The 71,958-nt window shown below is 38.4% G+C and overlaps 2 protein-coding genes across 3 annotated transcripts; both read left to right on the forward strand.

Annotated features, from left to right (window-relative positions):
- The first annotated feature begins 11,198 nt into the window (after positions 1-11,198).
- LOC123244010 (guanylate-binding protein 6-like) lies at positions 11,199-33,764 on the forward strand. The gene is made up of 11 exons (XM_044672238.1): positions 11,199-11,348; positions 14,997-15,192; positions 19,325-19,452; positions 23,418-23,524; positions 24,106-24,302; positions 25,764-26,009; positions 27,219-27,499; positions 28,554-28,766; positions 29,268-29,370; positions 29,883-30,076; positions 32,601-33,764. The coding sequence occupies exons 2-11, from the start codon at positions 15,021-15,023 to the stop codon at positions 32,811-32,813; spliced, it is 1,854 nt and encodes a 617-aa protein (XP_044528173.1). The 5' UTR covers positions 11,199-11,348; positions 14,997-15,020; the 3' UTR covers positions 32,814-33,764.
- A 7,914-nt stretch (positions 33,765-41,678) lies between these two features.
- Positions 41,679-60,716, forward strand: LOC123244009 (guanylate-binding protein 4-like). 2 transcript variants are annotated; one of them, XM_044672236.1, is made up of 11 exons: positions 41,679-41,785; positions 42,842-43,037; positions 47,749-47,876; positions 48,873-48,982; positions 50,925-51,121; positions 52,806-53,051; positions 55,472-55,752; positions 57,035-57,247; positions 57,894-57,996; positions 59,028-59,221; positions 60,380-60,716. In XM_044672236.1, exons 2-11 carry the CDS (start codon positions 42,848-42,850, stop codon positions 60,599-60,601), a joined length of 1,884 nt encoding a protein of 627 aa, XP_044528171.1. In that variant the 5' UTR covers positions 41,679-41,785; positions 42,842-42,847; the 3' UTR covers positions 60,602-60,716. The 2 variants fall into 2 exon arrangements, with proteins under 2 accessions (XP_044528171.1, XP_044528172.1); XM_044672237.1 differs by lacking the exon at positions 41,679-41,785 and having other exon boundaries at positions 42,647-43,037.
- Positions 60,717-71,958: the final 11,242 nt, after the last annotated feature.

A 71,958-nucleotide genomic window follows, 5' to 3' on the forward strand; every position in this document is an offset into this window, starting at 1 on the left:
AAAAAAGTGTTTTTGTAGTTTGATAGGTACAGTACTAAATAAGTAAATTATTTTATGTAGGATTGCCATTTTTATTATATTAGCTCATCCTACCCATGAGCAATTCATGTTTTTCTAGTTCTTTATTTATTATTTTATTTGTGTGAAGAGTGTTTTGTAGTTATGTTTATATAATTCCTGAATTTGTCTTGGCAGGTAGATTCCCAGATATTTTATCTTGTCTAGAGTGATTTTATTTTATTTTATTTTATTTTTTGCCATTACAACATGGATGTTTCATTTATTATTATTTAGGGTTTCTATCCTACTTTCAAAAAGGAATTGAGGTGAGTTATAAACTACAATACAAAACAACTAAAATTTGAACCAAAAAAAATCAGTTAAAAGGAGAAAAACATATTATTTGCGGTCAAAAAGTTATTTCGTTTCTGTTTCTGTTTTTTTCTTACAAGAGGCCTCTAGGAATGAGTTAGTTATTACAACTGATTTTTTTGCTGTTGTTTAATTATTTTTTTTTGAAATTATTTTTATTTTGAATATTTTCTCCTAGTTACATATTTCATGTTCTTTCCCTCTCCCCAAGCCTCCCTATCCCCCCACTAGTCAACATGCAATTCCACTGGGTTTTACACATATCATTGATCAATACCTAATTCCATGTTATTGATAATTGGACTAGAGTTGTCATTTTATGTCTACATCACCAACAATATCCCCAACAGCCCATGTGTTCAAGCAATTGTTTTTCTTCTGTGTTTGTCCTCCCACAGTTCTTCCTCTGAATGTGGTTAGTTTTCTTTCTTATAAGACCCTCAGCCTTGCTCTGGATTATTCATTGCTGCTAGTATAAAGTCTGTTATGTTCGATTTTACCACAGTGTATCAGTCTCCATGTATAATGCTCTCCTGGATCCTCTCCTTTCACTCTGCATCAATTCCTGGAGGACATTCCAGTTCACATGGAATTCTTCCAGTACTTTATTCCTTTGAGCACAATAGTATTCCATCACCAACAGATACCACAATTTTTTCAGCCATTCCCCAATCAAAGGACATTCTCTTATTTTCCATTTTTTTGCCACCACAAAGAGTGTGGCGATAAATATTTTTGTGCAAGTCTCTTTCCTTATTATTTCTTTGGGGTATAATCTAGGCAGTGCTATGGCTGGATGAAAAGGCAGATAGTCTTTTAAAGCTGTTTGAACATAGTTCCAAATTGCCATCCAGAATGGTTGGATCAGATCACAACTCCACCAGCAATGCGTTATTGTCCCAACTTTGCCACATCCCCTCCAACATTCATTACTCTCCCCTGCTATCATTTTAGCCAATCTGCTAGGTGTGAGGTGATACTTCAGAGTTGTTTTGATTTGCATTTCTCTAATTATTAGAAATTTAGAACACTTTCTCATGTGCTTATTGATAGTTTTGATTTCTTTGTCTGAGAATTGCCTATTCATGTCCCTTGCCCATTTATCAATTGGGAGATGGCTTAATTTTTTATACAATTGATTTAGCTCCTTGTATATTTGAGTAATTAGACCTTTATCTGAGTTTTTTGTTATAAAGATTTTTTCCCAATTTGTTGTTTCCCTTCTAATTTTGGTAGCATTGGTTTTGTCTGTACAAAAACTTTTTAGTTTAATGTAGTCAAAATTATTTATTTTATATTTTGTGATTTTTTTCTAACTCCCACTTAGTTTTAAAATCTTTCCCTTCCAATAGATCTGACAAGTATACTATTCTGTGCTCACCCAACTTACCTATAGTTTCCTTCTTTATATTCAAGCCATTCACCCATTCTGAGTTTATCTTGGTATAGGGAGTAGGATGTTGACCTAGGCCCGATCTCTCCCATACTGTTTTCCAATTTTTCCAGCAGTTTTTGTCAAATAGTGGGTTTTTGTCCCCAAAGCTGGGATCTTTAGGTTTATCTAAAACTGTCTTGCTGAGGTTGCTTACCCCTAGTCTATTCCACTGATCCTCCTTTCTGTCTCTTCTCTAGTACCATATTTTTTGATGACTATTGCTTTGTAGTATAATTTAAGATCTGGTACCACTAGGCCACCTTCCTTCATTTTTTTTTCATTATTTCCCTTGATATTCTTGATTTTTTGTTCTTCCAAATGAACTTTGTTATAGTTTTTTTCCAATTCAGTAAAAAAAGTTTTTGGTAGTTTTATAGGTATAGCACAAAATAGGTAAATTAATATGGGTAGGATGGTCATTTTTATTATGTTAGCTCGTCCTACTCATGAGCAATCAATGTTTTTCCAGTTGTTTAGATCTAGTTTTAATTGTGTGGAAAGAGTTTCGTAGTTGTGTTCATATAATTCCTGTGTTTGTCTTGGCAGATAGATTCCTAAGTATTTTATATTGTCTAGGGTGATTTTAAATTGAATTTCTCTTTCTAACTCTTCCTGCTGCAATGTGTTGGAAATATATAGAAATGCTGATGATTTATGTACATTTATCTTGTATCCTGCAACTTTGCTAAAGTTGTTGATTATTTCTACTAACTTTTTAGTTGATTCTCTAGGATTTTTTAAGTAGACCATCATATCATCTGCAAAGAGTGATAGCTTAGTCTCCTCATTGCCTAGTTTAATATCTTCAATTTCTTTTTCTTCTCTAATTGCCACTTCAAGTGTTTCCAGTACAATGTTAAATAATAGAGGTGATAATTGGCATCCTTGTTTCACTCCTGATCTTATTGGGAAGGCTTCTAATTTATCCCCATTGTAGATGATGNAACTTTGCCACATCCCCTCCAACATTCATTACTCTCCCCTGCTATCATTTTAGCCAATCTGCTAGGTGTGAGGTGATACTTCAGAGTTGTTTTGATTTGCATTTCTCTAATTATTAGAAATTTAGAACACTTTCTCATGTGCTTATTGATAGTTTTGATTTCTTTGTCTGAGAATTGCCTATTCATGTCCCTTGCCCATTTATCAATTGGGAGATGGCTTGATTTTTTATACAATTGATTTAGCTCCTTGTATATTTGAGTAATTAGACCTTTATCTGAGTTTTTTGTTATATTTTTTCCCAATTTGTTGTTTCTCTTCTAATTTTGGTAGCATTGGTTTTGTCTGTACAAAAACTTTTTAGTTTAATGTAGTCAAAATTATTTATTTTATATTTTTTGATTTTTTTCTAACTCCCACTTAGTTTTAAAATCTTTCCCTTCCAATAGATCTGACAAGTATACTATTCTGTGCTCACCCAACTTACCTATAGTTTCCTTCTTTATATTCAAGCCATTCACCCATTCTGAGTTTATCTTGGTATAGGGAGTAGGATGTTGACCTAGGCCCAGTCTCTCCCATACTGTTTTCTAATTTTTCCAGCAGTTTTTGTCAAATAGTGGGTTTTTTGTCCCCAAAGCTGGGATCTTTAGGTTTATCTAAAACTGTCTTGCTGAGGTTGCTTACCTCTAGTCTATTCCACTGATCCTCCTTTCTGTCTCTTCTCTAGTACCATATTTTTTTGATGACTACTGCTTTGTAGTATAGTTTAAGACCTGGTACCACTAGGCCACCTTCCTTCATTTTTTTTTTCATTATTTCCCTTGATATTCTTGATTTTTTGTTCTTCCAAATGAACTTTGTTATAGTTTTTTTTCCAATTCAGTAAAAAAAGTTTTTGGTAGTTTTATAGGTATAGCACAAAATAGGTAAATTAATATGGGTAGGATGGTCATTTTTATTATGTTAGCTCGTCCTACCCATGAGCAATCAATGTTTTTCCAGTTGTTTAGATCTAGTTTTAATTGCGTGGAAAGGGTTTCGTAGTTGTGTTCATATAATTCCTGTGTTTGTCTTGGCAGATAGATTCCTAAGTATTTTATATTGTCTAGGGTGATTTTAAATTGAATTTCCCTTTCTAACTCTTCCTGCTGCAATGTGTTGGAAATATATAGAAATGCTGATGATTTATGTACATTTATCTTGTATCCTGCAACTTTGCTAAAGTTGTTGATTATTTCTACTAACTTTTTAGTTGATTCTCTAGGATTTTTTAAGTAGACCATCATATCATCTGCAAAGAGTGATAGCTTAGTCTCCTCATTGCCTAGTTTAATATCTTCAATTTCTTTTTCTTCTCTAATTGCCACTTCAAGTGTTTCCAGTACAATGTTAAATAATAGAGGTGATAATTGGCATCCTTGTTTCACTCCTGATCTTATTGGGAAGGCTTCTAATTTATCCCCATTGTAGATGATGCTTATTGATGGTTTTAGATATATACTGTTTATTATTTTTAGGAAATGTTCTTCTATTCCTATGCTTTCTAGTGTTTTCAATAGGAATGGATCTTGTATTTTGTCAAAGGCTTTTTCAGCATCTATTGAGATAATCATGTGATTTTTGTTGGTTTACTTGTTGATATGGTCAATTATGTGAATGGTTTTCCTAATGTTGAACCATCCTTGCATTCCTGGTAGAAATCCCACCTGATCATGATGGTTAATCTTTGTGATCACTTGTTGGAGTATTTTTGCTAGTATTCTGTTTAAGATTTTTGCATCTATGTTCATTAAGGAGATTGGTCTGTAGTTTTCTTTCTATGTTTTTGATCTACCTGGCTTTGGGATCAGTACCATATTTGTATCATGAAAGGAGTTTGGTAGAACTCCTTCTTTGCTTATTATGTCAAATAGTTTGTATAGTATTGGAATTAGTTGCTCTTTGAATGTTTGATAGAATTCACTTGTGAATCCATCTGGTCCTGGGGATTTTTTCTCAGGGAGTTCTTTGATGGGTTATTCAATTTCTTTTTCTGATATGGGATTATTTAAGTATTCTATTTCTTCTACTATTAATCTAGGCAATTCATGTTTTTGTAAATATTCATCTATCTCACCTAGATTGTTATATTTATTGCCATATAATTGGGCAAAATAGTTTTTAATGATTGCCTTGATTTCCTCTTCATTAGAGGTGAGGTTTCCCTTTTCATCTTTGATACTGATTATTTGGTTTTCTTCTTTCCTTTTTTTAATCAGGTTGACCAGTACTTTGTCAATTTTGTTTGTTTTTTCAAAGTACCAGCTTCTAGACTTATTTATTAATTCAATAATTCTTTTATTTTCCATTTTATTGATTTCTCTTTTAATTTTCATAATCTCTAATTTGGTCTTTAGCTGGGGATTTTTAATTTGTTTCCTTTCTAGTTTTTTAATTAGCATGCTCAGCTCATTGATCTTTGCCCTCTCTAATTTGTTAATATATGCACTCAAGGATATAAATTTCCCCCTGAGTACTGCTTAGATGCATCTCACAGAGTTTTAATTAGATTAACCAATACTTTATCTATTTTATTTGTTTTTTTTTCAAAATACCAGCTCCTCGTCTTATTTAGTAGTTTAATAGTTCTTTTACATTCAATTATATTAATTTCTTCTTTGATTTTTAGAATTTCCAATTTGGTCTTTATCTGAAGATTTCTAATTTGTTCTTCTAGTTTTTTTAGTTGTATTTCAAATTCATTGATCTCCTCTTTTTCTTTTTTATTGATATAGGCACACAAAGATATAAATTGGTGATTCCCAAAGTGGGTGCTACCACCCGCGGCAGCAGTCTAGGGGGGCAGTGATGGCCACAGGTGCATTTATCTTTCCTATTAATTGCTATTAAAATTAAAAAAAATTAATTTCCAGGGGGATAAGTAATATTTTTTCTGGAAAGGGGGTGGTAGGCCAAAAAAGTTTGGGAACCATTGATATAAATTTTCCCCCGAGTACTGCTTTGGCTGTATCACATAAATTTTGATATGCTGTCTCCTCATTGTCATTCTCTTTAACGAAATCAGTAATTGTTTCTATGACTTGTTCTTTAAACCACCAATTTTGGAGAATTAGATTATTTAATTTCTAATTAATTTTTAATTTGCCTCTCCATGAATCCAATCAATGATCTGAAAAAATTGCATTTATTATTTCTGCTTTTCTGCATTTGTTTGCAATTTTTTATGCCCTACTACATGGTGTAAGAAATAAAATGGATATAATAAGATAGATTTAAAAATATTAGGGTTTTAAAGGATTTATTGGTAGTCATTGGAAATATGAACTCATGTGCCATATACTAAGAGTCATTTTAAAGGTCAAGCCCTGTTACCTCCTCCTCCCATCCTGGCTCTGCTCCAAAGGCAGAAAAGAGGAAGTACCAATCCAACCTCTCACTATTTATCCTTCTGTCTACATTATTATGCTTCCTGTCCACGTGATTACTCAAGAGAGGAAGCCAATTGGCTCTTGGGAAATGTAATTTGAAAGAGCCTTAAATGTCCACAGGAAGTTTAGATCAGGGACCTCAAAATTAGTTCAAGGACCCCCAAATTTCCAATACCACAATGGTCAATCTTTGTATATGTATCACATGCTACTGAAAAGAAAGTGTATTCCTTTTTATCCCATTTACTTTTCTCAAGATCTCTATTAACTCTAATTTTTCTAAAATTTCATTCACTTCCATTACTTCTTTCTTATTTATTTTTTGGTATGATTTATCTAGATCAGATATGGGACTATTGAGGTCCCCCACTAGTATAATTTTACTATCTATTTCCTCCTTAAGCTCCAATAGTTTCTCCTTTAAAATCCTGAATGCTATATATGATTTGGTGCATATATGTTGAGTACTGATATTTCTTTATTATTTATACTGCCTCTTATCAGGATGTAATTACCTTCTTTATCTCTTTTAATCAGCTCTATTTTTGCTTTAAATTTGTCAGAGATCATGATTGCTACTCTTGTCTTCTTTTTCTCAGTTGATGCCCAATAAATTTTGCTCCAGCCTCTTATTTTTACTCTGTGTATGCGTACCTGCTTTATGTGTTTCTTGTAGATGATATATTTTTTTTTTAATCCCCTCTGCTCTCTGCTTCCATTTTATGGGTGAGTTCATCCCACCCATATTTGGAGTTATAATTAACATCTGTATATTCCTAATCATTTTTATTTCCATTTTTAATCCTACTTCTTTCATTATTTCCCTACACACCAGTGTTTTGCTTTTAATCAATGCCCCTTTTTGTCACCCTTATTTTACTCTCTTTCCCACCCCCTCCCTTCTTATTCCCCTCCTAATTCTCTTCAGGATATTTTGGTCACTCCCCCACCAACTTTTCCCTCTCTTTTAACACAACACACACACACACACACTCACACACACACCCTTCCCTTTCCTTTTTCTTTTTCTCCTTCTCTATAGAGTAAGATAGAATTCTATCCCCCAATGAATCTGTTTTTTCTTCTCTCTGTGAAAGGGAACTCTATTCTATTTTTTTATCTCGAGTTAACACTAACTTAAGTACCCCTACTTAATACCTCACCAGACTATGAAGTGTGAATCAGACTTTCTTTTAGTACCTCTACTTAGTACCTCACCAGACACTAAGTAAGAGTATATCCAAATTATTTGCTAAAGTGGGTAACAACTCAATCAGTGAAGAAATTGTGAATCCTTTTGTTAAGAGATTATACCTCCAGAGGATGAGAAGTAGATTCTTCAAGACACTTCTCACCTGGGCAGTGCTAGACAATTTGAAAGCTGTGGTTGGTCCCTGTGAAGAGGGGAAGGGACAAGAAGTCACTATAAAAGCCCTGAGTTTCTGGGGCTAGATGTTGGCTTCAGCAGTAATCCTTGACAGGTTGTTGTCTTCAGCTCAAATTACCTCTTGGAGAGACCTTGGGTGAGTGAATAGCTGCTTTCCTTTCCTGACTTCTGGAGAAAGATTAATTCTGGTTGAGGATTAACAAGTCATGCCAGGCTGAGTTGAGGACCACAGCAATATTTAATGATAGGCTAAATATTTTCTCTACCCTCTTTTTTTATTTCTCAACTTAAACTCTCTCCACCTATTTTGTATACAAAACTATTGAAAGTCAATATACTTGAGCTATAATATTTTAAATTGGAGACTACCATATTATTTAGAGTTTTCATATATTTTAGTCGAAACTTTAATTAATTTTAATTCCTTATACCTCTCAGGACCAATTCCACTGAGTAAAGTTTAATTATTATCTGTCACCACTCTCTTCCTTTTGTTCTTATAATAATACCACTCCCTGCCCTGCCCAATGCACCTCTTTATGTGATATAATTTATCCTATTTTACCTCTGCCTTCATGTTTCTCTTAATATAATCCTTTTAATCCTTTTACCCCCATTTTTTTTACATATTGTCCTAAACAGCTTCATACCAAAGCCACTGCCTATGTGTATTTCTTCTATCTATTATGATAATGAAAATAATTTTTAAGAGTTACAAATAACATTTTTCCATATAGGAATATAACCAATTTGACCTTATTGAAGTCCTTAAAATTTTTTTTTTCTCTTTCTTGTTTACTTTTTATGGTTCTCTTGAATTTTGTATCTGGATATCAAATTTTCCATTTAGTACTGGTCTTTTCTTTAGGAATGATTAGGAATCATCTATTTTATTAAATGCCCATACTTTCCCCTGAAAGTATATAGTCAGTTTTGATAGGTGATTCTTGGTTGTAGACCCAGTTCTCTTGTCTTATAGAATATCATATTCCAAGTCTTGCGGTCCTTCTGTGTGGAAGCTGCAAGATCCTATGTAATCCTGACTACAGCTCCATGATATTTGAATTGTTTTTTTCTGGCCATTTGCAGTATTTTTTGCTTGGTCTGGAAGTTCTTGAATATAGTCATAACATTCCTGGGAGGTGTCATTTGGGGATTTAATGCAGGGGGTGATCTTTAGTTTCTCTTGATGTCTATTTTTCCCTCTTGTTCAAGAATATCTGGGCAGTTTTCATGGGTAATTTTTTGTAATAAAATGTCTAGGCTTTCTTTTTTTGTCATGGATTTGAGATAGTCCAAATAATTCTCAAATTGTCCCTCGTGGACCTATTTTCCAAGTCAGTTTTGTTTAATGAGAAATTTCATGCTTTCTTCTATTTTTTCATTCTTTTGGTTTTGTTTCATTATTTCTTGATGTCTTATGAGGTCATTAGCTTCTACTTGTCCAATTCTAGTCTTTAAAGACTGATTTTCATCCATGATCTTTTCAGTTTGGTCTATCCTGCTTTTCATGGCACTCTTTTCATCATTAGACTTCTTTTTCTATTCTTCCAGGAGGTCAATTCTGGTTTTTAATCTATTTATTACTTTATTTTATTTCTATGTCTCTCTTTCCATTTGGCACTTTTGCCTTTTAATCTATTGTTTTCTTTTTGCATTACTTTCATTTCTTTTTCCCACTTTTCTTCCCATTTTTCTTCTATATTTTTATTTTTTACTTCTATTAAACTGTCTTTATTCATTTTAAAAAATCATTCATTCAGTGAACACTTTTTAAGTGGCTACTATGGGCAAGTCATTACAACTTGCTAGGGAGAAAAACAAAAATAATTTCTACTCTCAAGGAACTTGCAATCTAGTAAGAGGAGAAAAAACACAACCAAATCCTGTAAAATGGGAACTGATCTTCTTGGTACTAGGGCCATGGTGCTTCTGGTGGAAAATGTCACTTCCTATTGTAACTTTCTGACACTGAATTTAATTTTGAAGGCATAACCCTTCAAAACTTAATTCATCCTGAACATCAGGCCTTCAATCCCACTAAATGGTACCATGTTGTACTATTAAGGGAGCACAGATCCAATAGGTGGACTCCTTCTTCAAGGGCTGATAAGCAAAAGAAACAAAAATCAATGACTGTAGTCTATCTAGCTATACATTTTCTATAATATACAACTAAAAGAGCATAGAGCCTTAAAATGGAAGAGATTTTAGAAATAATCTAGTCTAATCGTCTAAAGCTAGTATACTATCCCTGAGAGATAATTATCATATCAATAATATCATATCAATATAGTATTAAATATCATATATAAATACTCATAATTATCACCTAATAAAGGTATAACAATAAACTGCCTCCATTCAGTATCCCTGTTACTCCTCAGATCAAAACTCCCTTCCCTGGATCCCATTCCCTTCTGGGTGTTTTCTCCTCCCATTAAAGAATAAATTCCATGAGGGCAAGAACTGACTCACTTTTCTATTTTTTTCTTATTTACACCTGGTTTATTCTTTGATTTAATTGATTAACTTAATGCAGAGTCCAGGTAAGCTTAACTCATACATAAATGAGGAAACTGAGTCCAGGAAAAAGAAGACTTTCTTTTTATCCCCCAAAGGACACATAGTGGCACTTATGCCTAGAGTTTAGGTCTTTTGGCTCTTATTCAGTACTCTGCATAGTATGCTATTAGGTTAGGCCACACAGCAAAAATCTTTCCTGGGCAAGGAAAAGATGGATAGTTAGATGTAGGTGGATGATAATAATAATGTTGATGTTGTTGATGATGATGTTGATGACGATGATGTTGATGATGTATATTTGATGTTGATCTTGATGATGTTGATGTTGTTGATGTTGATGATGATTTTGATGATGATGATTGAATTTGGAGTTGGAAGTTTTCATTCCATTTGAACCTTTCTGACCCTTCCCACTGTAATGATTTGGTGTTTGGATTAAAATGGGAGTCAGTCCTTGGATTCTATTTTTTTTTAAATCCTTACCTTCCATCTTGGACTATGTATTGGTTCCAAGGCAGAAGAGTGGTAAGGAGTAGGCAATGGGGATTAAGTGACTTGCCCAGGGTGACACAGTTAGGAAGTGCCTGAGGTCAAATTTGTACCCAAGGACCTCCCATCTCTGGGCCTGACTCTATCCTCTGAGCCACCTAGCTGCCCCTCAGTCCTTAGATTCTAATAAAATTTATTGGGATTTTTTGGATAGGTAGAAGATGAGAGAGAGATAGAAAAGGGACCCTAATCTAGCTTTTCTGTGTGGCTCTTCCAGCAGATTCCAATATGCAAATTTGTGGGCAGAACGCCAGATTCAGAGAGAGCTCAAACTTCCTGCTTAGCTCTTTTTATTACCCACTGACTCTCCTGCTCCCGTCCTAGCCATCTGGGTCAAGTTCAGGTTGGACGCCAAGTATGCAGATAGTGGACAGGAAATGGGCGACCCCAGAAAGGGGGGAGGGTAAATTTCCTTCACACAGTCAGGAATGATTAAGCCCTTTTTCTCATTTCTCAAACACTAAATCCACACATCTGCTTTATTCTCCTGCTCTGGACTTAAGAAGTTATAAACAACAAAAGTTGCTTTTGGTTTTAGTTTCTGTTGGCCTCCCACTCCTTCTCCCTTACTCCGAATATCAGAAGCATTTTGGGAAGCAACAGAGAAGGAGGAAGGAGGAAGAGGAAAAATAGAAGAAGAGCAGAGAGAAAGGAGAAATTTATGAAAACATTCCTGAACAGTTTGGGCTGAAACTTCGTGAAACAGGTAAGTTTTCTCTAATAAAAATATGCTTGCTTGCCACCAATTTATCCAAGCAGCTCCCTCTGACTTTAGCTACTTATTCAGAAGTCCAACACTGGCCCCTGGCTTTGTGTTCTGGAGATACTGCAATTCGTGCCCTTAAAGCCTTGGGAACTGCAGAGGCTGACAGAAAACAGAGGAGGACAAATTGAAAGTATAAAGCACTTAACCACGATGTGGAAGGCCTGGCTTCTAGTCCTAGTGCTGTCTGTCTCTTCCAGATGTCTGATCCTTTAATTCTGTCAGTGTTTTCTCCTTAGTAAAAGTGGAGACAATATGTCACATTTGTACAGACATGGCTTCCTGAGGTCTTTGATAAATGTGGAATCAATGCCTCTCAGCCAAGTGTAGTGGAAACCACATTAGAATTGGATTTCCAGTGCATGGGGGCTGCTCTTCTGTCACCTGGGCAATTTTAGTGGCAGAGGCTTTCGTTGTGGCTGGCAGAAGACAGACTCTATAAAATAGGCAAAGACTCCTGAGTCTACATCAGTTGGGAAATGTAAAGCACAAGAGCAAGGCAGTTTGAGTTCTTGGATCACTCTAGGTGGGTTGTAGGGGTCAGCCTGTGGGCAGGTGCAGAGGGAGTATCAGTAAATCCTCTTTACCTCCCATGCTGGATGGACCACTCTGAGCCTGTCCCTGATGCTTCCTGGGTGCTGTTTGGCACGTGGGCAGCAGGGATGGCCCTTTCTCTGGATTTCCTTGGGCTCTGTGGCTTTATTCCTGTTCAGCAGGGTGCTGGAAGAATGCCAGGAGAACTACCAGAATCAAAGGTTGGATTCTGTATGGGAAAATTTCTGATTGATTGAGAGTAAATTGGGTTAATTCATTAGAAGGAGTGAGACCTAACTTTTCAAAAGAATGTTGAGGAAAAGTAGGAAGAGGAAAAAGACCTTCAAGATTCACTAAGTGCTTTAGAGAAATTATCTCATTTAAGCCTCACAACAACCCAGTAAAGAAGGTCATTTGCGTTTGTGCTCATTGCACAGATGAGGAACCTGAGTTTCAGATATTATGCCCCTTGTCCCCTAGCCAAGATGTGTAGCTGACAGGACAGAAGTCCAACTCCTCCTGACTCCAAGTCCAGCCTTATATCCAAGTTGCCATGTTAAGTCCCTCGACAAGTCCCATGTTAGGGACTTATTCCTTTTCTTGTCCTTTCCTGGCCCAGAATGTCCAGATACTGACTATTTCAAATCCAAGAGAAATGGAAAAAAACCTCCTTGCATTTTTCTCCATTGTCCAATATGAACTATATTTTATAAAATCAGGATCAATACAGAGAACAATCTGCCCTCCAATGAAGGATGTCTTGTCACAGGCTGTGGGATGTCCACAGGAGTAAAGAACCATAGACTATCCACATTGGTTCAGAAACTATGGAAAAGCATGCTTGAACTAGGCAAGAAGACTACTTGGCGACCCTGGGAAACTAGGAGGGTGTCGTCCTTACTCTTGACCTCATATCCTGGCTCCCAGAAAGTCCTTTCAAGTTCTTTACAACTTGGCCACTTCTGTAATAGCTGAGTCCAGCTGGGGCTCTGCACTTGAGATCTGGCTGCTGTATTAATTAGAAATTTTGTACCTTAAGACTCCTTCTCCCAGAATTCTTTCCCCGTTCCAAAATTCCTTTTTCCCTTTTCATTTACTTGTGTCTTTACACTGTTTTTATAGTTCTGAAAACTCCTCTCTTGCTCCTCTTTTCCACATGTGTGGCTTGAGTGAGCTCCCTCTTGACCTAGCCTTTTAGTTTCCCTTTTTCTTCAAGTTTAATTTTAATAAATCATTCAAAATATAACTTGGAGTATTTTGAATATTAATTTTTTTCATCTATACCGCATCACTCCAGAACCTTCACTGGAAGGATGAGGGCAGCCAGTGTCTTGTCATTGTCGGAACAGCAGTTCTAGAATCCTATCATGAGGTCAGTACAAGGTCCTTGACCCCTACTAGGAAAAGGGGTGACTTTCACAAATATTATTTCAGGGTTTTATTTTTGGCAGGGACCCAAGGTTTCTTTGTTATCATATTTTTCCTAGAGATAAAACTCTCTCTACCAATGTAGGTCTAGCACTAGACACTAATAAAAAACTATTTACCTCGAGGGGATGTGGTAAAATCGGAACATTACTACACCACTGGTAGAGCTGTGAACTGATGCAACCTTTCTGGAGAACAGTCTGGAACCATGCCCAAAGGGCCACAAAACTGCATACCCTATGGCCCAGAAATACCACTACTAGGTCTGAGTCCCAAAGAGAGCAAAGATCTTGTGCAAAAATATTTACAGAAACTCTTTTTGTGGTGGCAAAGAACTAGAAACTAAAGGGTTTTCCATCAGTTGGGGAATGACTGAACCAAATTGTGGTATATACTTTTAATGGAATACTATTGTCCAGAAGAAATGATGAACAAGACAATCATAAAAAAAACAAAAACTAGAAAGACTTGTGAAGTGATGCAAAATAAAGTGAGCAGAACCAGGATAATGTACACAGCAACATCAATAAAATACAATGATAAACCGTGAATGAATTAATTATTATGAGCAGTGCAAAGATCCAGGACAGCTCCAAGGAACTAATGACAAAAAAGGCTATTTACCAGTGTAGAAGGAACTAATGGAGTCATGCTGTCTGCCCTTCTGTGGCAACGTTATACCAGACCATCAGATCAGACACAACATGTGACTCTGTGACTCCTGTGTCCCACTATTGGGGTGCCAAGGCATGGAGGTATTTTACTTCGCACCTAGTGAAATAATATTCCATCACAATTATATACCAGAATTTGTTCAGCTGTTCTTCAATTAATGAACATTCCTTCAACTTCTAAGTCTTTGTCACTGCTAAAAGAGCTCCAGTAAATATTTTTGTAGAAATAGGCCCTTTTCTCCCAATTTTTTTTTCATGTCTTTTTGGGATACAGACCTAGTACTGCTATTAATTATAGAGAGCCAGCTCTCTATATTTTTTGGGGGTCCTGAGTAGCATTTTGTGGCATCAGATTGTTAAGACAGGAAAAAGAAAATGAGAACAACCAGACTAGTGGTTAGCCCATGTTGATCTAACGCTATGGGATTTGGAGTTTATTTTATACTGGTTTCAAACAAAGAACACAAAGAAAGAGTCACAGCTGTGAAGGGGTTACAAATCATACACAACCCATTAAAGTCTAAAAAGTAGAGAGATGGGTACAAGGGCAAGGGCCAAATTCCAACCACCAATTAGTAGGGGTTAATTCTGGGAGCAGAAATATATTTCATAGAGATGTTTACTAATTGTGTTCTGCCTTGATTTACAGGACTGCAACTGATCAGATAAAGTCCGGCTCCAGCTTATCTAAGTAATATTTTTTAGGGTTTAGGCTTCTTAATTATCAAGGAGAGAAATTGTTAACTCAGTAGCTACTGGTCTGATTAAGGACTCAAAGCTTTTCAATAAGTCTATAATGTTTTTCCAATAAGAAAAGGTATGGGTCATAAAAGGTGTCAAAAGAGGGGTCTCAGATTTTTATCTATTCTCTTATTGGCTTCCCACAATTAATTATTGAAGATTACATAAATTCAGCATTCTGATTTCTATCTAGTTGGCTCGTCTACATTTACAGGTGACCACAACATCAGCTGAGATCATGCAGAACCCCATATGTCTGGTAGAAAACAGGAATGAAGAGCTGATGGTGAACCAGCAAGCCCTAAGGATTCTTACTTCCATCACCAAGCCTGTGGTGGTGGTAGCCATTGTTGGCCTGTATCGTACTGGAAAATCCTACCTGCTGAACAGACTGGCAGGAAAGAACAACGGTGAGTGGAGTCTATGGCTTCTGGGAGTCTGCTTGTGGAGAACATGATGCCACAGAGTTAGAGTTGCTACAAGGAATGTCTGAGACCTGATGAAGGATTAAAAATTGGTCCCTGGTTTACTGTTACCTTGCAGTCAGTCAATAATCATTTATTAACTATCTACTATGTGCTAGAAATTATGCCAAAAGCTGAGGACACAAAGGAAAAAATTCAATCCTTTCCTTCAAGGAGCTTACGATCTAATGAGGGAGATGACATGCAAACAAGTTTACAGATGAGATAAATATGAGATATCCTGGAGGTGATCATTAGAGGGAAGGCACTAGCATTCACGGGATCAAGAAAAGTTTCTTCCATAATTTTATCTGGGAACTGAAGGAAGCCAGGGAAGCCAAAAGACTAAAATGAGGAGAAGGATTATTTCAGACAGGAGAGTCAGGAGATGAGACAATCCACCAAAGACTTAGAACTTATACTGTAATACTTGTGAATTAGATTTCCTCAAGATATATATCTTCATGACGTGGACACCTGAATGGTCTCACATTAAAAATATATACATTTCTTGAGAAATGGAAAAGCATCCCTGGTTGCTGTCTCCTGGCTGTAGTCTCCTAGTGACTGTCCTTATTTCCAGCTACCCTCACTTCTGCTCACGATTATTGCCTCCACTCCACATTATGTTGATCTGATAATTTGATCGTCAGTTACTCTTGTGATGGATCAGATCAGTCAACTCACAACATCAAAATAATATTTTCATTCTACTAATTATTCTCAAAGGATCATCAGCTTAGAGCTGGTGAGGATCATAGAGGTCATGTAATTGAACCCCCTTTTTTCAATTGAGGAAAATGATCCCCAGTTTGTAGTGATTTACCCAATGTCACACAGATAGTAACAACAGAGGCAAGATTTGCATCCAGGTCCTGTTACTCTAGAGTCAAGGCTTTCTGCCCTGTTCTTGTGTATTGAAATATATTTTGAATTGACAAAATTTGATGCTAAGTGCAAAATGAGCCCTGAACAATAACAACAAGTTTACCTTCAGAATCTCCCCACTTCTCCTTTCTTCCCCTTAATGAATGAAAGGCTTTATTAAGTTCCATTGGTGATACCAATACAAAATCAAGATGGTGTCTACCCTCAAGAAACTCAGATTCTAAAGAGGATATAATACACAGAACAGGATTTAGGTACAAGTCACATGGAAAGGTTTATTGTTTCTAAGGGTTCAGTAGAAAATCAGAGATTAATATATCTTCTTTATTATCTTTTCCATTCATTAATACCATTCTTGCAGAACCATTGGTTAGTTCCAACGATTTGGATGATGAGAATATTGCTTTGTAGTTCTTCACTTGCTGTAGGTCCTGAAGTAATGGGGGCTATGGCACCTGCAGAGTCAGTAACCAGATCTAAGGTGTTCTTCCCCTGGGCCATGACTGCCTGGAATGTGCTGGATGACAGGAAGGATGTTGCTGTTTTTGGAGCTCTCAGACTTGCCTACTCTGAATAGATGGTGACGATAAGGGACAGGTGTACGACTATTGGTGGTGGTCGGGGTGGATAATTTTCATTTTTATTTGTTTTTGCATTTTACCTCATAATTGTCTTTAAAATATGTTTGATAAGGAACTTTTCTTCTGTCCACAGCTGTAAAAATATAACATTTCCAACAATTATAAAAATTATAAATTCTTTTATAGTTTAAATTTTAAAACTGTTTAAATCAATGATCTATTTGGAAATGGGTATGGTGTATAACAATCTCTCAATTTGTCACCAAATTAGTATCCTTCTCTGGTAAGAATACATTTCTACCTAGCCTTTTCCCCAAAAGAGAAAGCACTCGGGGTTACTAGATCGTCAAAGGCCCTCCCTCTTAAGGAAGCCTCACTAAAGACTAGAAGCATTCAGATCCCATCAAGTTTGGGTTTATTTAACACTAAAAGTTTTCAGTGGCAGAATGGTCTCAATCTATCACTTTATCAATCAGACTAACAAGAAATTAATCATTACCATGCTTCTTCTGGGCAAATCTTCTATAACTTCTACCACTAACTCCCCAAATAAAAATGCATAGTCCTAGGAAGTTATAGTGGGTTACCTTTGGGCATACCAGCCTGCTTTCCCTTTGCTGGATTTCTCTCTGGGAAATCTGGCAATGTTTCCTACTGTCAAGAAGCTCTCTTAGACAATTAATTCTTTCCTGAAAGCTCTTCCAGGACCTCACATTCCTCTAAAATGTCTAATGCTCTAAAGTGTGTGACCCACTTTCCCTCCTGTGTAGTCTTTGGAAGTCTTCTACCTCTAGGGTTTTCCTTGGGGAAGTGGGGAATGCTGGAGAGAGAGGATGAGATCTCTTTACTCTTTGTGAGCTCAATCAACCCTACAGGATTTATGAACTTGCTGTAAAATGCCAGGTAAGAAGCTGAAACGCTAGTCTATAAATAATAGTAAATAGTAGTACCTTGTATTTTTAAATCAAGTGAAATAAAGTCTGTCTTGCATTTGGAAAAAAAAATAAACTAAATGACTCACGCTTTGTGCAAAGACCTTTCAGTGGTGCTTCCACTCTCTTACCAGCATTCCTTGGTTAGAGTTCAGACCCACAATAGCTGGGTACCTCTAGTGCTTACATTCAAATCTAACAAATAATCGAACAAGATTCCAGTAGGCTCACTCATGCTTTACTTCTGGCATACATCAGGGTAAACTTGACCATCCAACATGTACAGAAAAAATAGACCTCAAACTCCAATGATATTAAAAAACACAACAGAGAGTTTATTTACAAATAAACTAAATACCAACAAATGCCTACTTAAAATTAAATAACAGGAAATAGTGAAAAGAAAGATAATTTTCCTTGAGAGGAAAACATTTGGGGTTATAAGGGTACAGAAGTATCCTTCTTCTGTAGACACATTGCTCATGGGCATTCTGGACAAACCTTCAAAGTAGATAATATGCTGAATCTAGAGTCAAGAAGACTGCCATTCAAATATGGACTTAGATACTTTCTAGTAGGGTGCCCCTGAACAAGTCACTTGATCTCAGTTTCTCTAGATTTCCTCAACAGTAAAATAAGTATAGCAATAGGTTGCTGGGAGTCTCAAATGAAATAGTGAAGTGTTTGTGAAGTGCTTAGCACAGTACCTGTGCTCATCGTAAGTATTTAATAAATACTTATTTCCTTTTCTTCTATCCCCCACTTAGAGAAAGATTTTGTGATTTCATGTAATGACAATTCTTAGGTAACAATTTTCTGTGTCAGAATGAAAGTGAAACTGGCTTCCTTTCAGGAAATCTCGTTTTTTTGTGCTTGGTCTGTGTGCAACTGGCCTGTGATCCTGAGATTTAGGGACTTTCTCTCCCTATGTAAAGAAGCAATTTTCCTATTCCTTCAGACCTTACAAAGTTTTCTGGGGAAGAGCATATTGGAGAGGGATAAATAGAAACTAAATGACTTGCCCAGAATTGCAGAGCTTGTCGTCATGGGTCTTTGGCTCCATTAAATCCATTGCTTCCTTGCCTTGTCCTGCCATTATGCTCTCCTTCAGGCTGCTATTTATTCTCTATCCTCAGATTCTGGACTGGCTCTAAATCTTTTGAAGCATTTAATGGGGCTGATTGTGTTCAGAAAGGTGGCATCTCCATGCAAGCCTAAAGGTCTCATGGATCTTGATTACCACCTTTATCATCTATCTCCCTCCACACGTCTAATCTCACATTGCCCTGATTGAACATAATATATGCATTTCTCTATCCCTAGCTAGAGGATATTGAATAATGGAGGACTGGGAACCAGGAAGACCTGAGATTGAAACCTGCCTCAGCTACTTACTGGCTGTGAGACCCAGGACTAGTCATCTACCTTTCTCACACTCAGGTTTCTTCTCTATGAAATAGAGATAAAAGTAACATAGACGTCACAGGATAACTGTTGAAGACAATGAGATAACACTTATAAATTGCACTATATAAACTCAAACTATTATCCTTTTTATTACTCTTTCCCCATTGAGGAGCTTCACAGCTTCTCACTTCAGGACCTCTGAGTTTGGCTGCTGTAGCCTTTGGACTTCCTGCCTCCACCAGGTGTTCACGTCTCATCCTTCTCTTGCAGGCTTCTCTCTTGGCTCCACCATTCAGTCTCACACAAAGGGCATCTGGATGTGGTGCATCGATCACCCCACAGAACCTGACTATACCTTAGTTCTGCTTGACACTGAGGGTCTTGGCGATGTGGAAAAGGTAAATGGAAACAGGGATGTTGTGCCTCAGTTCTCCTCCCTAGCTCTGCACTTGGCAGACCTATGTGGGCATGAGCATACATTGCCAAGGGATGCTCTTTGAAATGTATGTAGGGAGTACTCAAGCTGGAATTGGCCCCTGGCCTGAGACTGGGGCTCTGGGAGGTTGCCACCACTTTGAGGAAGAAGGTAATGCCATATCAACCTGAAAAATCCATTGTGGTCTCCCACTGCTTTCCTTGTATAAAAGACTTCCCAAAAGTTCCAGCCCTGAAATAGATGGGCCAAAAGACCAAGATGAGGCTGGCGCTGGGTATCAGGTTAGCCTGGTATCCTGTGAATCTCATTTTTTGTACAAGGGTCCCATTTCTTAAAAAAAAAAAAGAAAACTGAAATTCCACTTCTAAATCCATTACTGCAAGCTATAAATTCACCAATGAATCCCAAATGATCAGTGTACCAAGTAGCAAACATTTACTGAGAACTTATTCTCTGCTGTGTAAAGGGAACAAAAAGACCCAAGTCATTAAGTTCCTGTCTTCATGGAGGCACCAGGTAATTTAGTGGAGAGAATGCTGAAATTGGGGTCAGAAAAATCTGAGTTTGAATTCTGCTTCCGACGCTTATGTGCTGTGTGACATTGGGCAAGTCACTTGAACCAACTCTACCTTGGTTTCCTCCTTTAAAATGATAACAATAGCACCTACATCTTATGGTTATTGTCAAGATCAAATGAAATAGTCTGTGTGAAATGCTTTGCAAAACTTATATACAAATGCAAAGCAATGTATAAAAGTAAATTACTGGCAGGGTATAAATGAAAGCAAGGGAGATTGATAATCCCATAATGCATTCTATTATATCTTATTTGTGGTTGCTTTATTAGTATGGATATTCTTATGCTTTAGATTTTTTTTATGTAAAGACCCCATACTTCCTCTGTAAGTGTCAAAGAACTAAAATGGTGGGCTAGTGTATGGGCACATGAATAGAACCATCTCTACATTCGCTATGTTGGCCCGCTGTGGCCTCATATTCTTTAACTTTAGATTGCTTGCAGTTCCCTTATCCCCATTTAGGTCCACATTCATGGGTAGAATCTCAAGGGAAAATTGGGAAGTCTTAGGAGCAAAGATCCTATTGTTTTACCCAAGGGGCTTATAATCATGCCAAGTCAATTTAATAAAAATATATTAAGTGCCTACATTGTGTTAGGCACTGTGCTAAATACTGAAGTTACAAATAAGAATAAGAAAGACCATCCTTGCACTCAAGATGCTTACAAACTAATGGAGGAAGAAAAAAAGAAAGCTGAAAATTTAGCAGGGGAAACTGGGAGGTCAGGAGCAGGGATCTGATGTTATATGGAGTCATAACCAAGCAGAGCTGCTAATAGAAAATGGAGAGTCACCTGGAAATTTCTTATAAAAGAAAACCTTTAGAAGAGTTTGCTGTTGTGCCCTCTAAGCCTCTAAGTTGAGACGATGTTGAGTACCAAAAATTTAAGTGATCAGCTTATTCTAAAAGAGGAATGAAGGGCATTCCCTGGAGCCCAATCACTGATTGAAAAAGGAGAGTCTCATTGTCAAGGTTCTTTCCCTTGGCAGTAAAAGTCCCCTCAGGACTTACTTTCATGGAAGTTTCCCATTGTAATTTTTTGCCAATGACTATTTACTTTAAAGCCCTAATCTGCCAGGAAGATTTCTCCTTTTTCTAAAGTTCAGTGATAACTAAATGAAGTCTTTTTTTTTGTACCACTTAACCTTCTTTAGCTAAAATAATTCACACCCTAATAATATCTAGAACAATGAGCCTTCCCAGGATAGGTCTGTTATCCCAGACTGTGTATCATGGCATGATAGTAGTACATGGAAACTAGAGAAAACAAAGAACATTACAGATACACATCCCATATGCATGGGATCTCTCATCCTCAAAAATAGAAACCACATGCATACACACACACAGAGTGATCTAGAACCCAAGTAACTGCTGGACTTCCTTCTTGGTTGCATCCTCTCTCCTTTATCTCTTCCCACTAGCTGATCTGGAACTTCAAGGCCACAGTGTCACCTAGATAGTAAGGACCTGACATGCCACAGGTACATAGAGAGAAGAAAGCATAGTAAATAAACACAAAGTGATTTGGCTGTAGGACATGAGAAATCATGAAAAGTCCTCTTGAAACAGGTGGCATATTGACTCTGCCTTGAAGAAAGCTAAGAGTTCCAAGATGCCAGGTGGGAGAGAGAGAACATTCTAACCATGGCATATAGTTTTCAAATATTTCTATTGCTCTACATTGTGTTCTTTTGGTTCTACTCTGCTTATTCAATGCCATTCCAATTAACATAAAAATTATTTTATTGAATTAGAAAAATTTCATTTGGAAAAGCAAAAGGACAAGAATATTAAAGGAATTAATAAAAAATTTAAAGGAAGGAGTACCAGTATAAGCAGTACTGGATTTTGAACTATTTTATAAAGCAGTAATCATTAAAACTCTCTTGTACTGGCTAAGAAATAGGTAGATCAGCAGAATAGAGCAGACATATAACAATAGTTGTAAAAGATTATAGTAACCATATGTTTGACAAAAGTAAAGATCCAAATTTTGGGGCAAAGAATTGATTATTTGGTTAAAATAATTGAGAAAACTAGAAAGCAGTCTGGCAGAAACTAGATACAGACCAATATCTTACACAATTTACAAAGATAAGGTCAAAATGGATACCTGGCCTAGGCATAAAGGGAGATATCATAAGTGAATTAGAAATCCTCTTCTAATGGATGGGACAGCATAGAAGAAATTTCAGCTGTAAGTCAAGAGAGGTCCCAGGACCCTTCTTCAGGGCGCAGAGGCAAAGCAGTAGGAAATGCTTCTTCTTTAATGTAATTTACACTGATAAAAATTATATCCATTTCTGTTATTGCATCTCTTGACTGTGCCAAGGATTTTGGGGGCAAGAACATTCTTTCCTTGGTCATCAATTGCTGTGACTTCATTATCAGAAGAGACATTACTGAAGAGGAGACACTTCTATTGAGGTTTCTAGTCAGGCTGATGGTAGCAGGTGGCAAGTTGGATTGGTTATTTGTCATTTCCACATCTTTTGGGCCCTTTTGCCTATTGGTGGAAGTTGGCAATGGTGGTGATGGTAGACAAGGAGGTAGGCCCTTTCTCTGAAATGATTTTTTTCCTCAAAGTTATATTCCTATAAAAATGGCTTTGGGGTCCAGGATGGAAGGAGGTTGGGTTGTTTGGGTGGCGTTACCATTACAAGAGGTAGAGCCATCTTGGATTCAGAATCCTGGGCTATCTCTATCCAGTTCTCAGGGGTGGTGGTGGTCAAGGTGGTGATGATACACAAGCTAATTTCTGTTCCTCCCTTGGATATCTTGGTTGCTTGGTTAACCTGTATGGAAAGATAGGTTCTGGCTTTGCCAACCTTGATCTTTCTTTGATTGATTAGATTAGAAAGTAGACCATGGGGACAGCTAGGGGGCTCAGTGGATTGAGAGCCAGGCCTAGAGACAGGAGGTCCTGGGTTCAAATTGGGTCTCAGATACTTCCTAGCTATGTGACCCTGGACAAATCACTTAACCCCTATTGCCTAGCCCTTATCGCTCTTCTGCCTTGAAACCAATACACAGTATTGATTCTAAGACAGAAGGTTAGGGTTACAAACAAAAAGGACCATGTAAAATATAGACAGACAGATAGACATAGACAAATAGATAAATTGATCAATAGATTAATTTATAAATTAATGAATCTATAGATAATTTTTAGGCATTTATTCCAGGCAATTTGATTTATACAACAACCTCTAGCCCCAATCTTAAAGCACAACATCTTGAACAGATGACTGCTGATTCCAGAGGAATTGATCTTGACCCAAAGTTCATGCAGCATCTTGGATGGAGGCTTGAATAATAGGCCTACTGACATAATCTGTCTTGTAGGAAGACTTCAAGAATGATTCCTGGATCTTTGCCTTGGCCATCTTGCTCAGCAGTACTTTTGTCTACAACAGCATTAGCACCATTAACCACCAGGCTTTGGAACAGCTGCAATATCCTTTCAGAATTTCAGAGCATTAGAACATCCAGAACATCATCGATGCAGGTGCTCCCTCACCAGGAGAGATGATAAGCAACCCACACTTTAGGAGCTGCCATCATGAGTTAGTCTGCCCAGAAGCATCTATCACAACATGACCAAGTTTCTTGGGAACAGTGTCCCTAAATCAGATTGTTCCCAAGTAAGTCCTCAAACCTCAAATGACAGTCCAGCATCAGGCTCATAACTAAAGCCTTGGGTGGACCTATGGTTGAGCTTGACATTACACATAAGAATTCCACTTCCATATTCAAGAACTCTGAAATTCCTTGATCATTTCCTCTTTCCCTCTGCTTTTTCATTGCCAGCCTTCTTCTCTCCTCTTCCTCATCTCATATCACATATATTTTCTGCTAACTTTCATTCTGAAAAACTCTTCCTTTCCCTTTTACAAATGTAGTTAAAATCCCATGTGTGCAGAAGGGAGGGTAGGGGGAAAGAATTTATATGGAGGGAAGGGAAGAGTCCTCTAGTAGAACTGGGAATTGATGATGTGGATGGGTACTTCCTTTTCCTTATCCAAGATCTTAGATATGTGACAGAACTCACTGAGTTAATCAAAGTCAAATCTTCATCTAACCCTGTTGGAGAGGAAGATGCAGAAGAGTTTGTGAGCTTCTTCCCAGATTTTGTGTGGACTGTGCGGGATTTTATCCTGGCACTTGAGCTAGATGGACAGCCCATCACCTCAGATGAGTACCTGGAAAATGCCTTGAAACTCAGTAAAGGTAATTTATCAAAAATCAAGTTTGGGCAGATGGCCCTGGGCATTACAGGGGGAAATAACACCAAAAGTCTTTCCTTTCCTTTGGAGCATATCATTTTATTCCTGGGGATTGTTTTTTAATCTCATGGACTGTATAAATGGAGGCTGAAAGCTAACTTAGGTTTCATGGCTTTGTTCAAGTTCAATTGATCTTTTTTGTAGTTCCAGAAATTCCACAACCTCATGAACTCTTCAAAGGGGAAGTAGTCCATGAGATAACTGAGTTTTTCAGCTTCTGTGTGATGGGTTTGTATTATATAAATTTACAAAATGAGGTAGATGTTTCTATATGTTCTTCATTTGCTTAGAATTTTAATAAAAGGGAATATAACTTGATTTTCAGAGTTATCTATTCAGTCCAGGCTGGCACAGCATGAGGAATCCTCCTTCTGTAGAGAAAGCTTAGACCTTTTTGATGACAAGAGGCAGCTTTGTCCTTCAGAGGCCATGTTGTACATCAAGAGGGGAATGATATTTGGAGTCAAAGACCTTGGGTTCAAATGATAGTTCTACTACTTACTGCTATATGACTTTGGAAAAGTCATTTAATGTCTCTGAGCCTCAATTTCCTCATCTATAAAGTGAAGAGGGAGATCAAGGTGAGTTCAATCTAGAAGGCTCAGAACAAGATTGGGAAAGACTTGATGGCAAGAATTATGCTTGTCTTGGACTCAGAGGCATTAAGGAACCATTGTAGCTAGTTTCTTGAGCTAGAGAATAGCATAATCAGAATTATTCAAGTATATCTTTTTGGTAATAGGTGTAAGCTGAGTAATCAAGTGGAGAAAGTGGAAGCTACAAGTCAAGTTAGGAGGCTGTGCAAGAGGCCAGGTGAGAGTTAGTGAGGGTCTGAACTTGAGTGAATTTGGGAGAAGGTAGATAGAAGGCAATAAATGCAAGAGATCTTATACGGTAGAATTAACAACTGATTGGTTATAGAGAGTATGGGTGAGAATGAAGTGTTGAAGATAACTTCTGAACATCTTTTATTAACTCAAGAATGGTTTTCCTTCCTGATCATAGCCTTCCTTTCTTGGATCTTTTTCATATTAGGGAATCATAATTCTCTTTCAACATTATCTATAATTAGACCAGTAATTTGCCATGTTCTAACTAGTCATATCTCAACTATGAATCCATGAGAGATTCCATTCAGATTTAGGGCAAATCCATTTTTTTTGCACGTGCTTAAGTGTGTTCTCTGAATAATATAATGCTTACCCTTGCAAGAGATGAGTAGTTGCCTGATTTTTAGTAATGTCTCTAATCTCTTCTGCTTTTAAAAATTCTATATCTCTGATTCTGTCTTAGGTCCAGATACATGAAATTTTTAATACAACTGTTCCCAGTATTAAACATCTTCATCACACCCACTTATCTCAAGCCTATCCATTAACATGTTCTCTGTTTTCCTTTCCCTTAGGAAAGAACCCCAGAGTTCAATCGGCAAACCTTCCACGAGAATGCATCAGAAAATTCTTTCCCAACCGGAAATGTTTTACTTTTGACTGTCCAACAAATGATAAGTCACTCTTATCCCATCTAGAAGATGTCAACGACAGCCAGCTGGCCCCTATTTTCAAAGAACAAGCAGACAACTTCTGCTCTTACATCTTTTCTAGTGCAAAACCCAAGACTCTTAGTGGGGGTATCATGATCAATGGAATTCGTGAGTTTTCTTTAGCCCAATGAATATTTGATTAGATATACATTCTTTGTATGTGTACAGATATTGAAAGATTTTAGTGTTAATCTCCTTATGGGTGTAGGTTTCTTTTTTCTTGTTTTCCTGACTTCTAGTTTACAAATGCCTAGGAATATGTCCTCGGAGACAAGGCCAGTGATCTTTTATGGAGATTAAATCTATTAGACAGGTACCACAGGAGTAAAGAAAGGCAATTGACTTAATTTTCCAAGGGGAAAATGAGTGAAATTAGTAAGCTATAAACCAATAATTCTGAATTCTATTTCTGATAAAATTCTAAAGAATATCATCAAGGAGATAGATAGTTTGTCAGCACAAATAAAAAAAGGGGGGAAGTAAAGATCATGAATATCTAACAGATTAAGCAAATTTCCTTGTTTGACTCCGTAATTGGATTTATGTAGATCAGAGGAATAGTGTCAATTTTGCATAGTTAGATTTCAACAAAATATTTTTGTGTGTCATGCTATGATTATGAATGAAACAGAAATATAACCTAGATGATAATAGTATTAGGTAGATTTAGAATTTATTAAATGACCAGTTCCCCAAAATAGTTCTTAGAAGCTTGAGGTCAACTTGAAGGGAAGATCATGTCTGAAGTCTTTAGAGCTTTCTCATTAACAATGACAAAGTCACTGAAGATGTCAATGGAATGATAATCCAATGTGTAGGTGTCATGGAACTCGGAGGAAGAACTATTAAATTGAATAAAAGAAACAAGATAAAATGTTGATCTAGCAGGTTGAAACAATGATTCTAAATGAATAATGGAATCTGCTAAGAATAAATACAAATTTCCCTGTCTGGGTTCAAAAAGCAGCTGAAGTAGAGGAGAGGGTAAGGTAAGGATAGGCATTATTTTTTTTGAGAAAAGATCAGGGAAATTTCTTGCATTGTGAGCTCAATATCAGTCAATAAACATAAATACAAAGTTATTCAAGCTGGCATTGCTGAGAATGAGTCATGTAATAATTTCCCTGGATTAATTTGGCTCCAGTTGGGCTATATCTGTTATTTTACATTCAGTTATTGGTATCATGCATTAGGAAAGACATAGAAAATTCAAAGGGAGCCTTGGTCAGGCATGGGTTCTACTAGATAATTAATACTTGGGCTAAACTGAATGAAGGTTTTTCATTGTTTGATCTTCCATTTCATTTTATATATCAGGGTTGGGAATGCTGCTGGAGACCTATGTGAAGACCATCTCTAGTGGGGCCATTCCCTGCCTGGAGAATGCAGTGTTGGCTTTGGCTGAGATTGAGAACTCAGCTGCTGTAAAAAAAGCTAGCAACCATTACACAGAGCAGATGGTTGTAAAGGTGGACTTGCGCACCGAAACTCTCCAGGACCTGCTTAACCTACATGCAGACTGTGAGAAGGAAGCCATATCAATGTTCATGAAGGATTCTTTCAAGGATGACACACACAATTTCCAAAATGAATTGGTGGTATGTTCTCTCAGCTATTTGTCCATCTTAACTCTCTTTTGTGAGTGAAATCTAGAGGCTGGTCAGCCTCTTTTGAATTTTGTTGACCTTAAAGCCTGTATCCGCAGCTTATGAGAGAAGAGGCTGGACTCTTTAAGAGCTAAAGGAATGAAGGCCTAAATCCCACTTGCCATGAAAAAAGTGTTCCTTCCTTGTGCCACACTGAAATAAGTGACTCCTTAAAGTCTATACTGCCCACGCAAATAATTGCTGAATAGATGGCATCATAGTGTTCTCAGAGCACACTGCAGTTCTCTTGAGCTCACAGACTCAATCATCTCTACATACCTTTCCCCTCCTGGCACCCTCAGATTCCTTTTAGGAGCTTCTCCTGACAAATACCTTTCTTAATCTTTGAAATATTAAAATTAATATCCAATAACCCCAAGTATTATATTTTATAAGATTTATTAATAATCACTTGAAGTAGGAAAAATACAAGGACTAAAGTAAAAGTCTGAGTAAAGCAATCTTTCCCAGCCATGTTTGTGGGGAAAAGAGAGAATGAGGCAGGGTCACATACAAACTTATACTCTCTACGTAAGCACATAATGTGAAAAGGAACATGGGAAGATGGGGAAGAGAGTTTCTAGGGAGCAAATTCTAATTATACACCTTGTAGTATTTTTGGTCAAGCCCAAAGACAGAATCATTATGTAGGATTCCAGAATGGGCAAAGACATGGGAGAAATTTGGCATCATTATCTCATTTTGAGAATGATGACTTTGGACCCCAGAGGGATAGGTGACTTGTGTATAGGGACCTAGTTAAGGAGTAGCAGATTTGAAATCAGAACCCAAGTGGCCCAGTTTCTTGACAAGGGTTTTGAGTTTTGTTTTAACACTCTGTATATCTTTTCAGAAAAGCAAAAGCAGGTAGATCTTGTCTCAACAGTTTTATAACATCTTTAAAATCTCCCTCCCTCTCCAATGAAATAGGGTACTATGATTACCTTTGAGATACTAATTCTAATTATTGCTGCTGTTGTATCTCTTCTCTACATTTCACTGGCAGGAAATCTTAGAAATCAAGAAGAATGAGTTCATACATCAAAATGAGGAAGAGTCAACTGAATATTGTCAAACTAAGCTTAATTACCTCTCACAGAACTTGATGGAGTCCATTGATCATGGCACCTTCCTTGTTCCAGGGGGTTACAAGCTCTATAAGAAAGAAAGAGAAAAAGTATTGAACAGTTATGATCAAGTGCCCAGGAAAGGGATAAAGGTGAGGAAAGATCTGGGGTTCAGGAGTGGTGACACCATGAGGAAGATTCCATTGATCCCACTGGGTATGTAAGCATTGACTTTCTCCTACCAATGACCATGCAAGATGAGAAGGTCTAGCCAGGTTTAACATTTCAGGTCCCATCTCAGCTGGAAGCTCATGGAAGAAATCTCTTCTTCCTGACCACAGTCTATTGTAGAATTTAGGAAACTGCGCCATAGGAGGGTTGAAATAGACCAAAGCTGATGCAGGCTAGCCTAGTACATCAGGCTAGAGCTTGGAAGGAAATGAGATGCTTACAAATTGTATTCTAGCTTTTGGTACTCACTAACCAGTTGGTCACATTTATGACCCCTGTTTAGATTCCTGAACCAATAATGTCTCAAAAATGTTTTCAATACCTTTTAAGGAAATTAATAGAGTAGCCTATATGTCTAATATTGCTTCAGGATCTGACTGGGTCTGGGGGAAATGATGTGTCTCTCTTGTATGGTTGTCCAGGCAGATGAGGTCCTCCTAAAGTTTGTAAATTCACTGGCAATGACAGAAGAATCCATCCTGCAGGCAGATCAAGCACTCACTGAACAAGAGAAGGCATTGGAAGGTACACAGAGATAGGAAGTGATACTCTAGTTATGGAGGGTATTTGTTGGGTTTGGAACAAAATTCTCCCTTATGGCTTGAATAAGACATGCAAATTTTCCTGAAATACTAGGGATTCCTTCTTCTCTACTGTCCCATCTCTGTTGGATATGTAAACAGCAACTGTGATCATGACTGCACATGTAGTAGGTCAGTAAGGGCTATTCCCCTCAGCATTTTCAGTTCAGCTTTTCTTGGTCTAGAAGAGGAAAGAGAAATTTAGGAATTTCCAATCCCTTGTTCATAATCAATTTGAGTTCTGAGTTTAGGAGAAAATGTACGTCATTCTCAGCATTCTTTTTTTGTAAGTCCTTTGGAATTATCCTGGATCATTATATTGCTGTTAGTAGCAAAATCTATCACAGTTGATCATCCCACAATATTTCAGTTACTTAAATACTTTTTCACTGCCTAACAGGAGACCCACGTGATTTAATCTTCTCATATTTTCTATTCCATCGAACACTTGAGTAGCTGAACGAGTCAAATTAGAAGCAGTTAAAAAGGAGCAAATGCTGTTGGATGAACGAGAGAAGGAAATGAAACAAAAGATGGAAGCTCAGCTGAGAACTTATCAAGAAAACATGAAGCAATTGAAAATGAAAAGGGAGGAAGATAGAAATCAGATCCTGAGAGAACAGGAAATGATGCTGGAACATAAGCTGAAGGTACACAGAATTTGGGATCAATGACTATGATTAGGAAGTAGCACCACCACCATGGCAGAAAGGGATAGACAGACAGGGAAGGGAAAATCACCTACATGTGAGTCAGCATGGTGGAAAGCAAAAGGACTTGGACTATTTTGTCGGAAGATCTAGTTTTGAGCCCTTTCCTCCATCCCATCCTTAGTTTTCCCTTCTACAATATCTGGGTAATTACATCTTTATCTCTGAGTGTACAGAACTGATATACAGATCAAATGATTTTTTGTCATTCATGGAGCATCCCCTCAGCTCTCACTATGAGCTACCCAAGCAAATCTTCTTCAAGATTAAGTTACTCTACAGGTTCACACCCTATGAGATTCAAAGTTCACATGCTCCTACCAAATGTCTGTGGTTTTTGGGTCATTCAGAAGACACAATTAGTTCAAAGCAAAGGCTTAAGAGACTTTTTTGGTACATCTTTTTATACAATGCAGATACCTTAATATAAACAGTCATTAGTCTAGGAAACATCCCTATGTGATTTTTCTCTCATGGAAGACCCATGTATTTCTCTCAGCCTCATTTGGAATGAGCCTTTTCTCTCCAGAAGGAGATTCCAAAACCCAGGCATCAAGCTCCTTGGAACAAAGATCCAGGGCCATCCCAACTAACTTGTGCATTTGGAATTCTGTTTCCTGATCAGCAATCTCTAGCATTATCTTTGTCCAGATCTACTTTGTCTTGAGGTTAGAAAGTCTTGACTTAACTTCCATTTCTAAACATCCAAGATAGCATCTGTTATCACATACTTTTTCTGAAACCTGTAGAGGGCACAATTCAGGTCACCTCTCCTTAGGTAAAGCCCCAAATCATTTTTTGCTTTCCCCTAAAAATGTAAGAGAAAGTTAGCTGGTTCTGTGACCTCACTGATGGAGGTAAATGCATAAGAAGACTCCCTCTACCATTATCAGCACCAACTTGGAAAGAAAGTTTTAGAGAATGCTTGGAGCATGGAGGAGGTTAAATGACTTGTCTTGGATCACACAGTCAGCTTGTGTCAGAGGAAGGAATTGAATCCAGGTCTTTTGTATATGATTGTGGTAGCAAGGAGCTGTTCTATCTATTAAAAAAAGCTTTGAAAATCACAAAGTGATATGAACCTTTGAGGTCCAGTGATTAATACTTTTAACACCATAATGGTACAGAGAGGGAAATCTTAAAGGGAATTGGATTGGATTAGATCTACTTCTGTCTGGATTCCCTGAGTTCAGATCAAAACATCTTTGTCCTTAACAAAGACCCTAAAAAATTCGAGCTAATTATGGGGTCATCTGTAATCCTAAGGGCCATGGACAGTATAATTAAATCCAGAGTCTCCTGAGATTTGAGGCTGCTAGGATCCCAGACTGAGTCAACTCTACAGTCCTACCTTAGCCCAAAACTGTGGTATCTTGGGATAAGAACATCTAGTGGCTGACCTGGTTCCTTTAGAACCATTATTAATAGACCCCTGCCCAAGGCACCATGTAATAGAATAGGTCGTATCTACACTCATGGAATTTGGCCAAAACCAACCCAGGCTAGTAATGGAGAGAGAACAGATATTTATTTGCATTTGTTTCAGTGTTGATCAAAGAGCCAAGCCACTCTGAAGTTGACTTGACTCCACCATGAGTCACTTAAATAATATTAAAACCCTTACTTTCCATCTTTTCCATCTTAAAATCAAAACTGTATATTGGTTCCAAGGCAGAAGAGCAATAAGTCTAGTTAGACAAAGAGATCACACAGCTAGGAAGTATCTGAGGCCATATTTGAAGTCAGGACCTCCTGTCTGTAGGCCTGGCTCTCAATCCACTGAGCTAACCAGCTGCCCTAGTCTGAGGCATTTTCTATCTGATATTTTAGGCCTCTTAAAAATGTTGATACCTGCACCATTTGAATATGAATTGAGAATAATGAAGAAGATGACACCTATCCTTTGTGTATCACTTTAAGATTACAAAGCAAATATTACCTCTTTTTTATACTGATAACAATCTGAGGAGTTAAGTATTATGATTAAGCTAATTTTATATATGAGGAAACTAAGGCAAATAGATTAAGGAACATGACTCCAGTCATAGCTAGTGTCAGAGGCAGGATTCAAACTCAGGTTTTCCTGACTTCAGAACTAGCATGGTACTACCTACCTCCCACTTTTTAAAACTATGATTCCAACCAAATTGTCTTTGTGTTCAGCTATTATGTATTTTAGCATCATCCCTGAAGCCTCGGTTCTTGTCTCTAGTGGTGGGGAAGTATTGAGTCATTGAAGAGAAAATCTTAACTCTAGAGAGTTTTTCTTACTCTCCAGGAATGTACCTTGAAGACAAATCCTCTTCAGGCTTTCCCCTCCCTCTTCTAATCCACTTGGGCTTTATACCTTATGCAGGAGAAATATATAGAGGTGCTAGTCCACACAATTATCAGGGAGCCTTGGTTCTTGGTGGAATGGGTATTAACCAAGATGCAATGCTAATGTTCTTTTGTCTTCTCTTAGGAACAAAAGAGGCTGATGGAGGAAGGGTTTCATGATAAAGCTGAAGCAATGAAGAGACACATAGAGAACATATGGACAAATATTAAGTCTGTTAAGAGTAAAATATCCTCCTGGTGCACCTCAGTGTTAGATGCTAGCATTCGATTGATGGAGATATTGCCTGGTGCAGGAAAACTCCTTGCCTTTAGACCATTGGACCATTCTATATCATAATCAAATGAGTTTCACTTCCTCAAAAGTTATGGAATATAATTTTTCTGCCTAAAAACTCCCACAAAACTGAGATCTCTTTGTATGTGTTTATGAATGTATACATATTTTCTGCTTCTAATTCACTCAAGTATTTAGAATGTAAGCGGATGCTCCTTAGAAAAGACAAAGGATACAGGGGGAAAATTCACAAGAAGAGTATCCACCACCCCAGTGTTAGTTAGATATGTTTTCATTCTACTAAGTGAAAGGCTCATTTTCTTTAAGCTAAAGGGTCTAGAAAGCAGAAAGTTTGAGTTCTCCCCTTCATTTTGAAGACTTCAGAGCTAACAGGAGACCAGACAATCATGGAATCTACCTCGTTTTACAAATGGCTCCTTGGTGGTTGTAAGCCAGAAGGCTAAAGGGGGTTCAGACTTTGGAACCACAAGATGCTCAGGGAAGTTAGGGGCAGTTAGAACTGGAGTATATAAGGGGGAGTACCCCAGGCAGAGGACACATTCTGGCTTTAGGGGTCTAGGGTGGTTGGTGGTGTGAACAAGACACTGATTAAACCTTAGCTATTCCCTTTTACCAGAAGCTCCTTGTGCCTTTCCTTGCTACTCAAAATATCAACTAATCCAGACTGTCCTCACATAGTCCTGCTTCCTCCAACTGCTATAAGATCCTACAAGCAGCTAGCTGAGATTAAGTATCATCTCTAAAAGATCTTCAACCAACACCAACTAATATCCAGCTTATGCTTACTCATTTACTTATTCAGTTAGGTACTTGAGCTTCAGTGTAGGAAGAGAGAAAGGAAGAACAGTGAAGGAGGGGCTTTGCCCTGCAGGGTGAGGCCAACCTCTGACTCAACTTGATTAGTTATAGAGACCTCCTAATTCCAATATCCTTACCCTCATTCCTTTTCCCCATCTACTTTTCTTTAGTCATTAAAGAAGTCACTCTACAGTTCAAATAGCCTTTTGATTCTTCACTTGACGAAAGCCATGGCATCATCATTCACCCAAAGAGAATTCTCCAATACTCCAAAGACTGGCAGTTAGTGGGAAGTTCAACAGAGTGGGTCTTGTTGATTTTATCATTAGTCCTTGTGTGTGGATCTCACCTATCAGCCAAAAACACCTCTCCTTGTAGAAATACTTCTTCTCTCAACCACTTCATCAAGTTGAGAAAGAATTAGATCAGATCCTCTCAATGAGGCCACTGACCTGCCTTTCCCTAGTAAGGAACAGCTAGGCCAGCCTCTGGTGGGGAGAGTTAATAGCTACTGGCCTTTGGAGTACCCATCCCTCACAGGAGGCTTGAGAGTTTTGCAGGCTTCACCAACCTGCTGCCTGTTTGCTCCTTACATGGTACAATGGGTAGAGTAGGACTTGAAGTCAGGAAGACCTAAATCCAAATCTGGCATCAGATATTTGTAAGATGTAGGAACCTAAGAAAGTCACAGAACCTCTCTGCATCTCAGATTCCTCATCCATGAAATGGGGGTGACCACACCACCTACTTCAAGGTTTGTTGTGAGGATCAAAGCTCTGTGGAAACCACAAGGTGCTATATGAATATGAGCTATTAATAGTATGAAATATGAAGCTCAGAGATACACAGTGATTTGCCCAAAGTCACACAGAAGACAAGGCTTAAGCTGAGGCCTTTTGACTGACATGTTCTAATAACCATGGAGAGCAAGTTTTTTGGCCTCTCTTTATAGATGACAACACACACATTTATCCCTGTGTGCTTCAGATTCTTAAAAGTTCAACTGCAATAGTCCCTGATTTCAGAACCCCCTATTATCCTTTGAAGTAGCAATATTTTAAGTATGACCAATAGAAAGTATATTGAATTTGTAGTCAGAAGACCTGAGGTCAAATAACAACTCTGACTTATTGCCTATTTGACCTTGGATAACTCACTTAACCTTCCCCAAACTCAGCTTCTGCAATGGCAAAATGAGAAGGCTCAGCTCAATAATCTCCTGGACCCTTTCCAGCTCTAAATCTTATCTATTTTGTGTAGATTTTAGATAGGGGTCCCAGAATCCCCTTTCTACTCTTGTCCTAAAAATGTCTAACATATTGAGTTTCCAAGTCGTACAAAGTGATTTTGCAACTTGTACACTTACAATATCCAAGCAAAGAAGGCTCTCTGTTAATTAATAAATGAATAAGTGAGTGTAGCTATGTTTCATGACAAGCCTCAATATGATTCTTTGCAACTTCTACCTGAGAGGTTCCCAAACTTTCTCAATTCATAGAACCCATAGTAAACTCAGTGATTCTTTCAAAGCACCCCTGGGACAAAAGAAATGCCTAACGGTCCTATGGTTTAATACTGTAACAAGTATTTATGTCCTTACAACTTAACAGTCATTTGAAAAATAATAAATGGAAAGAAAAATTATTTTTGAGATATATGTTCCTGTTGGGCACAGCACAACTCTTCAAAACTTGGAATCTGATTGGAAGAAAGAGGAGAAGAAGAAGGTGAAAGCAAAGGAGTTAAGGAAGGAGGAAAGAGGAGGAGAAAAACAAGAAGCATGGAAGAGAATGAAGACAAGTCTAGTTTTGGTATCCTTGAAATGAAGTTCTCAGAGAAATGATCCAATTAGAAGGAGAGATCCCAGTCCCAGAAAATACTTCCATTGTGTGAATTTTTGAGACTGGAGTGAGCTCCCAAAATGAGAGGTAACTGGGGAATAGCCATCATAAACATTAGTAGATGAGGAATTAATTTGATCAGGTAATTGCCTAGGGCAGCAATGGTGAACCTTTTAGAGACCCAGTGCCCAAACTGCAACCCTCATGCAGCATGTGGTCCACCCCCTTACCCCAGATAGGGGAGGGAGGAAGTCCTTCCATTGGACTGCTGAGCAGAGGAGTGGGTGATATGAAAAATTTCCCTAGGCATGGTGGGAAAGGGGAAGGAAACAGCTTCCTCCAGCACATGTGCCATAAGTTCACCAACACAGGCCTAAGGTGTTTAAATATCATGAGGATTAAAGAACTTAATGACTTTTACTTCAAATCTCACTATGCATCATGAGTCTTATTTCCATTCCCTCACATTCTTTATCTTCAATAATTGCAATATATACATTCCATCCCTGTTAACCATCATTTTATATCTCTCCTGCCTTTTGTGGTTAAATTTTCAATAGATGCCTTTGCTTCTTTCCACTCCCTTATTAACTCTAGTTTGTCTTACAACTTCACCATTCATAGAAACTTTTTTCTCCAAAATTATCTATGATCTCCTGTCAAATCTGATGGCCTTTCTGAAGTCTTCAACATTTTTTAAAATTTTATTTTTATTGTCATTTTTATTGTCATAAGTGTCAAAGCACACTTCCATATTGATCATTGTTGTAAGAGCAAAGTCATACATAACCAAAACCCAAAATAAAACCATAAAATACACTGATTTAAGAGATAACTCCAACAGTTCTTTCTCTGGAGGTGGATAACATTCCCCATCATAAGTCTTTCAGGATTGTCCCAGATCATTGTACTGCTGAGAGTAGCCAAGTTTTCACAGATAATCATTGGCCAATATTGCTGTTATTGTGTACAATGTTCTCCCACTTCTATTTATTTCACTTTGCATCAGTTCCTGCACATATTTCTAGCTTTTTTCTGAATTCATCTTACTTATCATTTCTTATAGCACAATAATATTCCATCACAAACATACACCACAATTTGGTCAGCAATTCCACAATTTATGGACATCCCCTTAATTTCCAGTTCTCTTCCACTACAAAAAGAACTGCTCTAAATATTTTTGTACAAGTAGTCTTCATCCTTTTTGATCCATCTGCAGCCTTTTGACAATCTTGGTCACACTCTTGTCTTGATAGTCTCTTCTTTCTAGGGTTTTCAGACATTCTTCTTTCCAGGTTCTTTTCCTTCCTGACTACTCTTTTTCAGTCTCCTTTAATGGATCTTCCCCTGGGTTCTCCTCACTAAACAGGAATGTCCTACTTCATCATGAATCTCCTTCTCTTTTTCCTCTGTATTATTCCACCTGGTGACCTCATCAGTTTCCCTAGATTTAGTCATCTTATCTATGTTAATAATTCTCAAATGAAGTTATCTAGCCCTGCCCTCTCTATAGTTCTCCACTCTTGTATTTCTTGCCTATTACACATATTGAACTAAATATCTCATAGATATCTTAACTCTATTCAAAACTGAGCTTATTATCTTTCCCCCAACTACCCCTACACTGTCCATAATTCCCTATTAATGCCCAGGACAGTATCTTCACAGTGCCTTGGGCTCTCCATCCAGGCATCATCAAACTTTTCACTCTTTCTCAACCCCCATATCCAGTCTGCTGCAAAAGCCCTTCACTTTTTTACATTTGTAATCTCTCTCCTATGCACTTCCTTCTTTCTTCTGACATTGCCACCATCCTGCTATAGGCTAATCACCTCATGTTTAAATTTTTGTGATATTCTGCTGGTGGCTGTTCCTGCCACAATTCTACACAAGTCCATTCTCTACTCATCTGTAAAAGTGATTTTCCTAAAGTTTTCTAAAGTTCAGTCTGACCATATAATGTGACTTCTGGGATCAAATACAAAATCCTCTGGTATTTAAAGCCTTTCATATTCACCTATCTAGGTGTAGCTAAATGGGGAGAAAGCTGAGCCTGGAATTAATCAATCAGGTTGACCACTAAATTCTGATTAAATACCTGTTGGTGTTTATAGGCATGGTGGTAAATAGTGCAGATATAAAAAGAGAAGATAATCCCAGCCCTCAAAGAGCTTACATAGATTGTAATGGAGGAATCCTATGTATTTAATATATTCTAATGCAAACAAATGTATACAAAGTAAGATATACAGAGAATAAATAAGAAGCAAATTGAGAAGGAAGGCACTGGAACTAAGAGGGATTGGGGAAGGCTTCCAGTACTAGAAGAGATTTTAGTTGGGAATCAAGGAAATTAGGGAGGTCTATAGGCAAAGAGGAGGATGGAAAACATTCTAGGCATGGGGGGGGAGAAGCCAGAGAAACATGTCCAGAGTTGAGAGATGTTGTATCTTGTACATGGAATGGAAAGGATGACAGTGTTATTGAACTGAAGAAAATCTGTCAATGAGCAAGTCATAAAAAGACTAGAAAGGAAAGAAGGGACTGGGCTATGAAAGGCTTGGAGTACCAAACAGCATTTTCCATCTGATCCTGGGAGTCACTGAATTTTAATGAGTAAGGGAGTGACATGGTTGGATCTATGTTTTAGGAAAATCATTTTAGTTGTTAAATAGAGGATGGATTGGAGTGATGAGAAAGTTGAAATGGGCATATCCATCAGCAGGCTATTGTAACAAATCAAATGCAAGGTGATGAGGGGCTACATTAGAACTGTGACCCTGTCAGAGAAGAAAAGGGGCATATTTGAGAGATGCGACAGATTGGATATGGAGGGTGAGAGATAGCGAGGAGTTAAAACATTTCCTAGATTTCAAGCCTGGGGGACTTAGAGAATGGTGTTGTCCTCTGCAGGTATAAGGAAGATCAGAAAAGGGTGGGAATGGTTTAGGGGGAAAGATAATGAGTTCAGTTTTGGGCACTTAGGATTTGAGATGTGTCCTGGAGGATCTATTTTTAGAGATGTGAGATTGGAGATCAGTAAAGGTTGCTGGAAAGATAGATGTGAGAATCATCAACATAGAGGTGGTAAATATGGCATCTGATAAGATCACCAACTGAAGTACTATAGAGGGAGAAGAGAGGAGGACACAGGACAGAACCCTAAGAGATACCGATAGTTAGAGAGGAGGATCTGGAGAAGGATCTGGCAAAGAAGACAGAGAACCAGTGGTAAGATAGGCAGGATGAGAATCAGGAGACAGTGGTGTCCCAGGGAAACCTAGAGGGAATAATCAGAGACCTGAGATCAAATCCAACCTTAGACACTAATTGTGTGACCTTGGGCAAGTCGCCTAATTTCTTACTCACCTTTTCAACTGTAAAATAGGATATAATAGCATCTTCTTCACAGGGTTATTATGTGTATCTAATGAAATAATATTTTTAAACTTCTTAGCAAAGTGACTGGCACATAGTAGGTGCTTAATAACTTGCTTATTCCCTTATTATCCACCTTTCCAGACTCCTGAATCTTAATTCCCCTCCACACACTCTTCAGTTTAGAGATGTCAGCCTCTTTGCTCTTCCTCAGAACCCAAATCTGCAAACTCTAAGACATATAATGGTTTAATTTAACAGTTCTGTTGAGAAATAATAAATTCTGTAAGTAACCAAAATGTTTTCAAATATAAAGGAAATTAAATTCCAGTTACTTAAGACTGTTGCTGTTGTTCAGACAATTTTAGTCATGATTCACTCTTCATGAACCCTTGTGGGGTTTTCTTGGCAAAGATACTAGAGTGGTTTGCCATTTCCCCATCTGGGTCATTTTAAAGATGAGGTAAACAATGTTAAGTGATTTGCCCAAGGTCATTCAGCTAGTGTCTGAGGCCAGATTTGAACTCAGGAAGATGAGCCTTCTGGACTCCAGACCCATTGTTCTGTCTACTGTACCACCAAGCTCCCCTAAATTAATTCAGCAATGGCAGGTTCTGGGCCTTTTTGAGTATTGTAATCCTTCCCTTGTTGTTCAGTCAATACATCTTGCCCAATTCTTCTTGACACCTGCCGTCCATGGTCCATGGGCTTTTCTTGCCAAAGATACTAGAGAGATCTGTCATTTCCTTTTCTAGTGGATTAAGGCAAATAGAAGTTAAGTGACTTGTGCAGGGTCACACAGCTAATAAGTGTCTGAGAGCTCATTTGAATTCAAGTCTTTTGACTCTATTTACTGAGCCACCTAGCTTCCACTCAAGACTGTTCAGCCTGCCCCCTACCTTACCTAGTTTCCCCCACAGAAATAGGGAAAAAATGAAATAATGTATTCCAAAGAACAACAGAGCTTAAGATACATCCCAAGGCAACCTACTTTGTAAATCTGGGCTTAACCACAAAATAAAAAAGATGAAAATTTAATAAGAGGGGGTGAAGAGGGATTCAAGAGAGATGGAATTCATTTTCTCAATACAACAGAAGACAACTTTTACTAAAGGGAGATAAGAGATGGTGAGGGAACTTTGAGGACAAAAAAAAAGGTTAGAGGGTTTTTTTAAAGGATTTTCTTAGAGCAATGAGGTTCTAACTGAAACAAGAAAATGCTAACCTTTCTCTACTATGTTGCCTCTAAGTGAATTTGCTAAATGATGATGGCAAAGAGACAGTGTGGGAGTAAGTGTTATGGTCAAGCAACATGTTGCCCCATCCTTCTGACCCAGTGCTTCAGGAGATATGAGAAAAGGAACAGTAGGTATGGGAAAGTATTCTGATATGTAGCATCTTTGGGAGAGAATTAGGCTAATGAAAGAATACTTTCCCTTTCTACAAAGGGGCATTTACATCAAAGATATGGCAGAAGGAGAAATACTTTCCCCACCCCTGAGCATAATCAGGGCCATAATCTCCCCTTTGTCACCTTGACCTCTGAAGACTGGCCTCAGACTTCATCCAGTGTCTATATATCATTGATCCTACCAAGTTCATGCCCAAATATGGCACAGCTGCTAGAAGAGCCCTTGTCTCAGCTACTCTGGACTATGCCCTCAAGACCACGCCTCACCCTTTGGGCTCTCAAAGACTGACAAGCTGGCTGCCAACCCCAGACTGGACTCTATATCTGGACATCTTGGTGGCTCAATCTCCTGCCATTTGGAAATTCACTCCATCATGATTTTCAATTTAATCCACCTTAGTATGAAGGAACACATGTAGAATCAAAGAACCAAAGGTACTTAGTATTCATCGTTGACTGCCTGTGAGCTGGGTCTGAGGTTCTCCCCATCTTTCCTCTTAAGGGATTGCCACCAAGCAGGAAGAAATCTTATCTCCACCCCCAACTAGAACTGGTTCTGATGGACTAGTGCCTTGTCTTCTGAAGACCTCCAGCTCCAGTTCCCCTTCCAGGGAAATCAGGCATGGATGAGATGATCTTAATTCCAAGGAAGGAGGAGGAATAAAAGAGATGACCACATAAGGGGTCCAGAATTGTAGCCCATTTTAGATAGAGCCATTTGGGGAATTTGTCTTGTTTAACAACATATTTGTTACATGAGTTGTTGTTTTTTTTTCCTTTCATGCAAATTATCTCTCAGCTGAAATAATCTCTTATGTTCAGGGAGATGGAACTGGATCAGTGAACCAGACCTCAGCTCTCAATGAGATGCTATTGGGTGTGTTTATATCCTCAAAGAGAGATGCAGAGATCTAAAGGAAAGCTCGCCATTAGTTGAATGGTATAATTCCTTCAGGAAACCCAGACTTTCCTGAGCAATCCTGCAGAAATTCCAGAAATGCTCAAATGTCCAAAGTATCTGGGCTCCTTTTTTATTTTTTTTTTTCCTCAAATGAGAAATCTCTACCCATTGCCTTGGTCTGGTATGTCGGGCACTAAAATAAATGACAACAGATAAGAGGTTTTAATATTTTAACATTTCTTTAATGCCAGCAATCAGAGACACTCCACTGACCTGGTGGACTGACCTAAGTCAGTGACCTAAAGAATTTGCAGTGTGAGGCTCCGGGTTCTCTGTTTCTCCTGGCCAATATAAACAAAAAGAGAAGCTGTTTTTGATGTTGACGTTCAAAATTGCTTCTGTAAAGCCTTCACTTCTGGGAAATGGATACTAGTTTCATTTTTCAAAAACCAAACCCACTTTATTTTTTAATTCCAGATTCTCAGAGTTAGAAAGACCACGTGTTGCTTTTGGTTTCAATTTCTGTTGCCCTCCCACAATTCCTTATTATAAAAAATAGAAGCACTATAAGAAACCACAGAGAAAAGAAGAGAGAACAAAGAGGGAGCAAGGGAATCACTAAGAAAAGAGGAATCTTGTGAGAGCATTCCTGAACAGTTTGGATTGGAGCCTCGTGAAACAGGTATGGATGAGTTCCAATTGTTTTCTTAGCTTCCCTGCGTCTTTCCCCTGGAGTCATAAACTTTGTCTCAAAAATTAAAACTCAGTGAAAAGAGACAAGGGGTCAGCTTTAACAAGAAAAGTTTGTGGGGCATCCACAGGCAGGGAAAGAATCTTTGTGCCTGCCATTTATTAACCAAAATCTACTAAAAGGGAAGATATTCCTGGGGATCCTAAAGACAAAGAAAATGGAAAAAAAAAAGAGAGACTCGATGTTATCTCTGGCCCAGGTTCCAGATGCAAAAATATGTAGTTATTCTCCATGATATGTAGAAATTAATACAGCATATGAAAAGTAAATTTTCACAGAGGACAAAGCAGGATTTAGGAAAAAGAAATTGAAGTAGGGGTCAGAAACTTCAAGATGGGGTGGAGGTAGAAAGGGATGGACAGAGATCAGCTCAAACTTAGTTAGGGAATACCAAGAAGGGACTAGCCCCAGACACTAATAAGAAACTATTTCAAAATATTTGTTGCAGACAATGTTCCATGTTATCTATCCCTCACACCCAATAATGGTCATGACCAAGGCAGGCCTGGAGGTATATTATTACTGCACCAGGTAGAAACTTTAGGGGTGGGGCTTTCAAACACTAGAATATTTTCCCTATGAGATAGCACTAGGCATCACAAATTAAGTGATGGGAAAGTTGGTCAAGGCAGCTAAGTGGTGGATAGAGTGCTGGCCAGGAATTAGAAGACTTGTGTTCAAACACTAGAAATTGTCTGCCTCAGTTTCCTCATCTGTAAGTTTGGGGCTGATAATTGTATTTTCCTCCCATGCTTTTCATCAGAATAAGATTTGTAATGTGCTTTCTAACACCTAAAGAGCTATATAAAAGTAATTATTATTATGTCATTAGTATCATGATCATTATTACCTGCCATTGCTAATTGTCTTCCAAAAAAAAAAAAAAAGAATTCTGCAAGAGCAGAGCACCCTCTCTTGCTATTACAAATATCTTCCCCTATTAACTGCATCTTGATTTTTGTCTAAGTGACCCCTTTGCACTTACAGGTGACCATGGCATCTGAAGTGCCCATGCAGGCCCCCATATGTCTGGTAGAAAACAATAGTGGAGAGCTGGTGGTGAGCCAGAAAGCCCTGCGAATTCTAACTTCTATCACCAAGCCTGTGGTGGTGGTAGCTATTGTTGGTCTGTATCGTACTGGAAAATCCTACCTGCTGAACAGACTGGCAGGAAGGAACAAAGGTGAGTGGAGTGTCTGGCCTCTGGGAGTCTGCTTTTGGAGGATTTTGTGCCATAGGTTAGAGTTATAACAGGGCATGTCTGAGACCCAGTGAAGGTTTAAATATTGGCCCCTGGTTTACTGTTGCCTTCCAGGAAGTCAATAAGCATTTATTAGGTATCTACGATGTGCTAGAAACTATGCCAAGTGTACAAGTATACAAATAAAGGAAAATTGAATCCCTTTTCTCAAGGAGCTCATGGTCTAATGAGGGAGATAACATTCAAACAGCATTGTACAAATGAGATCTACACAAGATATGTTAGAGATAATCATTTGAGGAAAGGCACTAGCACTCAAGGGACCAAGAGAAGTTTCTCATTTCATTTTTTTCTGGTACCTCAAGAGTAGGAATTCTTTTTTTTTCATTTAATAATTTTTATTTTTTAGAAAAGTTAACATGGTTACATGATTTATGCTCTTATTTTCCCCTACCCCCCTGACATCTCCCCCATAGCTGATGCACATTTCCACTGGTTTTAACATGTGTCATTGATCAAGACCTATTTCCAAATTGTTGATAATTACATTGGTGTGGTCTTTTTGGGTCTACATCCCCAATCATGTCCACCTCAACCCATGTGTTCAAGCAGTTGCTTTTCTTCTGTGTTTCCACTCCTGCAGTTCTTCCTCTGAATGTGGGTAGTGTTCTTTACCATAAATCCCTCAGAATTGTCCTGGGTCATTGCATTGCTGCTAGTACAGGAGTCCATTACATTCGATTTTACCACAGTGTATCAGCATCTGTGTACAATGTTCTTCTGGCTCTGCTCCTTTCGCTCTGCATCAACTCCTGGAGGTCTTTCCAGTTCACATGGAATTCCTCCAGTTCATTATTCCTTTTAGCACAATAGTATTCCATCACCAGCGTATATCGCAATCTGTTCAGCCATTCCCCAATTGAAGGGCATCCCTCATTTTCCAGTTTTTTGCCACCACAAAAAGTGCAGCTATAAATATTTTCGTACAAGTCTGTTTATCTATGATCTCTTTGGGGTACAAACCCAACAATGGTATGGCTGGATCAAAGGGCAGGCAGTCTTTTATAGCCCTTTGAGCATAGTTCCAAATTGCCATCTAGAATGGTTGGATCTGTTCACAACTCCACCAGCAATGGATTAATGTCCCAATTTTGCCACATCCCCTTCAACATTCATTACTCTCCCCTCCTATCATTTTAGCCAACCTCAGAGTTGTTTTGATTTGCATTTCTCTAATTATTAGAGATTTAGAGCACTTTCTCATGTGCTTTCTCATTTCATTTTAGCTGAGATTAAAGGAAGCCAGGAAAGCCAAATACAGGGATGAGGAAGATATTCCAGATAAGAGAGAAAGAGTCAGGAGATAGAGTCCACCAAGGACTTAGAACTTACACTGTAATACTTATGAATTAGAGTACTGCAGAATAAATATCTTTATGACATGAGACCCAAGTGGTCTAGCATTAAACTCATTTGTTTTTCTTAAAAAATTGAAAACTCTCCTTGGTTGCTTTTCTGCAGCTCCATCTCCCCCTGCGCTTATCTATCCTACTTAGTGATACCCCTACTTCTACTCAGGATTATTGCCTCAACTCCATATTATGTTAATCTGAGAATTTGGTTGTCAGTTATTTCCATGATGAATCAGACCATCCAAATCACAAGGGCAAAACATTTTCTTCATACTGACTGTTCTCATAGGATCATCAGCTTAGAGTTGGAAGGGACCTGAGAGGACATCTAAGCTCCAGAGGGTTTTAGCAGTCGACCTAAAGTTATACAGGCAGTCAAGAACAGAGGCCAGATTGGAGCCTAGAACCTCTTATTCTGGAGTCAACACTTCCTGCACTATTTCTACACATTGGAATTTGTGTACTGAAACATCTTTAGAATCGACTTAACTTGATGTTATATGCAATGTGAGCCCTCAACAATATCAACAAGATTATCTTCAGAATCTTTCCTTCTCCCCTTTTTACCTTCATGAATGAATTTATTAAGCATCACATGCCAAGGAGTACACTGCTAAGCATGACCATACCAATAAAAAATCAAGATGGCGCCTATGCTCAAGGAAGTCTGATGAGCAGGTAGCACATAGAAAAGGTTTCAGTTTAAAGTCAGGTGGAACAGTCCGTTTGTCCTAAGAATTCTGAGAAAATCAGAGAATAATAGATCTTTATAATTCTCAAAACCATGTTTGCAGAATCATTGGTTAGTTCCAAGGATTTGGATGGTGAGAATACTGTTTTTTGGGTCTTCACTTGCTGTGGCTACTGAAGAAATGAGGGCTCTGGCACCTGCAGAGTCAGTACCTAATTCTAAGGAGTTGTTCCCCTGGACCATGGCTGCCTGAGGTGGGCTGAATAAAGGACTAGTGGTTAGGGTGAGACAACTGCTGCTGTCTCCAGGGCTATTAGACTTACCTTCTCTTAATAAGTGGTGCCAATAAGTGGCAATTGTTCAACTATTGGTAGAAATGGTGGCAAACATGGTTGGCCTCTTCCCCAAAGGGGCTACTTCTTGGAATAATGGCTGCAGGGGCCAGGCTGGAAGCAAGGCTATCGATTGGGTCACAGGTTGAAGGTGCTCCTTTTCCTAAAGATTTTGGGAGAAGGGATCTGAGCTATCTCTATCTCAAAGTTTGAGGGCAGGAAATGATCAAGATGGAGGTGGTGATCCCCTGATACATGTTGACTTCCACTCAGGATGTCTAACATTTTCATAGAGCTTGAATTTCTAGTCCTTTGAGGGGCAGTTGGTCAGCAGTTTTATAAGGAGTAGTAGAGATGGAGATTCTCTTCTCTGGTGGAGAGTTTAATTCCTGGATTCTGGATTTGTGGGCAAGACTGGCAGGAGGACTAATGGCGTGAGGCATGCTACTGTTCATAGGTCTTTAGAAATAAGACAAAATAAGGTAAGATAAAATAAAATAAAATAAGATAAAATTCCTTTTGAAATAAGATAAAATCCCTGAGTTCTAGATCTGACATATGAATTAAGATAGATTATCTACCTACCTACCTACCTGTCTATCTATCTCTATATCAGTCTATTCATATATCTATTGATATCTATACATATCTCTATGTATCTATCATCTATCTATCTATGTATCTATCTATATCTTGTCCTTGATCGAAGACCATAGCTCTAGATCTAAATGGAATGGTTTTGAACTCTGGGAATCTCATTAATCATTCTTATTGACTTTGATTAAATTTGTTTTTTTGTTTAGTTGTTTTTATTTTTTTACCCCATAATTTCCTATGCAACATGACTGATAAAGAGCTTGTCTTCTGCTTACAACTTTGAAAGTATAACTTTCCATTTACCATTTATTCGTTTATGGTTCAAATTTCAAAACTGTTTAAGTCAATGATCCATCTGGAAATAAGGATGGTGTAATAATATGCTGTAATATGTCTCCATTCATTACCAAGTAAGTATCCCTCTCTGGGAAGACTCCATTTCTACCAAGGCTCTCCAGAAAAAGAAAAAACACTTAGGGTTACTTGATGGTCAGGCAACCCTCCCTTTCAAAGGAGCTCTACCAAGGACTAGTAGCATTCACACCTTATCAAGTCTAGGTTCATTTAGCAATTAACTATTTTAGTGCCAGAATGACCTCAACCTACTGCTGCATCAACTTAGGTAACAGGAAATTAATCTTTACCAAATACGTTCTGGGAAAACCCTATAGCCAAAACCCCACCCAACAGCATTCAAATAAAAACATATAGATTCCACAAATTGTACCCATTTATTTTCAGGCACAAAAGTCTCCTTCCTTCTCCTGGATTTCCCTCTGGGGAATCTGGCAGTTTCCTACTGTTAGCTGTGTGTGTGTGTGTGTGTGTGTGTGTGTGTGTGTTGGGGTGGGTGGGGGAAGTTGTGGGTTTGTGTATTTGTGTACTGTGATTCCTGCAGTGTAGAGACTTTGTCTTCCCATGGAGATTCGCAATTTCCCTGTTCCTTCAGGTCTTAAAAAGTTTCCTGGCAATTGGGGGAGAAGGGTTCATAGAGATTAAATGACTCACCCAAGTTCACAAGGCTGTTAGGTATGTGTCCATGGTTCCATTACAAGCCATTTCCTTGCTCTCTACTGCCCCTGCCATGATGCTCTGCTCTGTGCTGCTGCTTATTCTTAATCCTCAGGTTTCTGGTCTTTGGTCTTTTTGTAGCATTGGGTGTGGCTGATACTCTCCAGAAAAGTGGCTTCACCATGCAACCCCTAAGGTCTCAATGATCTTCTTTACCATCTTTACCATAGGTCTTACCCCATAAGTCTAATCTCACATTGCTCTTAGTTGAACTTAATGCATGCATTCCTCTCTTCATAGATAGATTGGATAATGTAGGACTGGGAACCAACAACTGAGTTTGAAATCCATCCCAGCTACTTCTTGTCTATATGACCCATTGCTGCTAATTTAACTTTTTCAAACTCAGCTTCCTCCTCTGTGACATGGAGATAAAGGTAACATTTACTTCACAGGATTACTGTGAAGACAGAGTGAAATAGCACATGTAAAATGGGGTATATAAATCCAAATTATTATCCTTGTTATTATTTTTTCCTCATTGAGGAACTTCCCATCTTCTTCTCTTTTTAGGACCTCTGAGTTTGACTCCTCCAGCCTTTGGGCTTCCTGCCTCCACTGGGTGCTCATGTCTCATCCTTCTTTTGTAGGCTTCTCCCTTGGTTCCACTATTCAATCTCACACAAAGGGCATCTGGATGTGGTGCATCGATCACCCCACAGAACCTGACTATACCATAGTTCTGCTTGATACCGAGGGCCTTGGTGATGTGGAAAAGGTAAATCAAAGCAATGACATTGTGATCACTTGATTGTCTTCCTGGCTCTGTACCTGACAGGGTTGTGGGCATGACAGTGTCTAGCCAAGGGATTCTCTGCTCAGTTCATCTGAGGATACATGCTAGCTGGATTGGGTTCCAGGGCCAACTCTGGGATGCTGCCATTACTTTGAAGAAGGAGGCCATGTCACATTGACATAAAAGACCCATAACTAAGTCCTATCATTTTCTTCTATATCATGGACTTTCCTAAAGTTCCAGTACAAGACATAGATGGATCAAAAAGAGGAAGTTGACCCCAAATCCAAAGATGAAACTTGCAGTGGATCTCAGATCAGACTAATCTTTTATGAATCCTATTTCTTGTAGGAGGGTCTCATTTCTTAAAAATACAACAGCAACAACAAACAACAAAAACTTGGAAAACCACTTCTGAACCTGTTCCTCAAGGTTATAAATTCACCAGTGAATAAAATTGAACAATCTACAAAGTAACAAACTTTTGCTAAGAACCTACTCCCTGCTGGGACCAAATACCCAAGTTATATAGTCTCTGCCTTTAAGGACCAGTCAGATGATATGATGGAGAGAGATTTGGGGTCAGAAAGATCTGAGTTTAAATTTTGCTTCAAACATTTATATGCTGTGTGACCCTTGCCAAGGCATGTGAACTCTCTTCTTTAGCTTCCTTATTTTTAAAATGAGGATGGTTACATAGGTAGATAGACTGATAGATAGACAGATGCATAGATGTATAAACAGAGAGAGAGAGACAGAGAGAGACAGAAAGAGATAGAGAGAGACATAGAATCTTTTAGGCTTAGATTCCAGGAAAAGCTTTAGACTATAGTCTCTAGTCCCAACACTAAAGCACCAAGAAGTGAATGAGTGTTCCATGACTCCAAGGACATTGACCATTGATTCTAGGGATTATACATTATCCTGGAAGAAGGGTGGAATCATAGGTCCACTGACATTTTTTGTTTTGTTTTGTAGGGGGACTCCAAAAATGATTCATGGATCTTTGCTCTGGCCATCCTGCTCAGCAGCACTTTTGTCTATAACAGCATGAATACCATTAACCACCAGGCTTTGGAAGAGATGCAGTATCCTTCTAGAATATCAGAATATCTATGATATCCTCAATGCAGGTGCTCCCTCATCAGGACAGACAATAAACTATCTACACTTTAGAAGCTATCATCATGAATTACTCTGCCCAGAAAAACCAGACACTAGGTGGTCAAGCTTCTTTGTGTCAATGCCCACAAACCAGAATGACTGATCCTTGGATAACTGAAGATATGGGTGGACTTTCATTCAGCTTGTCATTACATATAAATATTACACTTCCATATTCAAGAACTCTAAAAAGCCTTGATCATTCCATCTTTTCCTCTTTCTTGTCACCAACACGCTTCTTTTCCCCTCATTTTCATCTAACATAATTCATGTTTTCCCCTTTATCACATCCTTCACCCCTGTCTCACATGAAGATTTGGCTCTTCTACTTGCATAGGCAAACCTCTCTTCATTCCATCTCATCCTGTATTTTCCAACAGGTTATCCTCTATGTCATCTTTGCTTTTCACTAATCTTTTATCTCTCCCTATATATTGGTTGGTTTCATTGCTGTTACCTCCAAATTAGCCATGTGTCCCTCATTCTTTAAAAAAAACCTTCACTTCATCCTACTGTCTCTAAAAGATACAACCTGTTATCCCTACTCTCCAGCATAGTGAAACTCATTGAGAAGATTATCTATAATCAGTGCCTCTACTTCCTTTCCTCTCACTTTCTTCTAAAAACTCAATAACTTCTTAATAACCATATCTAATGGCCTTTTCTCAATCCTCTTCCTTCTTGACTTCTCTGCAGCCTTTGCCACTCTGGATCAAGCTCTTCTCCTAGATACTCTCTCAAGATTTTCATGACACAGACCTCCTGTTTCTCCTCCTCTGACTTGTTTGACCTCCCCTCAGCTGGATCTTCATTCAGTTCATGGTCACTAACCATTAGTGTTCTGCAAAGTTCTTCCCTGAACTGTCTTCTTTAAAAACAAAAAACAAACAAACAAACAAACAAAAAAACCCTTGCCTTCTGTTTTAGAATCCAGTATGAATTCTAAGTTAGAAGAATAGCAAAAGCCAGGAAATTGAAGTTAAGTGACTTGTCCAGAGTCATACAGCTAGGAAGTATCTAAGATTTGAATCCAGGTCCTCCTGACTCCAAATCTGGCACACTATCCACTGTGCTACCAAGTTACCCCACCCCTCACTGTCTTCTCTACTCCCATTACACTTTCTTCCTTGGTAACCTCATTGGGTTTAAGGGATTCAATTACCATCCTTATGCGAATGATACTAATATCTATTTATCCAACCCTACCCTTTCTCCTAAGCTCTGCCTTTACAGGAAATATCTTTCATCCCTAGAATTCTCTTCCTCCTCCCTTCCACTTCCTACCTTCTCTTGTTTTCTCCAAGAAGACTCAGTTCAAATTTCACCCTCAGAAAGGGATATTTCTAGCCTCCCCATTCTACTACCTTCCCTCTGGGATTACATTGATACAAACAAAAAATATATACATACTGTGTATGTACATAGTATAATAACTGTTATTATAGAATAATAACTATGTTATCTCCCCCATTAGAATGGGTGCTCCTTGATAAGAAGGGCCATGATTTTGTCTTTATTTATATGCCTGGCACTTAGGATAGTGTTTGATACATAGAAAGCACTTGATGAATGCTTGTTGACTGATTGGTTCAGTACAAGACCTTGTGTTCTAATGTTATATCAATCAGAGGCCACGATGAGTCCTGGAGTCTCACTAAGTTGATTGGAAAATGCAGCAGGTTAATCAGGGACTCCTCTGAAAAAGCTCTTCCTTTTCCCTTTTACATCTATAATTGAAATCCTCTGAGTAGAGAAGAGAGGGTGGGGGACAGAATATATAAGACTGTGGAGGGAAGGGAAGAGCCAGAAGGTAAAAGTGGGAATTGATGTGGGTGGATGCTTCCTTTTCCTTATCCAAGATCTTAGATATGTGACAGAACTGACTGAGCGAATCAAGGTCAAGTCCTCATTTAACCCTGATGCAGAAGAAGACTCAGCAAATTTTGTGAGTTTTTTCCCAGACTTTGTGTGGACTGTGCGAGATTTTGCCCTGGACCTTGAGCTAGATGGACAACCCATCACCTCAGATGAATACTTGGAAAACGCCTTAAAACTAAGTAAAGGTAATGTATCAAGAAACAAGCTTGGGTGTATGGGTGGCCCTGGACAGAACAGGAAGAAATTACATCATTTTTTCCCCTTTTCTTTGGTGCTTAACTGTTTATTCCTGTGTTTCTTTTGAATCTCATAAACTATAGAAATGTAGGCTGAGAGTTATCATAGCTCTCATGAATCTGTTCAGGATTAGTTGGAATATCATATTCTAAGACTTTCAATACTTTAATTTGGAAGCTAAATCCTACGTAATCCTGACTGTGACTCCATGATATTTAAATTGTCTCTTTTTGGATACTCACAGTATTTTCTCCTTAGCCTGGAGGATCTTGAATTTAGCAATAATATTCCTGGGAGTTGTCATTTGGGCATTTATTTCAGGAGGTGATTTGTGGGTTCCTTTAATTCGTATTTTACCCTCTTGTTCAGGAATAATAATTTTCTTTGATAATTTCTTTTATTATGCTGTCTAGGATTTTTTCTCTTATTATGACTTTCAGGTAGTTCAATAATCTTTAAATTATCTTAAATTTTTAAGAAATTATTTTCTTCCTTGAGCTTTTGAAGTTCCTTATCCATTTGGTCAGTTCTACTTTTTAAAAAGCTCTTTTCTTCACTAGATTTTTGTGCCACTTTTTCCATTTGGCCAACTCTGCTTTGCATTGCCTTCATTTCTCTTCCCCATTTTTCCTTTGCCTCTCTTAACTGATTTTTGGAATCCTTTTTGAGTTCTTCCAGAGCCTGAGATCAATTCACACTTTTTCTTTTAAGTTCTGCATGTAGCTGCTTTGATCTCACTGTTCCCCTCTGAGTCTGTACCTGGCTCTTCTTTATCTCCATACTAATTTTTTATGTTGTTTGCTCATTTTCCCCAACCTTTTTCTTGACTTTTACTTTTATCTTAAAGGTGGGCTCTGTTCTCAGGGTAGAGGAGGCACTTTCTTAAACTTCAATTTTTCCTTGCTACTACGCTTACTTCAAATTCTGGGTTTCAGTAAGTTTCGATTCTTTAAATGTAGTATGATGGCCTATGGGCTGGGAGCTCTGAAAGCCACCTCCTGCTGCTGATTTAGTCTCTCTTCACAACTGCTAATGGCCTGCAAGGATTAGGGCACTGCAAGCTACCTTGTGCTATAGCAGAGGCCCTAACTTCAGGCTTGGGCAGGGCATCAGGCCTCACTCTGGGCCTATACCAGCCTGGCACACTGTGGGCTCCCTTGCCCTGGGACTTGAGGCCTTACCTTGGGTTTGGACAGGGGCTCTGGGTCTTACTCTAGGTTTACACAGGTCAGGTGCACTGTAGACTGGACTACAACCTATACCTAGTTATTTCTGATTATTGTCAATTAATAATAAATAAGTAATCACCATCCCTATGGAATAATATTAAATTAGATAATACTGAGAACTAATCATAGAGGTAAAATGACTGATTTAAGATGGGTAGATATCTACTAAAATAGTTTAGGAGTAAAATTATTTCTCACATCATCCTATAAGAACTAGTAGTTGTTTGATTTCCAGCAATCATTTTAAATCTCTTCTGGTTTTAAAAATTCTGTGTCTATAATTCTGCCTTAGGATTGGATAAATGTAAACTTGAATACAGCAATTCCTGATCTTATGCAGTTTTCATGCCCCCCTTGTCGCAAGCCTGTGCCTTACCACCATCTCTGTTTTTCTTTCCCTCAGGCAAGAACCCCAAAAGTCAATTGACAAACCATCCACGAGAATGCATCAGAAAATTCTTTCCCAACCGAAAGTGTTTTACTTTTGAACGACCAACATATGATAAGTCACTCTTATCCCATCTTGAAGATGTCCACGACAGCCAACTGGACCCTATGTTCAAGCATCAAGCAGACCAGTTCTGCTTTCACATCTTTTCCAATGCAAAACCCAAGACCCTTAGTGGGGGTATCAAGATCAATGGCAATCGTGAGTTTTTCTTTGCCCCAATGCATATTTGATCGGGATTGGATAGTTATCTTGTTTCTTGTATGTATATAGATATTGTAATTTTTTTATTAATCTCCCTTTGGATGGTGCTTTATTTGTTCTTGTTTCCCTATTTTTTTTCAGTTTATAAATCCCTAGGAATATGTGTTCTTAGACAATGCCAGTGATCTTTGATGCAGATTAAATCTCCATTAGACACAGGAATAGAAAAAGACAATTGCTTTAATTTTCCAAAAGCAAAGTGAGTGAAGTTAATAAACTATAAACCAGTGATTTTAACTTGTATATCTGACAAAATTCTAGAGCACATAATTAAGGAAAGAGTTTGGAAGCATAAAGAAAGGGAAGTAAATATCACCCAAATCCAGCAGATTGAACAAATTTCCTTGTTCGACACCATAACTGGGTTGATGTACATCAGAGGAATAGTGTCAATTTAGCATACTAGAAAATATTTAATAGTATAACACACTACAATTACGAACAAGATAGAGATGTGTAAAAAAAAGATGATAAAACTATAAGTTGCTTTCAGAATGTATTAAATGATCAGACCCTCAAAAATAATTCTTAATAGTTTCAGGTCAACTTGGAGTGCTTTAGGACTTTAGACCTTTCTTTTTCCTTTTAAAAATTTTTTAATTTAATTTTTTTACAAGTTGAACTTATACATATATGTATGTGTATATATTGAACATATATACATATATTAAATATTTTTCCATGTTAACATAGTTCATTTTCTTTCCCTCCCTTCTCCCCTCCCCAGTCTCAGAGCCAATAAGCACTTCCACTGAGTTATACAAATGTTATCACTTATACCTATTTCCTTATTATTCATTTTTGCAATTGAGCAATCTTAAAACCCAAACCCCCAAACTTATATCCATATAAACCAATGATAAGTCATTTGTTTTTCTTCTGTGTTTCTACCCCCACAGTTCTTCCTCTCGATGTCGATAGCATTCTTTCTCATAAGTCCCTTGGGATTGTCTTATGGTAGCAAAGACTATTACATTGGATTATTCCACAATGTTTCACTTTCTGTGTATAATGTTCTGTTGGTTCTGCTCATTTTACTCCGCATCAGTTCCTGGAGCTTTTTCCAGTTCATATAGAAATCCTTCAGTTCATCATTTCTTGCAGGACAGTAGTATTCCGTCACCATCATATACCACAATTTGTTCAGCCATTCCTCAATCAAGGGACACTCTCCCACCCACCCCCCATTTTCCAATTTTTTGCCACCATAAAGAGTGAGGCTATGAATATTTCTGTACAAACATTTTTCATTATTATTTCTTTAGGGCACAAACCTAGTAGTGGTATTGCTGGATCAAAGGGCATGCATTGGGCAAAATTCTAAATTGCCTTCAAGAATGATTAGATCAATTCACAGCACCACCAGCAGTGTATTAGTGTCCCAATTTTGCCACATCCCTTCCATTATTTATTATTTTCCTTTCCTGTCATATTGGCCAATCTGCCAGGTATGAGGTGGTACTTCAGTATTGTTTTGATTTGCATTTCTCTAATCAGGAGGAATTTAGAACATTTTTTCATGTGAATATTGATGGTTTTGATTTCTTCATCTGAAAACTGCCTATTCATGTCCCTTGACAATTTGTCAACTGGGGAAGATCTTTCTCAATAACATCAACAAAATTATAGAAGATGGCTATCCTGGCAGGTTAAAACAATGACTAAATGAATAATGGAACCTGATAAGAATAAATGTAATGTTCTCCATTTGGGTACAAAAAATTAATTGAAATAGAAGAAGGGGAGATAGGGATAGTCAATAGACCAAGGAGAAAAGATCTGGGGAGTTTCATGAATGACAAGTTCTATAGCAGTCAGAAGCCACAAATGCCAAGTTATTCACTACTTCATTGCCAAGAACAAGTGACATAATAATTTCCCAGGATTTATTTGGCTTCATTTGAGCCATATCTGGTATTCTGGGTTTGGTTCTAGGCATCACACATTAGAAAAGATCTAGACAAGGTCAAACATTTCCAGAATAAAATAAGTAAAATTGGTGAAAGGACTGAAGTTTACACAAGAATGAGCCTATAGAAGAAGGTGTAGGTCCATTCTCCTTGACCCCAGAGGGTCAAAATCAGGAGAAATGGGTAGAATTTGCTAAGAGATATATTTGGGTTTGATAAAAATTGAGATTTACTAATTTCTAAATTATTTAAAAAGTAAAATAGAGTATCTTGAAAGGTCATGGGCTCCCGTTAAATCAAAGTTACTTACTCATAATCAAAGCCACTTGCTAAAAATATTGTCACAGATCTCTGGCCAGTCATAGATTCTACTAAATAATTAACAATAGAATCATTTTGGATAATGAGTTCTCTTTGCCTCATATCCCATTTCATTTTGTATATCAGGGTTGGGAAATCTGTTGGAAGTCTATGTGGAAACCATCTCTGGTGGGGACATTCCCTGCCTGGAGAATGCAGTGTTGGCATTGGCTGAGATTGAGAACTCAGCTGCTGTGCAAAAAGCTACCAACCATTACGTAGAGCAGATGGTCCTCAAGGTGGACTTCCCCACAGAAACTCTCCAGGACCTGCTAAACCTACATGCAGATTGTGAGAAAGAAGCCATCTCAATTTTCATGAAGGATTCTTTCAAGGATGACATGCACTATTTCCAAAATGAATTGGTGGTATGTTCTCTCAGCAATTTATACATTCTATTGCCTCTTTTTTGTTTTTTGTTTTTATTTTTTTATTGATTAAGAACATTTTTCCATAGTTCCATAATTCATGTTCTTTCCCTCCCCTTTCCCAATCCCCTTCCATAGCCAACGCACAATTCCACTGGGTTTTACATGTCATTGATCAAGACCTATTTCCATATTATTGATATTTGCACCAGAGTGATTGTTTAGACCAGTGGTTCCCAAACTTCTTTGGCCTACCACTCCCTTTCCAGAAAAAATATTACTTAGCCCCCTGGAAATTAATTTTTAAAAATTTTAATAGCAATTAATGGGAAAGATTAATGCACCTGTGGCCATCACCGCTTTCCTGTATCACTGAAGCACCCACCAGGGGGCAGTAGTTCCCACTTTGGGAATCACTGGTTTAGAGTCTACATCCCCAGTCATAGCCCCATTGACCTATGTGATCAAGCTTGCCTCTCTTTTTTGAGTAAACACTAGGGACTGGTCAACAATCGTTCAGATTTTGTTGACTTTTTGGCCTGCATCCCCAGCTCATGAGAGAAAAACCTGGACTCTTCTGAGAGATAAAGGTATGAAGGTCCAAATGTTACTTCCCTGGAAAATTGTCTTCTGTATGACACTGAAATAGGTTGCTTCCTTAGAAGACTCAATACCATCCTCTCAAATATTTGCTGAATAGATGGCATCATAGCTCTCTCAGACCACACTGTAGTTTTGCTCCAGCTCACAGACTTACTTATTTCTATACACCTTCTTCCTCCCAACACTCTCAGCATCTTTCTAGGAGCATCTCCTGCCAATTGAAAGGTCTGCCCACAATTATTTAACCTTTTAGTACTCACTTGGCCTGGCCCCAAGGGAGAATCATTATTATGGGATTCCAAGACTGGCAGGGATATGGGGGATCATTTGATGTAATCACCTCATTTTGGGAGTGAGAACTTTGGACTCAAGAGAAGGTAGATGACTTGTCCATGGTGACCTAGCTAAAGAGTAGCAGACTTGAAATCAGAACCCATGTTCCAAGTCCCAGACCAAGGTTTTGAGCTTTATTCTACCACACTATATATCTTTCCAGAAAAGCAAAAGCATGTAGACCTCCTCACAGTGGTTTCTTTAGAATCCCACTCCCTTGCCAGTGAAATAGGGCACATACAGCACTTTGATAACTTTAGAGGTATCATTAGCTATTATTATTATTATTATTGCTATTAAATCTCTTCCTATTCCTTAACTGGTTTTCTCTCCATCTTAATGGCAGGAAATCTTAGAAAACAAGAAGAATGAATTCATATGTCAAAATGAGGAAAAATCAATCAAATATTGTCAATCTAAGCTTTCCCACCTCTCTGAGACCCTGAGGGAAGCCATTTCTCGAGGCACTTTCTCTGTGCCAGGAGGTTACAATCTCTTCAGGGAAGAAAAAGAAAAAATATTGAACAATTATGATAAAATACCCAGGAAAGGGATAAAGGTGAGGAAAGGTCTGGGATCTGGGAGTGGTGAGGAGGGCTTCATTGACCCACTGGGTGTTTCAGCATTGACTTTCTCCCACTAATAATCACCCAAGAGAAGAAGGTCTACACACATTTGATTTTTCTGTCCTTATCTCAACAGCAAGTTCATGACAGAAATCTCTATTTCCTAACAAGAGAATCTGCTTTATGAAGTGTGCATTCCCAGCTACCTAAGCTACATTCCCAGCATCCTTTTAAGTACACCCTCTTTCGACGTACTGAAAAGGATGCTGGGAATGTAGCTCAGGTGTGGCAAATTTTCCACCTGCACAGAAGCTAGACCATAGAAGAGACATACTAGGTTAGGCTTGATGCAGGCTGGCCTAGTACCTCAGGTCCAAAATTGGAATGAAATGAGATGTTCATAGCTGTACTTTCTTGTGTCCTGGTTTTTTGGTACTCACTGACCACATCAATGTCATGTCAATGGCTCCTGTTTTTAGTCTCTTGAACCAATCATGTCCCCGAAATGTTTTCAATACCTTTTAAGGATATTAATAGATTAACCTATATAGCAGATATTGCTCCTATCATTTGTGCTTCTCAGCATCTGACTGGGTCTGGGGAAAAATCATGTGGCATCTGTCTTATGTGGTTATCCAGGCAGGCGAGGTTCTCCAAAAGTTTGAGGAGGAGATGGCAGTGATAGAAGATTCTATCCTGAAGACAGATGAAGCTCTCACTGACCACGAGAAGACTTTGAAAGGTACAGGGGCCTGGGGTGTGATATTCTAGTCATAGAAGGTTTTAGAGTTGGGGTTGGAACAAAATTCTCCCTAATGGCTTGAGTGTGATGAAGATTTTCCTGAAGTACTTGGGATTCCTTCTATACCAATCTCTGCTGTGAATATGACTATAAATCCAACATTTTTAAAAGGACTACTCCCTCAGACTTTTGAAGCTCTGTTTCTCTTACTCTAATTAAGAAAGAAAAATATAGGAATTTCCAGTTTCTCATACTTTGGATTCTGAGTTCATGAAGAAATGCATATGTTACCTTCCTGCTCAGGGATCTTCAATGACTCCTATTACCCCCAGAATCATATGTAAATGTCATAATTAGCCTTTAAAGTCCTTCATAGATTAACCTCTTCCTACTTTTCTTGTTTTATTATACTTTTCTCCCTTCATCCTTGGACACAATGTGTCATCTCCAAATTCCAAGGAGCAAAGGGGGCCTACCTTTTCTTGGTGGGGGTAACTTGGGCTGGCCTCCTTTCCAGTGGGCAGCTGGGAACAAAATTCCAAGACTTTCTACTTGCTGTCACCTACACCATTAATCCTCTGTGTCATGCCTACTTCTTGGCTCCATTACAGACAACTAAAATCCCACCTTCTCAAAAGGTGGCTCTACCAGCTTCTAATGCTGCCTTTCCCATTTGTTTTTTCTCCTCTTCACTATTTGTGATATTGGAAATTTGGGGGTCCTTGAACAAATCTTGAGTTCTCTGGTCTAAACTTCCTGTGGATGTTTAAGGGATTTTATTTGTTACATATTCATATTCCTTACACCTGTGAAATTATTTGGAACTTATTTCTTCCATCAGAATATTAGCTTCTTTAGAGCAGGAATTGTTTTTAGCTCTATTTTTTTGTTTGGTCTCTCAAGTGTTTCTAACTAGGTACTTGGCCCTTAGTTAGAACTTAAGAAATGCTTGTTGACTAACTGACAGGAGATGAAAACTAGTCTCACCTGTTTTAATCTCATACTTTCTATTCCATCAAACACTGGAGCAGCTGAACAAATCAAAAGAGAAACAGCCAAGAAGGAGCAGAAGTTATTGGAACAGCAACAGATGGAAATGCAGCAAAAGATGGAAGCTCAGAAGAGAAGTTATGAAGAAAACATAAAGCAATTAAAAATAAAGATGGAGGAAGAAAGGAACCAGATGATGAGAGAACAGGAAATGATTCTGAATCATAAGCTAAAGGTACACCTAAATTGGGGTCAATGGTTGTGTTTAGGAAGTGGCAACACTACTATGGAAAGAAAGGAATGGACACTTACATGTGAGTCAGCATGGTGAAGACCAAAGAGTCCTAGACTTTTCCTCAGAAGATCTAGGTTTGAGCCCTTTCTCTTTTCTCATCCTTAGTTTTCTCACCTGTAAAATAGGGACAATCACAGCTGTCTCACTGAGCCCACAGAACTACTGTACTGATCAAATGATTTTTGTGTCACCATGCATCATCCAGCCAGCTCTCACAATGAGATGTCCAGACAAGTCTAAGAGAAGTTCAAGTTACTATACAGGTCCACCCTCTATGAGATTCAAATTTCACAAGCCCCTACTTATGTCTGTGTTTTTCTAGTCAACCAGAAGACAACAATCAGTTCAAAACAAAGACCTCATGCCCAGAGGCTTTTCTGCTGTAGCCCTTTGATACAAAGCAGACACTTTAAATTATAGTCATCAGTCTAGTGAACAACCATCATTGGTTTTTCTCCCATGAAAGATTGATGTATTTCTCTTAGCCTCAATTGCTACCCACCTTTTTTCTCTAGAAGGAGAGAAAACTCAGCCACCAAGCTATTTGGAACAAAAATCCATCTCAACTAACTTTTGTATACAGGCTTAAGGCCATTTAAAAAATTCTATTTCCTAGTCAGAAATCTCTGGCATTATCTCTGTCAGCATCTTCTCTGCCTTCAGGTCAGAAAGTCCTGGCTTAACTTCCATTCCTAAACTTGTCCCAGGTCCCTTCTGGTACCTTTTCTGAAACCTATAGAGGGCTAAATTCAAGACATTCCATTGTGTCAATTCCCAGGTACTTTGCTCTTTTCTGAAAATGGGAGAGAAAGCTGGTCCTGTAACCTCATTGATAGAAATAGCTACAGGGAAAAGACATCCACTCCCACTGCAATCAGGACCACCCTGCAGTCATTGCAGCAAAGGCCTATCCCCTAGGTTATTTTTCTCACTGTTCAGGAATGTTCCTTGAAGAATAATCACCTGTTTCCTTTTCCTCTTCCTCCAATTTACTTCAGGCTCAAACTTTAGGCAGGAGAAAGACATTGAGGTGGCTGGTTCTTGGTGGAATAGAGATTAACCAGGGTACAAGGTTGATATGCTTTTGTCTGTTCTTAGGAACAAAAGAAGCTGATTGAGGAAGGATTTCATGACAAAGCTGGAGAGATGAAGAAAGAGATAGAAGAGCTACAAACAAACATTGAGACTGCTCAGAGTCAAAGGTCCTCCTGGTGGCCTCCAATTTTAGATACAGTTGGCACTGGATTGATGGTCCTTTTACCTGGGGCAGGAAAACTCCTTGGTTTAGGAATAAAGGGATTGGGCCATGCTATGTCCTAATCAAATGGGTTTTACTTTCTCAAAAGAAATGTATAGAATATAATTTTCCACTTTAAAAAGTCCTGGGGAGGAGGGGGTCAGGAACAGCTAGGTAGCTCAGTGGATAAAAAAGCCAGGCCAAGTTCAGGAGGTCCTGGGTTCAAATTTGACCTGAGATACTTCCTAGCTATGTGGCAAGTCATTTAACCCCCATTCCCTAGCCCTTACTATTCCTCTGCCTTGGAATCAATTCATAGTATTGATTCTAAGATGGAAGGTAAGGGTTTTTTAAAAACATAGCAGTGAGACCTCTTCCTTTTCTTGGTTCAGAAAACCCTTAGCATCTCAGTATTTTATTTTATTTTTTATTTTAACCCTAGTACAAAAGAAATGCCTAACAGTCCCAGTTATTAAATGCTGTAATAAGTTTTGATGTCCCAAAAACTTAGTAGCCCTTTGAAAAAATTAACTTATATTAATGGAAGGAAAATTATTTCATTCTTAAATAATTACAATTACTAATGGGATATGTGTGCCTATTGGGCACAGAGCAACTTCTTAAATTTCAGAATCTAATGAGATTCTATACCCACCCACCTACCCCCATTTCCTATTCCACAGTGATTTTTCTCACTGCTTGCTTTTTAATTTAGCAACTGCCCCAAAACTCAACTTCACAAAGTTGTGATGTCATAAATAGGAACTTAGCCATCCTAACCAGAAGCCCAAGTGAACAGTTGACTTATCGCAAATATTCCAAAATGTCATTGAAAGGAATGTAGCGTGATCTAATGCTGAATCCGTGAACTATCCCTAGGCAGTAGTTTTCCCAGTGTCAGACAGCTGCTGAGTAACCCTATTTCCCTTGAAAATGACAACATCCAGTGATGCCCCTGTGAATTCTCTACAGCTCCATGGAGAGCCTCACCATACTGTTTGAGAACCACTTCCAGTTCAACCTTCTGAGATCAAAAAGAGACAATCTAATGTCTTTTCCATATAATACCCCTACAGCTAATTAGAGGTCCCTATTATATTCCCCTTTAGTCTTTTCCAAACAAAAGCACCCTCATTTCCTTCACCACATCTTTCAGACTGATAGTTATGTAATCAAATGTCTGTTTTATTCTTCTTTTCAAAATAAAACTTCCTTCTGTAATATTGTGAAATGTGTTTTTACATAAATCAGATAGAGAGCCCCTACATGTTTTACATATCAATTATGTATCGAAGCAGAAAATATGAACAGGAATATCTGAAGAAAGGTGTGGGTATGTCTAACGTCATGGGCAACAGAGAGCTTACTTTGGAGCTACAAAGTCTAAGTTCAAGTCCCTACCCAGAGTAGTTGTGTGATCTTTGGCAAGTCATTTCACTTCTCAGTGAGCTAGACAACTCAGAGAGGACCAAAATGGTATCATGGGTGATGTCTTGATTTGCAAACAAATTAGATTTAAGTGAGGTAGAGTTGCATAAAGTCATCAGGCTCAATCTTTCTTCCAGGCATCAAAGTCCAGTGGTGAGGCAGGAAGTCCAGACTGACTGGTGATAGCTCAGGATGCAGTGGACAATCTAGGCATCTTTGATGTCTAACCAAGCTCTAAGTGCTCCATAGCATCCTGCCTCCTCTGCCTTCGTGGCCCTTGGACCTGCCCCTTCCACTAGGGGAAGTCTTTACATGCCAGGAGCGGACCTCCAAGTCACTCCTTGGTTGGAAGCCTATTGGTTACCCTCAACCTGATTTAGCCAATTTGCTGTCATGACTGAGTGGGTTGTGGTTGTTTTGCATGCTTCTTAGAGTCTCAAGTGAGAGGTGGTTGGCAGATGGACAGCAAAAGAGGAAAGTGCCCCTGAAAAGGACTCAGAAAGCCCTCACAACAGAGGTACTAGTCTTCTTTGAATATCCAGTACACCCTATAAATTGCAGGGAAGATGCTAACTTCCAATCCCTAGCCTAGAAAGAGAGAGAGAATCTAGCTTCCTCTGTGATGTATGTCTTAGATGAGGTCCTCTCTTTGTAATATGCTCATATATGTAAAAAAGTTGCTCTTGTAAAATAAAAATGATGGTCCTGGGTAAAGTCTCACTTATTGTATCAGATGGAGAATATGTTTTGGTGCTAGAAACCCTTTAGGCATCAGGGAAAAGCTGAAAGTGACCCCTAAAGCTCTCTCAAAGCCTAGCAGTCCAGAACGCTGTAGCAACAGGTCTCAAAAGTAAACTAACAGAAAGCTCCAGCCATTTCAAAACTGAGTTTCTCAAGCTTTATTTCACCTGAGCTTTTATCCCTATCAATCTTTTATGAACTCAATAGACCTAAGGGACAAAGATGATACTCGGACTTTTTCTCTGCTCTGAATGGATTCAGGATGCTCTCTTACCAGACCTCACCTTTTGATGAATGAGTTTAGTGTTTCCTAACTCTTCAAAGTGAAAACCTTTTCATCCTTTCACCATCAACCTGCATCAGAAAATAAAACACTTTAGCCCAGGTAGATTTCAAAGGTCATTGTTTTAAATCAGAAAAATGAAAAGACAAAATATTTTAAAGGGAAGATGGTAAAAGAATAAAGTCTAGGAACTGATTAGTCTAGCAGCCCAGTAGAAACGAACAGAAGTGATCATGAAATCTATGGTAGCTGATGAATATGGCAATTCAAGTAATACAGAAGGAGAAAAGAAGAGGACCCAGGACAGAATCCTGAGGTTAGAAGGTATGATCTGAAGGAAGATCTGCAAAAGAGTGAGAAAACCAGTGGTGAGAAAGTCAGGCTAAAAATCAGGAGGGAGTAGTATTCCAGGAAACCTAGAAAGAAGAATCAGGAAGACCAGAGTTCAAATCCAACCTTATACACTAGCTGTATAATCCTGGGCAAGTCACTTACTCACTGTGTGCTTCAGTTTCTTGAATAGTAAAATGAGATAAAATAGCACCTACCTCACAGAGTTATTGTGAGCATCTAATGGGGTGATATTTATAAACCACTTAGCATATAAAGCCTGGCACATAGTAGATGCTTAATGACATGCATTCTCTTAGCCCCTACCTTTCTTGTCTTCTTAATCCAAATCCCCTTCCACATAATCTTCAGTTCACAGACATTAGCCTCCTTTCCTGATCTTTCTTTACTCTTACCTCTAGTACCTTCCTTCTGTTCATTATTTCCTTCTTGTATAATTTATTTGTGAGAAGTTCTTTGTATTTTTCTGCTTGTCCCTAATAGAAGGTGAGAGAAAGTGAGGAGTTGGAGTTGATATTTCTTCCAGGGAAAAAACTGGGAAGAAACTCTATTTTGCCTTTCTATCCCAAGATATCTCAAACAAAATTTTATTAGAGTACCTAGCACACGGTAGGGCTTAATACATTTTCGATTGGTTGACTATTGAATTCCAAGTAGTAGAAATGAAACACCCCCAGAGTAAACAAATTACATTAAAATCCAATTAAGCAAATTCAGCATCTTCATAAAGATAGATTATTTTTTAAAATCCTTACCTTCCATCTTGGAATCAATACTATGTATTAGTTCCAAGGCAGAAGAGCGATAAGGACTAGGCAATGGGGGTTAAGTGACTTGCCCAGGGTCACACAGCTAGGAAATGTCTGAGAGGCCAGATTTGAACCTAGGACCTCCCATCTCTAGGCTTGGCTCTCAATCCACTGAGCCACCCAGATGCCTCCCAGGTTATTTTTTTTCAAGACACATTTCTTTTTCATTTTCTTTGTCAAACAATGAATACTTCCAGGTCAACTAAAGATGGAGAAGAATTTTCATTTAGGTGATATACTCTCTATATCATCATCCCATTTAATTTCAAATTAAATTGTATTTATTAAAACCCAAAAGAACAGTACAAAAAACTCATAGAGGAGGAATACTGACACATTAAATTGTTATATCCATATATATTTGAGTGTGTATGTCTCACATTTAGATGTTAGATTTTGAATGCAAACTGAACTTAACTCATAAATTCATGGTGCTTAAAGCAAGTAAACTGTAAAAGCAGTCCTGATTTACCACCCTCAACGAAGTCATTATATCAATGAGAAATCATGCTTTTGTTTGCTTTTAGTCTGTGAATCGCTCTACATTGCACAGTGTAATTGGTCTACAGAATTATTTCCATGTTAAGATAACCTTATGAATGAGTTCCCATTTCTATTACCTAGTTGGATGCTAATTTGAGTTCAACACATGCTCCTGTTGCAGTTTAATCCAATCCCCAAAGATAAAGACCTTAGATAAAAACCTAGAAAATACATACTTTAGATTTTATCTTAAGTATTACTAAAATATGAATGTAGCCTGGATGCTGTCCCTGGGGACGAGGGGAAGAAGGAAAGGGGGAGAAAGAAAGAAGGAGAACAAGAAGCACAATTCCCAATAACATTCCAATAAAATAGCACTGCCAGTGACTGATACACAGTTGTTTGAATAGCCCATGGCAGTGGACTTCAGGTTTCAAAGGAAAATGGCAAGGCAAGGCCAGGAGCATTATTTATTAAGCATTTAACTATATGTCAAGTGCTCTGCTAAGGGCTGGGTATACGAATGCAAAGAAATTTGTCTGCATTTAAGGGGTTTATATTCAGATAAAGAATGACAAAACATAAAAGGAAGCAAAAAAAAAATACAAGAAAGTGGTGGGGAGAGGGAGAGTCAGAAGTCCCTCCAGAGAAGGAATGGAGCATGGCAGTCCTGCCCAAATGGAGGACTCTGGAAGGAACACACCCATAGGAGAAAGAATTTCACAGGATATTTCCAGATGCTAAACGACTTCTTGACAATTCATTATATCCTAAATTCAATTAACGTCACTGTTTTGATGTTAATCTCTAAACGAACAATAGTTACTTTCCCCAGAGGTTCTCAATCTTTTCTTTTTCTTGTCACAGATCTCACGCCTGCAGTACAAACTTACACACACACACACACACACACACACACACACACACACACACAGCACAGCTCAGCACAGTGGAGAAATAGGTCCATTTCCTAGAATCAAACCAGATTCAGTTTCGATCCTAGTTGGCAGAAAGTTCAGTTGGTTCTTATCTTGAACTTGGAAAGTCTTTCTCTACGGGAAAGGGGGAAACGTTACCTGCTGGCACCTGAGTGAGGATGCAGATGGTAAAGGGGGAGTTTGGAAGTGATCCAGGTGCAAAGGGACTGATCAAAGCCAGAGAGGAATTTCAAGCCCTTTGCCTGGTTTTCTAACAGTATGTCTGTGAGTGACCCTAAGCTGTTAGCACTCTGACAAAGGAAGCTGCCAACAAACATGACTAAGACAGGAAAATGTTTTATATGATTGCACATGTCAAATCTATTTGTGTATAATCAGATTGCTTTCCATCTTGGGGAGCAGGAATGAGAAGGAGAGAGGGATGAATAGGGCCAGTTTTAAGAAGCAGCAAGAGAGTCTAAATAAAATTAAAATAAATATAAAACTTGTCCCTAGGAAATGAAGAAGAAAAAAGGCACCTCCAGATCTAAAGTATAGGCCTCCATCTTTATCATAGCTAACATTTATATGGGTTTGCAAAGCATTTTAGAGAAATTAGCTCATTTGCTCCACACAACATCCTAGGGAACAAGGGATTCTTATTATCCTGATTTTATAGTTGAAGAAAGTAAGACAGAGGGAGGTGAAATGATCAGCTGTGGGTCATACAGCTGGTAAATTGCAATCTAGATGCAAGCAAGGATTATCTTGGACTTCACAGACCAAATAAGTACTCAAAAAAAATTCATCTTTGATCCCCTCTAGAAGACGAGGGTTGTCTAGAAGAACTAACATTCAGAGGTATCTTTAAATTAATTTTGAAACAGAGAATGAAAGGATAAAAACTTTGTTTCCTCACAACCCAATGTTATAAAAAAATGTAGATTGTCTTCAGAAGTCTGCTGATAGAGAATCAATAGGAGCTCACAAGGAGTGCCTCTGTGTCAGATGCTGGATTTGAACTCCAGTCTTTCTAAATTAAGGACTCAGGCCAATCACTATGCCACCTCGCTGCTTTAAAAATTAAGGGCAATAACTGGAATAAATTAAACAAGATTAAAAACTAGATATTCTTCAGGGCTGTGATAATTATGACCATTATAGTAGCTAGCATTAGTTTACAAAATATAGGAAATATATCCTCTGATTTGGTCCTTACAAGAAGTATGGGACATAAGTGCCATTATTAGATCTCTTTTACAAAGGAGGAAACTTAGACTGAAAGTAAATGACTTGCCCAGGGTCATACAGTTAGTTGGTAACATTCGGAAGTAGGACTTAAAATCAATTCCCATCTCCAGGGTCTCCCAAAGAAGGTTAAAAACAAACAAAAGTCAATGAACTGACACATACCAGGAGCTCACTGCTGCCAACAGTGAGGCTGTACCAGCCAAGCCCAGGAACCAACACAGAGTCTCACCACAAACATATAATCCACACCCCAGACTCCCTCCTTCTAGTGTCATGGAGATCCTGGCTCCAAGATGCTGAGCTTTGTTCAGGTCTCAAGAGGCAGCCAATATGTTTATGAGGTTACAGAAGCTTCCTGGGACCAAGCAGACAGACAGACAGACAGACAGACAGACAGACAGACAGACAGACAGATAGTGCCTTGGAGGCAGAGCTCTGGGCTGTGAAAGAATGGAGAAAGCCATCTGTAAATCAGTGCCTCCAGTTCCTTTCCTCTTATTCCCTTCTTAACTCTCTACAGTCTGGATTCTGGCCTCATCATTCAACTGAAACTGTTCTCTCCAAAGGTGCCACTGATCTCTTAATCACCAAATCTAATGACCTTTTTCTCAGATCTCATCACGTGACCTCTCTACAGCCTTTGAACGAATAAAGCATTTATAAACTATTTGCTATGTGCTGAGCACTGCAAATGCAAATAAAAACTGAAACAGTCCCTTATCTTAAGGAGCTCACAATCTACTGGGAGAGGCAGTATAGATGGAAGAGTTAAGCCTCAAAAATATGGAAAAGACCCATAGTCAAAGATTGACCAATATGATAGAGGGATAGGAAGGAGGGAGGTGAATTGAACTCCCCTTCATAGACTCCTCCAAACAGATCAAGGTAATGTACCAGCTCTAATCCTTATGGGGAAATTCAGGAAAAGAATCATAGTGAGTCATTTGTCCAGCCTAGCTCAGCATAGGGAACTACACTGGGAGGTCTGTGGACTTTGGGAATAGAGGCACTCAAGCACCCAAGGAAAGACTATACCCAGGGCAAGAAGGGTCTGAGACCCATATGGAGGCACTGCTAGACCCACACTTGAGAACTGAAATGGGAACATGTACAAAATGGTGGCTTTGTCACTTACTACCCAGTTTGGCATCACTGATTCATGGGGACTGAGAACAGGAATTCTACAGGTTACCATGTATAAGGAGGCTCTGGGCTCTTTATGGAGAAAAGAGGAAGTTCAGAAGCCAATAGCAATGATGACGTGGCTTATACCCCAAGGGCAGAGCAGGATCTCATTTCTAGGATCTAGGCCAGCCTGTAGGGAATTAATGGAGACAGGACTTCTATACCAAATGGGAACTTACAATTCTGATGTTTTGAACTAACAGAAGCTTCCTGTGGATGAAAATCCAACAATAGTCTACACAGACCCAAACCAAGGTCAGCAAGGTCTTGAAACTAAAGACCTCAAGATATGAAAGTGGTGGCTGAAGGAAGGGGAAAAGAGCAAGAAGCAGGTAGCAAACAGACTTTTGTCTGGTCAGATCATGTTGAGAGCCCTAGAAGCTTACAGAGCTCCAGCTATTCACTGAGATCCTATAATAACACAACACTCAATACCCCAGGAAAGCAGCAACAAGACCAGCACAGACCTTCCCTACAGAAGTGTGGCAGAGGCTAGTTCTAACATCAGATTGAAAGTCAGGACACAGGCTAGAAGAATGGGCAAACAATCAAAAAAGAACCCTACCATAAAGAGCTACTATAGGGACAGAGCTATCAGCATAGGGTGTTTATGAGGGCTGGGCTAAAAGCAGTAATAGTAATAATGGCCACTCATGGGATTCCTATGCTTATCTTCTTCTTGGTAGTGATTGGTCAGCAGTCATTGCTACTGTTATTGTGGAAGATGAGCTTCCATTCTACAGTGATTTTTTCTTTTCAAAGGTGGCATAGGATCTAGGCTGGAAGCCAGTCTATGGTTTGAGGGAAATTGTTATTCACAAGATTCTTGTGTGTGGGTCCTGAGCTACCTTTCCTATTACTGTTGAAGTTACCGATATCCTTCCAATTACCCAGGCTCTTAACCCAGATGATATCCTCCAGTCCTCACTATCTCTTACTTTCCATCTTAAAACTATTGTCAAAACCCACTGATTCTACTTTACAACATCTCTCATGTGTTTTCTCTCCTTTAACATTAACACTATCTGGCTGTAAGCCCTCATCACCTCATGCCTAGACTATGTAATACTATTCTAGTTATTTTCCATGTGTCATGTCTCTCCTCACTCTAGGGCACCCTACACTCAGCTATCAAAATTATCTTTTTAGGTTCAGATCTGACCATATCATATATATATTCTATAATATTCAGAGGTTATCTGTCACCTCTACAATCAAATACAGAATCCTCTCTTTGGTGTTCAAAACTCTTCCTAGAGGCATATAGGTAAAGATACAGATGTCTATATCTATAATAAACACATATGCACACACATACACAATCCAACAATAGACTGATTTCCTAGAATCAAAGCATTTTCAGTTTCAATAAACTCAAATATATAGGAAATAAAGTAAAAATCATTCTTATATGAAGTCAAAAATAATTTTCCTAAAGAGGGATAGGGAAGTAGGTAATGATATTCTATTTAGGAAGCAAGTGAAGCAGGGATGGAGAGGAACTTGGATCTGATCCAGAAGCAAAGGGACCATTCAAATCTGGGTGAAATTTCTGGCATTTTTTTCTGGCTTTCAAAGTAAAGCCTTTGCAGAAGCCCTGAGCCTTAGCACACAGTAACTCACAGCGTGCCTGACCCTGAAACGAAATGGTGGCCCTGGAAAAGACTGAATTAGCAGTGGGCAATGGCCTCCAGAGCACTCAGTTCAATGATCATCATACTATTTTGGAAGAACTGAAATTTGCAGATAGCCAGAACTATATCTGAGGATAGCGACCAGGAAAAATTAAATAGAAAAGGAGTGCCCTTCTACCCTGGGAATCTTTAAGGTAAAAAATATGTCAAGGAAAACATTGGGGAAATGAGCAACATAAAAATACCCCACCTGACCACAGAAAATTATTATAGGAGTCAAGGAAGGACAAGGAAGAGAAAGATACAATCTAAGAAGGGGACAATGAAGTTAAAGTAGTCACATGCAAAACTTCAAAGAAAAGTGGGAATTGGTATCAGGGCCTGGAAGAGCTTAAAAAGGATTTCAAAAATCAAATAAGAGAAGCAGAGAAAAAGTGGGGAAAAGAAATTAAAACAATGCAAGGAAAAGTAAACAGTTTGAAGAAAGAGAAACAAAAAAAATCTCAAAAAGAAAATAACACCTTAAAAAGCAGACCTGGTCAAATGGAAAAATTTGAAAAGGTACAAAAAAAGGTAGACAAATTCAATGAAGAAAATAATTTCTTAAAAATTAAAATTGGCCAAGTGGAAGTTAATGATTTCATGGGACACCAAGAAACAATAAGATAAAACAATTAAAAATAAGAGATATGAAATATCTCATTGGAAATGCATCTGAACTATAAAATTGATTCAGGAGTGATAATTTAAGAATTATTGGGCTACTTGAAAGCCATTAAAATATTTATTTATTTATTTAGAATATTTTCTCATGGTTACATGATTCCTATTCTTTCCCACCCCTCCACCCTCCTCCTTTCCATAGCCAACAAGCAATTCAACTGGGTTTTACAATGAGAGCAATTTTTAAAAAAAGCTTAGGCATTACATTACAAGAAATTATAAAAGACAACTGCCCTGATATTGAAGAGTGGAAAATAGAAACTGAAGAAATCTACCAATCATTCCTAAAAGAAATCCACAAATGAAAATTCAAGGAAATTTTATGTCCAATTTCCAGAGATCTCAGGACAAGAAGGAAACATTGTAAGTATTGTAATAATAGGATTATAAAATATAGTATTAGGATGGAGACTGACTACATACATTGCCTTGTGTCCACAAAGTATCCAAGTTCTCCTCCTTGAAGGAAAGTCCAAGATTGAACCTTCCTTCACTTGGCTCAGTACACAAGCTGTCTTGGAGAGTATATATGCTCCAAGACAGCTTGCAATATATATATATATATATATAACAAGTGGAATACATATATATATAATGTTTATTTGTATTATAAAGGTTAAATATAAGGATTATAAACTGAGGATGCCTTAACAACTAAGAGAACTAGATTTCCACCCACTCCTCTTTCGTTGCAAAACAAAATTCTTCTGGTCTTAGGAATTCACCCAAGCTACTCTATAAAATCTCCTTTTCAATAACTAAAATGCCCAAAAGACACTATCTGACTAAACTGACGAAATCCTTATATGTAAGTTCAAGTATTTCTATATTAAAGTTGTCTCCAAATAAGTAAAGGCAGTGAGCCAAAATGGCAGAGGCTCACTCAGCTGAGTGTGTGGCTCTGAGATGAGACTCAAAGTCCAAGCAAGCAGAATCTTCTGTGATTCTTCTTCAAAACAAAATGTTATCACAACAGCAAATAGAAATGGTTTCCTTCCTGGTGTTTCCCAAAGTGGACAAAAAGATAACTACCAAGATAGTTCAGGTATTCTCTTCGTTTCTTTTTTATTTGTTTGTTTGTTTTTTCACATTTGAACATTTATTAATATTCATTTTTAACATGGCTACATGATTCATGCTCCTACTTTCCCCTTCACCCCCCCCCCCGCTCTCCCCCCACCCATGGCCGATGCACATTTCCACTGGTTGTAACATGTGTCCTTGTTCAGGGCCTATTTCCATATTGTTGTTAGCTGCATTGGTCTGGTAGTTTTGAGTCCACATCCCCAATCATGTCCGCCTCAGCCCCTGCATTCAAGCAATTGTTTATCTTCTATGTTTCCTCTCCTGCAGATCTTCCTCTGAATGTGAGTAGCATCTTTACCATAAATCCCTCAGAGCTGTCTTGTGTCATTGCATTGTTGCTGGTACAAAAGTCCATTACATTCGATTTTACCACAGTATATCAGTCTCTGTGTACAATGTTCTTCTGGCTCTGCTCCTTTCGCTCTGCATGTGTTCCCGGAGGTCTTTCCAGTTCACACGGAACTCCTCCAGTTTATTATTCCTTTTAGCACAATAGTATTCCATCACCAGCACATACCACAGTTTGTTCAGCCATTCCCCAATTGAAGG

This window comes from Gracilinanus agilis, chromosome 4 (genome assembly GCF_016433145.1).
Source record: "Gracilinanus agilis isolate LMUSP501 chromosome 4, AgileGrace, whole genome shotgun sequence".
Classification (NCBI taxonomy): domain Eukaryota; kingdom Metazoa; phylum Chordata; class Mammalia; order Didelphimorphia; family Didelphidae; genus Gracilinanus; species Gracilinanus agilis.

What these genes read in the sequence shown, in the direction of transcription:
- LOC123244009 (XM_044672236.1), top strand. Translation starts at nt 42,848, where the DNA reads ATGGCATCTGAAGTGCCCATGCAGGCCCCCATATGTCTGGTAGAAAAC. An exon ending in GCCTTGGTGATGTGGAAAAG is followed by an intron (nt 47,877 to 48,872) that starts GTAAATCAAAGC and finishes TTTGTTTTGTAG; the next exon opens with GGGGACTCCAAAAATGATTC. An exon ending in TTCTGAATCATAAGCTAAAG is followed by an intron (nt 59,222 to 60,379) that starts GTACACCTAAAT and finishes GTCTGTTCTTAG; the next exon opens with GAACAAAAGAAGCTGATTGA.
- LOC123244010 (XM_044672238.1), top strand. Translation starts at nt 15,021, where the DNA reads ATGCAGAACCCCATATGTCTGGTAGAAAACAGGAATGAAGAGCTGATG. An exon ending in TGCCTTGAAACTCAGTAAAG is followed by an intron (nt 24,303 to 25,763) that starts GTAATTTATCAA and finishes CCTTTCCCTTAG; the next exon opens with GAAAGAACCCCAGAGTTCAA. An exon ending in TATCATGATCAATGGAATTC is followed by an intron (nt 26,010 to 27,218) that starts GTGAGTTTTCTT and finishes TTTATATATCAG; the next exon opens with GGTTGGGAATGCTGCTGGAG.